This window comes from Ambystoma mexicanum, chromosome 1p, assembly GCF_040938575.1.
Source record: "Ambystoma mexicanum isolate Mex_15411 chromosome 1p, UKY_AmexF1_1, whole genome shotgun sequence".
NCBI lineage: Eukaryota > Metazoa > Chordata > Amphibia > Caudata > Ambystomatidae > Ambystoma > Ambystoma mexicanum.
In genome coordinates, this window is record NC_090921.1 from 333688104 (window position 1) to 333760192 (window position 72089).

Here is a 72089-nt window from a genome sequence, read left to right on the forward strand (position 1 = left end):
GGGACCTATTCCAAATCTTTTCATTGTGGCTATCAACCAGGGCCACCTAATTGAATTGAACGCCTTGATTGCGTCAAGTGATGCCACTGCGTACGGATCCATGTTGTCCCTAGTGTGGTCTTTTATGTGATGCAACCTACGCAGGTTGCTTGCAATGCATTGCCCGGGCACATATCCTGTCTGGTCCGGGTGTATTAATGCAGGTATTGAGGATTTCAACCTGTTCGCCAGCAGCCCCGTCAGTATCTTCCCATCTTGATTCAATAATGAGAACGGCTTATATAACCCAAGGTCCTTTTCTGATTCATGAGCATTGAGGAACTGTATAATAATAATAGATTCCCTTAGTGTTGCCGAGAGGACTTCCATTCTAAAAGCCTCATTTAACATGGCCATAAGTGGGGGTGCTAGTTCTGTCACATATTCTTTATAAAATTAGCTTGGCAAGCCATTCGTACCTGGCATTGTGCCTGTGGGAAGTTCCCTAATGGTGGTTACAAGTTCTTCTAGTGTTATAGGTGCTTCTAAGAAGGCTAGAAGGAAACCAGTTCACTGTAGCAGCTTGTCTGTTTAAGGGTTTGAGACCAGCCTCCTGCCCCTCCTGCCTTGTTGAATCATCTTCGAAATACTGAAGAAGGATTTCCTCTTCCATAGAGGTGAAGATAAAGGCTTTCAAGAAAAGGGCAAGGATTTTTCCCTCAAAGGTCCCAGAGGAACATTTGGGTGGCATGCTGGATCGACAAGTATTATTACTACAAGCTGAGGCCACTGATACCCAAGAACCTTCTCGCTAGAGGTGACAGACCCTGCAAGTGCTCTCTAGAAACATTCCATGCTGGAACGTGCACTACAAGGATCCACCTTGACCTGAGAGTCCATGGATGTGGTCCCCAGCAGCCAAAAGTCAAGAACTAGCTCTGGGCACTGCTTCCCCTTAGCAATCGTTTTTTGAGCTGGCTTGAGCTTCAGCATGCTTTTCGAGCTGCCACCAGCATGCAGAGCAACCTTTGACACTCAACTTTGTTGTTCCACTGCAGGGGTCGAAATTAGGATTTGTTGTCCAGGAGCAAAATGTACATAGTGCACAGCAAATCAAACTTGTGCGCGAGATGTAAACTACCTTTTTTTCTCCATATTATATATTATGGAATATGCTTTAAAGTTCCCTTAGGTGGATCCTTTATTCTTTTTTGTACATAGTCCCAAACCCTCATTGTTAAAAATAACAGCTTTGTTTGTACAGCACAACTTTCCTGGGTAGTCAAGTAATTCCTGGTAGCTGCTGGTTACAAGCTAACCATTTTCCCCTTGGCAATTTCAAACCCTGTGCTTTCGAGCACATGGCCCTCATCAGCAGATTGGTGGAATGGGTTTACCGGCACCGGTAAAGGTGCCGGTGCCTGTAAACCCATTCCGCCCTACCACGAGGTCTCCCGCGGGACCCGCAATGGGTGCCTGGAAAAACCAGGCGTCCATACCAGGTCCCGCGAGGACACCAGGGAGCCAACAACGGGCCCGTCATGAACGCGCCCATTGTTAGCTCCATCCCCATTCCCATTGAGCCCTATGGGGGCTCGAATGGGAATGGGGATGGACCGGGTCTGGGTTCCTCGGACGGGGAATTACCGGGTCCGCCAAGGTTGCGATGGCCCGGTAATTCCTCATTCGAGGAACCCGGGCCCGAATTGCGGTAAGGAGGCAACCATGGTTACCTCCAACCTCCTGATGAGGGCCTATGACCTGCCTGTGCTCCAGCTGTTTTTAAGGTGATTGACACAGAAGAACCACATTACATCGCAGGACCGCTTTGAGTCAACATGTCCGTTTGGAAACCCTGATTTGACCCATCGCCATCTTGTTCATCACTTGATTCGAGCCAATTACTGCTAAAAGACTGCGCCGCATTGCTGGACCATCTCAAGCTGACAAGACTGTTTTGGCACCTGTGATCCATTAGGCACAGCATATGTGACATATCTTGACGCTGACTTGACCCATTGCAAACTGTCTAGAAGGCTGGCTTGACAATGTTGAATCCCCAAGAACAAGCAAAGGAATTTGAAGTGGCTCTGTCCCCCTGGCCTACCCTTAAGGGTTTTTGGGACTTGTAGGACCACACTCTCTACCTTTTTAAAAGGCATCTTCAGTGAACTTGATTTTGCAGAGGAAATGATTACCTGTGCAGCCCTGTCTTCAGACTCAGAGTGCTTCCATTCATTACGAAGTCTGCATATTATGTGTCTTCCCTTTTGATTATTGTGTTTGCATGTTTAGTTTAAAGTATCCTATTTTTTATAGACCCTCGGTTGGACATTCTTTTAGTTTGGCTCCACAGAACTATGGCTCGCATCTCGGCCAGCGTTATCAGAGGAGGTTAAGAAGGTGTACCTGTTGGGCTCTGTCTGTTTCTCGTTTATGATGGAGATCACGGCTGGTTTAGTGGAAGTGTGGCGCTCAGGTGGAATTTTATTCACGACTTATCCCTGCACTCCTGCAGAGCAGTAGTCATTTTGTGCAGTTTTACTATTACAGCCAACGTCCAGCTAGCCAACGTTTGATGAGCAGTTCTTGTCATGTGTGTCCACTCCACAAAGGCAAAGAAAGAAATGCTAACTTACACTTTGGTCAGTGCCCTCCGCGTGGGTTTCCATAGCAACTGTTTGAAGAGCAACGAACAAACGCATAGGGATCTCCTGCTTGCGTCATAAATCTGTTTCCCTGGTCACTTTAAATCTGAAAGTTTACGAGCAGTGCACTTGCATTGCTCTTGCCATTCCATTTTGTTTTGCCAACTGGCACGTGCAACGGAACCCACGCTGGTTTCTTTCACACCCTAATTGTCTCCCGGAAACTTTTTGTTAAGACTGGTTGTGAGCTTGGCTCGAGCCATAACTGCATATCCATCAGCACATCATTGTCAGGTTTGATTCAGACTGGGGAACACGTGTATCCCACGCTTCCTGCTTTGCTCTTTTATGTTTACTTCCATCTGAGTCTGGTTATCAACAAACACCCTTTGCTCTGTAATGCTGTTACCATAGTGGAACATGTAAGAAGGCCTATCTATCTCATCATCGATGTAAAAGTGATTGATCGTTAAAGATCATTGCTAGGGCTTACATGTTTGTAATTGGACAATTTCATAGTTTGCTCTCAAAGCATTTATTTCAACAATCAAGCAATTTTCAGTCAAGTTGGCGACCTTTACATTCACTCCTACCCATCATACTGGTACTTTTCAAACGATGTCCCTTCGGGTTCACTGTGCCTTGCACACACACGCTTACTCCACATTGGCACACATACGTCATTGGTTTGGCACTCTCGGAGTGTCCATTGGCATACATCACGCAAAATGTCTTCTATGCACACCACGCTCACTGACGGACATGCAAACGTGCTTGCTAATATCATGTGTGTATCACACAATTTTCGTTCTCTGCATGCAGTCATTCATTTATTAATTCACTATTAACGGTATGCCTATTAGATCGCAGCACAAATGTTGTTTGCACCTGTTAAATTCCAGACCGAAGTATGCCTGCCCACTAAAATTGCAAAATACAGCCAGACCGCGTGCAATAACAGTTACATTACCTGTCAAACAGAAGTATAATGTCTGCCAATTAATATACATTATTGCACCTATGTTAAAACTGTATACTCTATTCCACAACCAATGTTTGTCAGCCCATGCCTTTAATGACGCTACTCCACTGACCCGATATAGGAGATGTTAGTATTGTAGAGGGAATTTACCTCTAATTGTGTATTGCTAACCTAGTGAATCACCAACTGTACCTTAGCTTTGCCGAGTTTCGGCCTACTATCCCAATGCCAGAAACTGTGTTAAACTAATCCTGCCAGTGATTACCCAGCCATTACTGTGGCTTGCCACCAGATATAGATACTCACCCTTAGGACAGAATGTTCATCACTTTCCTTTATCTGACCACTCTCTGGTCCACAAAGGTGCTAATAAATAACCCACTGCAAGTTATGACTACTACAATGTTGCACCATGATATGAGCCTACATGTGATCACCCTAGATACTGACCAACGGTCTGTAAAGTCACCCATTCCCAACCTTACTATAACAAACACCCTGCGTGACATTACACGTAGAAATGCTAAATTACGCTCTAGATTAGCCAAAATTTACAAACCACTAGCTAGGCATGTTACTGCATCCAGCAATAGAAGAGACTGTCACTTGACTGCCACCAAACAAAACATCTCCTCTACCAAGATAGACACTAACCATAACCGCAATACTAACAAATATTGCAAATCAAGTACCAGTCTAACCAAAAAGAAAAACAGACGTGCCAGTCCCTCACCACCTAAACTAAACACTCCCCTCAAAGGAGCACTCATTAATGCCAGGTCATTGATAGCCCATGCCACTGAAATTTGTGAGCTCATCCAAATAGGTGATTATGACTTCCTAGCTATAACTGAAACTTGGCTACGCCAAGCAGCTGGCCCTGCCCTGATGCTTGCCTTGCCCCCCAAGTATAATATTCCCAGAGAAGACAGAACCAATTCTCGAGGAGGAGGCATAGCCATTATTGCTAAAAACAGCATAACCATAAAAATAGAAACACCCTTGCATACCAAATCTTGCAGATCCTTAACTGCCAAACTCCTGACATCCTCCTCTCAATCCATTAACATACACCTTATCTACAGGCCACCAGGCCCTATCGGAACATTCGAAGAGGACATCTCTATGATCCTTTCAAACAACCTAAAAGATTAATCCCAAGATATGAATTTAGGCTTCAATTACCACAAAGACTTGCAAGTGACTAATATGGCCAATGTCCTCACAGGACTTGGATTTACCCAAAGAATATCACAGCGTACCTACGAGAAAGGCCGAACACTTGTCTGGGTAGCTGACCATAATTGCAATATAACAATTACCGCGGTCAGCCCACAAGTTTGGACCGACCATGCGCTATTAGCATTCTCCATAAATGTAAAAACTACCCAACCTCAAGAAAATACATTAGCTCCGTCCATGCCAACGAGAAATAAAAAAAAGCATAACCACAGACAAACTGCTACCACTGATCCTCCCAACCTTAAACTTTCTACCTGACACACTAGACCCTACATCTCTAGTTAACAAATTCAACTCAGCCATGAACAATGATACCATTGCCCCACTGGAATTGAGAAATAGCAAGCCTAGAGCACACCTAAATGCCTGGTTCGCCCATACCTTAAATCATTAGGGAAAGAAAAACGCAGGTGCAAATCTTCCTGGAGACTGACACCATCAGAACCAATAAAGCAGCCCTCATCAACGCCTCCAACAAATACAAAAGCGAAATACGGAGAGTCAAAAAAGATAGCTTTGACAACAGAATAATGCAGGCAAAATCTGGTACTAAGGAGTTATTCACTATACTAAAGGAACTAGAAAACCCCATCCCAGTACCTGATAACTGCAACAAAAATAAAACATGGTGCTCCAACATCCAAAAGCACTGAATGATAAAACTGCTACCCACAACTCAAAATAGACAAAAAAAACAAAATATACCTCCTACCACCAATCAGAAGGCCGAACTACCAACTACTCCTAAACCTGAACTAAAATTTAACTTCACTAAAGTAACCATCTTAGAGGTTGAGAAAAAAATACTCTCGCTCAAACCTTCAAACTGCCGAGGTGACATCTGCCCAGCACAACTAATAAAAGATGCTACGATAGATCTATCACCTTTTATATCCAAACTCATTAATGCTTCCTTCTCATCAGGGATGATACCAAGTAATCTTAAACAATCTTGCAAGCAAACCCTAGACCTGGCCATACCCACAAACTACAGGCCGATCACAACAGTGCCATGTCTACTAAAAATTCTAGATAGAGTGGCTTACCTTCAGATCCATAAATTCTTGGAGCCGCATCAACTCCTAGGTACCCGGCAATCAGGTTTCAGAACACAGCACAGTACCGAAACCGCACTCATCGATCTCAAAACCCATGTCGACGAGCTGAGAGACCAAGGAAAAGCTGCCCTACTCCTCCTATTAGATCTCTCAGCAGCGTTTGACTTGGTGGATCATAAAGTGCTCTGTACTCACCTAGAATCTGCTGCTCATTACTCCTCACATGCCATAGCATGGATCAAATCATTCTTAAGTGAAAGAACTATGAGGGTCTTCTCTACTTCAGCAGCTGCTGAACCCGTGCCCATTACATGTGGCGTACCCCAGGGTTCCTGCGTCTCTTCCCCCATGTATAACATTTTCACTAAGCCCCTGTGTGATGATCTGGACCATCTAGGTGTCACCTACACTAACTATGCAGATGACACCCAGATTCTCATCCCACTTTTGGGGGATTATGGACAGGATTTGGCCTTGGTGAATAAGATATACCTCATCATCCAGGCATGAATGGCCCTTCACGGTCTATGCCTGAATGATGATAAAATGGAACTCATCATACTGGGGACTACACAAAACATCAAAAAACTGAATCCAGACTACTCCTTCTTATGTTTTTACTTCAACTCTTGCCTTACTCTAACAAAGCAAGTGAATGTGATGGCCTCTGCCACCTCTTACACTTGCAAGTTGTTCAGAGCAGCAAAACCCTACCTGTCCCCTACTAGCTGCCTCACATTGGCAAGAGCACTGGTACTATCCAAATTGGATTATTGCAACGCTCTCTACCTGGGTTCCAATAAACATACTATGCAAAAAATCCAAATACTGCAAAATAATGCACTTAGAGCTACCTTAGGAATCCCAAAAAGAAAGCACATGTCAGAAGTTAGAAGACAGTCTAACCGGCTCTCTCCAGCTGACAAAATTAAACTGAAAACAGCCTCATTAACTTTCAAAAGCATTAATGATTTAACACCTAAATATTTAGTAGAAAGGTTCAAAAGAAGAACTACTAACAGACCCACTAGAGAAGCGTACACCAACTGCCTAGCTGTGCCCTCATTCAAATTGACTACTTCCGGAGGAAACAGTATCCCGGTCAAAGCGGCCCAATTGTAGAACTCCCTACCAACCTCTCTAAGGTCTGACCAGTCCTACCTACACTTTAGACTAAACCTCATTAAGTGGCTCAAAGATAACAACCAATAATATAGCCTTCCTGACCACTTGAGTCATGCCTAACTAGAACCGTGCTTTTTCGCTTTGCACTCCGCATACTTGTAAGTATATATATCCCCCTGTGTACTGACATTATCCTGTACATTACCTATTTTGTATATACATATTTTCCTGTGTTGTACTGATATCCTCATGCTGTAACTATTCTCTTTGTTACTTTGTAATCTGCAACTGTAACTTGTAAACTTAAAGTATTCTTGACCACGCGCCCGGATACCTTTGGGTCTGGTGCGCGCTACAAATAAATAAACAAACAAACAAACATTAATTTACTTGAGCTCACGTTTCCCTGTTCACAAATGCGCATAGGATTGGCACTCACACACAGAGCGTTTCTGGTTTCAGCCAGTACCCGCTACTTCACTTTAGGCTTGGCGAGCCCAGAGGCATACACGCACAAACCTTCGTGATTTGTTCTAAAGCACAGGTTCCTGGTCCTCCCCCGGGGCACTCACCAGATAATCCATTGGCAGCCCATCACCCACTGCCCCCCACCCTCCAGGTGTAACCCGCCTCCCTCATTATACTTACTATAATTTAACCTAGCAACAATATAGTCAACATGGTGTCAAATTATGGACTTCATAGTAGCACGTTATCAAATTTCATTTTTGGTCAGTTCTCCAGCATTGTTGTTCATGCCAATTTCACCATCTTTTTTTATAGGGGTTTCAATGCACTGTTTCTTGCACTCGATTGGCATGTTATTGTGTCTATTTGCCATCCTGCAGTCTAGCATTCGCAGTTCATGCTGTGTTTTTCCCTGTGGGGAGGATGAGGTCCTCCTGTCGCCTTCCTCTTCCTTCCTTGTCTGGTCCTCTTGTGGTCTCCTCCTGCTGTCTGCACTTTACATCCTTGTGTTGCTGCCTGCAAGACTTGCTGTCTCGGTTATCTTCCTTCTGTGCCTCACCGTTCCCTCATGTGACACCGTCTTGTCACTTGCTTTCCCTCATTTCATGGAAGTATAGAAGACGCTCACGTCATGCGCACCTTCAATGGGTATCTTCTCCACTTCACTCTCTATAGGGTATGCCGTGTTTTTAACGACAGCAATTACTTCGAATTTACTTTGATTTAAATAGATCGTTGTGGGTTAAAGGGTTAAAAGGGGTGGGGAGGGGTATGGGGTCGGGGTAGTAGTGAAGGGGAAGGGAACATGTAGAGGGACCCATGCCAAATGTAGGAGGGGGGCCCCTAAATAACAAAAAATCAAAGTAACATTTCTAAGTAATCATTTCGAAGTAAAATACATCAAAGTAATTGGCTTGGGCAAAACGACATGGCCCCTTCACTATGCGCCCAACCACCGTTTCTCATCTGGCCCTTCGTTCCATGTCATCTTCCTATCTTTTCAATTTAACATAAGCAGATGTGAAACATCCTCTTTTGCCAGCTTGCCTCTGTGGGAATGCATCCCTGGGTGACTGAATGGTTCCAGTCCTGATATGGAATGTTTTTGAGTGTTCTACCCTCAGTGCTCCGCCTTTGTCATTTGGTCCGAGAGCACTACGCTGTCCTGGTGTTGGATGCCGGGTGTCTCAGTCCTGCATACCTACCTCCAGCTGCTTCTACTACGTGCCTACCTGCGAACTCCTGTGCAGGCCAATAAAGGACACCTTCATGGAAAAGAACCCTCTTGTTGTCCTTTTGTTTGGATGGGCTGGACATCCTCAGTCCAAAGCGGAACAGACAGGCAGGCAAATCCCACACCCAATAACAGAAGAGTCAAGGTAATTGACAACGTCTTGTTTTATTAATAATCAGCATAAAACAGGGACAGCAATGAACACCAAAAGTCACCACGCTCTCAAAGGTTTTTACATCAAACAGCTTATAACCAAAAAATACATCATAATTGATGTTGCATTTGCAAAAACCAATGGGAAGGTGGGATTAGTTAAGGACATTGTCTACATAGTGAATATATAGTGGTCAGTGTTTTCATTGGATATAGTTGTTTGGTAGGCCCACCTCGGACCACCCCTAAATGTATATGGCAAGAAAGATATCATCATAATAGCAATTTATTGGCTCCTGCAACAGTTGCAAAATGGCATTATTGGAGAATGATGATTGGTTGGCATTGGCTTCACCGACCTTGGATACTTGTCAGGTCATCAGCACATGAGCAAAAATGGTGGTAGGTGGTAGGGGGAGAGACATCAAGGAGCTGCTTTTCTATTGACTACGTTTGTCATGTCTAAATGCACATTTGACCTTGGGCCTCATTACGAGGCTTGCGCTGCCGTAATGAAGGGTGCCGGTACGGGACCGGCGCCCTTCATTACGGGATGCGCAATTACGAGGTTCCCTTTGCGGGAGCCTGTAAGGACACGTGGTAAAACCAGGCTTCCTTTCCGGGTCCCGCGAGGGGAATAGGCAGGTAATAATGGACCAGTTGTAATGTGCCCATTATTATATCCCTCCCCATTTCCATTGAGCCCTATAAGGGCTCAAATGAGAATGGGGATGGGTTCCTGTAAGGAGGAATTACCGGGTCCTCTTATGTCAGAATGACCCAGTAAGTCCTCATTGCAGGAACCCGGTATTGGAGCCCGGTATGGAGGTAGCCATGGCGCTAATAGCACCATGGCTACCTCCATACTCGTAATGAGGCCCCTAGTGTCTGTGTATCTTCATGGTGAGTGTATGTCTGCTTCTTGTCTCATGCATTTACTTGTCAGTTTTACAGCGATGTCATTTGTTCGTGTCTACTTTAGTTACACCAGGTTCAGTTCATCTTCAGTTTGCCAATTCAGATTTTCTTCGGTGGTTCCAGGATAAGGTTGGTAGGGTTGTCTTAGTGAGTAGTGGCTCCCGTGCTTCCAGTATTTAGGTGGGGAAGGGGCTAACGCCATGAATGACGTACTCCTCTCGTTTCTACAGAATGGAGGCAGGGAGGGACAGATGTTATAAATGACACATTCATCGGTCTCTCGACACTTTGGTTTCACATCATAAGATTATTACGCTCCCCTAGTCACTACTGTCATATTCTTGGATTATTCTTATGAATATGTCATGAGGTAGATGTGCCATGCCTGCATTATGCCTACTTCATGGAATGTTTTAGTTTGGCCACAGTGGCACATGAGCTCACACTGCTTGTAGAGGCAGGTCACTGGTGATTTGAAGCATTATGGGGTTTCTCTTCAGGTGCGGCCATACCATCGATCATCTGGATGCAGCATTATTACTGGACTCTAATGGCATGTTTCGCTGATGTCTGCATGGTAGCGTCACGAGATGGCAGCTGACGCTGCACGTTTTGCATGCTATTCCTAGACCGTGGGCTTACAGCTTCCAGTTCTACAAAGTTCACCCACTGACTTCTTACCATCCAGGTAGTTTGTTGCGAAGCTTTGTATAGGTTGCACATTCAGGAGCTGAATAAGTACCATATAACACAGCACACAAGTGGAGCAGATGGCACACTCCCTGCAGCCAGACAAAGAAAAGACCTTCAGGGCAAAGTTTGGGAGTGGTAACTTTGACAGGGAAATGGAAAATACACTGTCAGTGATAGATATCAGAAATGAACGTACATTTATGGATCAACATCCTTTATAATTTCATTTGTTTCTGGTGGGAGACAAATGAATGCACCTCTTCTTAGGTTCAGAAACACAGGGCCTTCGGCAAAGGGGATAATTTAGGAGGGTTGATAAAGACCTCTACAGATCAGAGCAGTTGATTTTAAAAACTGACTAATGTGAAGGAACTTTTGGGTGGATATCACTTTATGCCTCCGCGACCTGGTTAATTGCAAAAATTTGCGCTGTCGCATTGGTGTGTCATAGAACGGAGACTTTGAGTTCCTCGACTCCGTTTGTTAAACTCAAAAAACAAGCTGCTGTGACTGTTGTTTCCGCGTCCCGCGTCGTCCCGAGTCGTGGCGAAGTAGAGGCTCTACTTCGCCACGACGCTGGATGCGGCAACGACATTTTCAGTTGGGATTGATCCCAGTTATTACATCTTCAGTAATGGTTACAGGAAACAATACTGGATGTGCCCTGATTTGAGAAAGACACCTTGCCGAAACACATGTAATCTACAGGGCAATTTAATTAAACCTTCCTATCACATAACACTACATGGATTCAGACTTATTTTCTTCTGGCACAGTAATATGGTGCAGTCACAGCAGCTTGTTTTTTTATTTTAAAAACTGCACATGAAAGCATCCGCTGAGGGCCACAAGCACACATCTCACCCAGTGGCATATTTAAGGGGAAGGGCCCTCGGTAGGTGGACCCTAGGGTGGGAGGAGTTGGGGATATTACATGCAGGACATTAATCAACTTTAGGGACAGCTGTTCGATGTGTTGTAACCTGTTAACATCACTAATCAACTCCTGGCGTAAATGGTCTGCTTGCTGAGCATGTTAGAATTATACGATCTCAGTGGGGGGGCCATATGCTGCCCGGGCTGTTTGACTTTGAGGTGAGTCAGAACAGCGGGGGCCGTTGGGCATTTGTCTCTTGACGGATTGCTAAATCCACCACTGATCTCAGCTCCCCCTAATTTGTAGGGTGCCGCCCACCCTTTATGCATTTATTTATTTATTTGCATTTATAAAGCGTACATCAGTCCTTGGGCATCGTGGCGCTGTTACAGTATACAGCATTTACACTCTCCCAAACACACAACGCCTTCCAAATAGGGCCACCCGTCCAGCACAACCATTCTCGACGGCCATAATGGCCATGGGATCATCAGCCAAACATCTGGCTCAACATAAGTTGAAAACTCTCATCTTCCGAAGCATGCACAAAACAGTATGTTGCAGCTGGGAAATGCATAAGCACCCCCTGCGCCCCCTACACAAACATCGGGTTAGCTTGGAGTAAAAAGCACAACGCACAGCAGGACTGTAGCCAAATCATTCTACAAAAAAGCAAACATGCGTAAATACATTAAGCAGTCTCTTGTTCACCATACCAAGGTACATTGGCCCTCATTACGACCTCGGCGGTAGCCATGCCGCTATTGACGGCATGGCTGCCGCCGAAATCGCGTCCGGGTCCGGGTCCACAGAATGAGGAATTACCGGGCTATTCCGAGTTTGGAAGGCCCGGTTTCCTCCCTCCAAGGACCCGGACCCAGTCCTTCCCCATTCCCATTTCAGCCCCCATAGGGTGAATGGGAATGGGAGAGGGAGCAAACAACGGGGCAATTTACGAGTTGGCCCGTTGTTTGCTCCCTCTTCCCCTCGCGATACCCGGTAAGCACGCCTGGTTTTCCCAGGCGTGCTTACCATGTCCCGCAAGGGGACCTCGTAATGAGGCACTACGGGGTAACGGCGCCGGCATCTTTTACGGCACCGTTAACCCTGTACCGCCAGGGTCGTAATGAGGCCCATTGTGTTTGCTGCTTAATGGCAAAGTGTCAAATAAGTGCTTCTTAATTAGGTGGAGATTTTCTCTTGATTATAGCCGACTAAAATATATTGAAAATCGAAGTAAGTAACTATAACCAGAAGTGTGGCATCCGGTGGAGAAACATACACAAATTTAATTCCGTTTTTCTTTCCAAAGCAATTAAATATTGGCATGGAAAAATCAAATGGGAAGAGTTGCTAACGACTTGACACCTTTACCGTCTTCTGAGGGACGAAAAGGAAACGCACTTTGCTTCCTCTACCATAGCAGACGGTTAGAGAGGGATTTGGGATGCAGACTCACAGCGGTTAGGAATGTCTGAGTGAATGAAACTCGCAGCAATATCGATCCCACAGGAGCACAGCTGAGGACCGACCAGCACATGAATCAAGGCCGAGCCCATCTTTTCCTCACAACCTATGTATGTAGCATGGCTGTATTCCTCTGTCTACGCTCTCCTGGACCTTCCGTGGGTACCCTTAGTATTCTAGCATGCTAATTGTACCATCATATTGTACCCTATTGTTGCATCCCCTTGTTGTACAGCAGTGTATAATAACGAGTTAGAGAAAAATAAAGTTACAGCCGAAGCTTGCCTTTGGACCATGAATAGGAGCTAATAGAATCGCCCTTCCATTAGAAGGATAAGACAATTTCACAGTGGAAAGAAGAGTGTCAGTGTCAGGCCGTGACAGACTGAAAGGTGCCACGGTGGAGAGCGAGGGGAGAAGCCACTCTCTTGAGCTCCACTCACATACACATTGGCCCTCATTACAACACCGGCGGTAACCAATGGCGCTATTAGCACCATGGTTGCTGCCGGTATTGTAATGAGTCCGCCAATGGTAAATGGGGAAATACCGCCCCATTCCAAGGTTGGCGGGGCAGTAATTCCCCATTTACCATTGGCCCTTCCCCATTCCCATTTTTGCCCCATAGGGCTCAATGGGACTGGGGAAGGCGGTAATTACGGTACCGCAAATTGCAGTACCGTAATTACCTCGAAAGTCCCTTTGCGGGTCCCTACTTTAACGGCGCCGTTAAGGTCGGGAGCCGCAAAGGGACCTCGTAATCAGGCGTTAAGGGTTTAACGGCGCCGACACCTTTTACGCCGCCGTTAACCCCTTAACGCCAGGGTCCTAATGAGGGCCATAGACACACGGAGCCACTGAATCAATGAATTGTTTTTTATTCCCTCTCCAGGTTTTTCCTTCCCTAGTAGCCCCTCCTCTTCCTCTTTTTTTTCCTCCTGTGTCCTTGGTTTTGCTTCTTTCCCATAAGGTGGTTCTCCCCTTAAGGTGGACCAGTCCTGTTTCATGTTGTAGGTGCCAAATGCTACATCAACTTTCTTTCTGCTTTCTACTTTATTTTCTCGTTGTACTGGTGTCCCTTTTGTCATGTGTCTCCTCCGTCCGCTGTATTGTTCCAGTTTCTCCTTGTTTATGAATTTATTTTTTCCACTTAGGCCACTGTCGCGCACCTTTGAGGGGATGCAGCAGATGTTCTGACTGAAGCGTGTGGTCGCAGAGTGAGTGGGACACAGCTGTGGTGCTGGCTGGACGGGAGGCTGCAGAGTGTGGCAATGGAGCTTGTATGGATGGGGGTAGTACCTTGTTGTGATTCCCATGGAGCGGCAATGGAGCAGCAGATTGCTCTTTTCTTGCTACCAGGGCCGGGATCAGAAATTCACTTGACCAGATCGCCCTTTCCTGTTGGTGGATTGCCCATTGATTCCTGTCATGGGCTGGGTTCGGCAGCTTGCTTGGGTGTCCCGCCCTCTATTCGGATTGTCCTCTTGTGTTCCTTCGCCATCGTGGTGTTTTATCTGGCGTTGCACCGGAGGAAGCAGCAGCTCGGTCTCGCTCTCTTTACCTACACTCATATACACAGACACCTGGAACCACTGAATCAACAAACTGGTTTGTATTCCCTCTCCGGGTTTTCCTTCCAGGGCTCTAGAAGCCCCTCCTCTTCCTCCCTTCTTTCCCCCCTCTCCTTGACTTCTTTCTTTCCCTTAAGGTGGTTCCTCCTGAAGGTGGGCCAGTCCCGTTTCACATTACAACAGAGGCGTATTCAGACCCCGGGGAGTGGAGGCAGCTGGCAGACAGTGCGTCTTTCCAGGTGGTAAATGTGCTCCTCCACTAAACAGGTGAACTTCCAGAACATGGAACAGATACACCGCCATGGAATGCTGTCGAGAAAGGTGGGTATGCACATGAGGGCTGTTCTTCACATGTTGCCAAGAGGGATATTGTAGAGCTTGTGCTTCATGGAGATGCTTACCTTTTGCATCCCACACCTATCTTGAAACTTTATGTCTGTTGCGTTGCAATGGGTGGAACAGCCTCTGAATGGGAGGATATACTGGGGCTTGTTCCCCGTGCTAATGTTGAACCCGTGGTGAAATTGGCAAAAGAGGGATATTTATTTTATATGACATATGACGGGGTCAGGAGAAGGTGGTATGTATACGTGGAGGCAATTTGTTTTGATCGATTCAGAATAGGAGGAAGCAAAGTTGCTGATGGAATGGAGTGACAGAGACATTCTACTAGTCTCTTGTTGCCTGATGCACCATGCCAGACTAAGGCAAAACCTCTTGGGGCTCATTGTCTGCCAGGCATAACATAAACAGAAACATTTAAAAGCCTTGTGTAAGGCCTTTACACATTGGAGCTAATTTTGTATGGTGTTAACGTTAATGGAAGGCGTAAAAGCCTTGCGTAAGGCTTTTATGCCTTCCATTAATTGTTACCCCCCATTTTCATTCATTTGTATGGTGGAGAGGAGAGGCAGAACAGCACTTGCATTTCTGGCACCTTTCTTCCTCTCCATCATATAAATGCCCCAGCATTTGCGCCACCATGGATTTTCTTGACCGCGCAAATGCTTCAGATCCGTATGGGGTCCGCCAGCTTCATGCACCAGCTGAAAGTAGGCAGACCCCATAGGGATCCATTGTAAATGCTGACTGCCATGTTCGCATGGCAGGCAGCATTTACATTTACAATTAAACCTTGCCCGACATGTTGAGCAGTGATTAATTGTAATTGTGTGCGCCGCATGCCATGAATGCCGCATACAAGTATATCAACACGTAACATCGCCCTGCTGACAAATTACGTTATTCTGGAACATGAGCTCCATTCTGTTTACATTACGCTACATTTCCTGCATTTGTATGGTGAAGAGGAGGGGTGGAACGCAACTTGTGTTACCGCCCCTCCCTTCCTCCCTGCCATACAAATACTCTCAGCATTAGTGCCGGCATGGATTTTCAATCGGCACACATGCTGTGGATTCTTGTGTAGTCTGCTGTCCTTTTGCAGCAGCAAAAAGCAGGCAGACTACATTGTGATTGTAGCAAATCTTATTCTGCCCCAACAAGGATGAGTAGGATACATTACCCACTTAGCCCTCATGCTTCTACAAACCAAAACCCAACACAATCATAAAGGTAAAACAGGAACAGTTAAAAGATACACCTCCTTTGACCTCAGTGGTAATGTGGGCTGAGGGAAGGTTATGCTCTTCAGAGCGGTGAGAAGGGGAACCAATAGTGACCCAAAGAACACAGTATCATAGTCCAAAATAAAGGGAATGTATGTCAGATCCAGGTTCTATAAAAATATTTCTGAGGCTTGTGGAATCTGCTTAGATCACATGCTGTGCATAGGCTGACATCTAGTGAAAGCTGCTGAGTATTACAGTTGTTGTTTTCGAAACTCGAAAAGGGACGTCGAATAGGGCGTGCCAGTAATACTATCCCTAGTGTGACGTCCCCTGTACCTATGATCTCTCACGCATGTAGGTCCCTCAGATTGTTTTTTTCCGCCATACTAGTCAGAGGCATTTGTGCGGAGTTGCTTTCGGCGTAGAGCCTTGTATATATTTAAATTACTGATAGATCTTTTCCTATCCTTTATTCACCGAACGCCGAAGAACGACGCCGGTAACAATCGGAGAGATTTCCGTCGAAGACTGCTGCGACGGACCCCAGGCCTTGGAAGGCCACCTCGGGCCACGGCCCAGTCAGTAGGGAGAGTGGGGGGAAGTCATACATATATATTCCCCTTTTCCCTACATATATTCGCCCACTGCCATACCTTGACCTTATGGAGAGTACTCTGTTTAAATTCTGCCCCAAATGTAACAAAAAGTTCCCCATGCTGGATAAACATACTGTTTGCAATTTGTGTCTCCCTCGGGACCACTTTGAGGCATCTTGTAAAGCCTTTTCAAGCCTAAATCCCTAAAGGACCACTCCACGAAGCGCTGAGGCCACCATGCCAGGCAGCTTGAGGCCATGGATGTAGAGGGCGCCTTCAGCGATGGCAGCAATGCCGCCGAATCGGACAGCGAGGGCAACAGCACAGCTTCAGCTACCCAAGCGCAGACCCCCGACCCCGTAGGACTGTCCGGTGCCCATGTTGTCGGGACTACACCCGGCGGCAAAAGCGCAACACGAACATCCACCACCAAGCACATTAGCTCCAGCCAAGACTCGACACGCGTGTCGAGCTATCGGCAACGGTCGACACCTAGAGTGTAGTCCACCGAATCCTTGTCCTCTGGGCGTTCCCGATCCCGGTCTCCTCACGACAAGGCCTACCCGTGCTCGGACGGGAAAGGTGTCGTCCATCAAACCGCCACTGAGATCCGGTCGTCTGACAACGACACCGTGTCTTGACCCACTACCAAAACTAGACACTCTGTGTCTAACCCTACACCCGAAATTCGACGCTCCTCGTCGGATCATACCTCAGAGAGTTGACACGATGCATCGGACCAAGCGGAAGGCCCCAAGAACTCTAGTAAAACCACCTCAGGTCATGGGCAAGGGGTTAAACACCTCAAAACGTCATCGAAGGATACCCACACTCCTAAAGAGAAGCATAGGGAGGACAAGGCTGCTAGAAAATCAAAAGAACCTCTCTCAGCCCCCAAGACCAAGGTTATACCTCCCACAGATGAGGACATGGGCCTTACCCCTCATTCTGTTATTATACCTAGCTCCAAAGAATGGAGCTTGCAGGATATAGACAGAGTTATGAGAAGGATGACATTTATGGCAGATTTTTATGAAAAGAATTCAAGCTATTTTCAGAGTTACAAGAACACCCCTCCCACCTCAGCTCCTTCCAGTTCCAAGGCTACTCAACTCCCTCCTAAAAGGGCTCGCTCTGATACTCCCTTCAGGACTTGGTCATAGACCCCTTTCTAGTGGAGCCTTATGATCCAAATTCTTGCCATGAAGAACCTGACCCTCAATTCGAGGAGGAACAGGCTGCAGACCCCTTCTACGACAGGGATGATGAGGAACAGGAGGCTGAAGATGAGGCTGAAGCTTACTCTTTAGACTCCCCAATTCCTAAGGACCCTCCTGTTAATGATTCTACAGTCGATAACCAGCCTCTCCTTAATGAAATATAGGCTAAGGCTGATGAACACTTCCAGATAGATACAAAGGAAATTCAAGAGAACAGGGATTTCACAGAGCAAATCCTGGCAGACAAAAGGGCAGTAACTCAATTCATCCCTTTACTAAAATCAGTCCAGCGCAGAATTCTGCCTTCTTTGCAGACACCTAACCTCACACGTGCAGTAAATCCACATGTTGAAAAGTTATTTCGTGCTGCTCCCTCTGACCCTTTATATATCAGGGGACAACTAAAGCCAGATTCCCTGGTTGTTACCACAATTAGAAAGAGAGCGGGATTCCCACTTGCTTCATCGGAGGCTCCTCCGGATAAGGAAAGAAAAAGAATCTATAGTCTAGGGAGGAAAGTGTCTTCATCTGCGGCTTGTCAGGCTAGGATAGCCAACAGTGCCACCCTTTTAGCAAGTTATAATTGCCATAAGTGGGAGGAAGTATCTGCATTGCTTTCCTCCGCACCAGAACCTTTGAAGTCCTAGTTGTGCAAGTAGCAGCTGAGGGGAGGGCAGTGTCGGGTTGTCTCCTAAAGACTAATTTCGAGGCAGCTGATAATGCCGGTAGAATAACCGCTGAAGGTACAATCATTAAGAGGCATGCATGGTTTAGACAATCAGGATTCAAGCCAGAAACTCAGGAGACAATGATAGACATGCCGGTCGAGCCTAACGTATTATTCGGCAAAGCCGTCGAAGATGCACTCAAAACGGCTGAGGATGAGTAGGACGCCTTAAAATCCCTTGGTCAACTCACCAACAAACCCTATGGACAGAGGGGAAATGGTAATTTTTGCAGCTTTCAAGGCCAAAATTCCCAAACAGGGTCAAACTATAGCCAGAACCAGGGTTCATTGTGGGGGAATTAACAGTCACAATCTTAAAAGGGCTACCCAAGAGGGCAATGCAGAGGTCGTGGGCGGGGAAGTTGCAGCCCCGCTAGAGGTGGTACGCCACCGGCCAAACAGTGACGTTCTGCTTCAGGTTCCTTCCCATGCATCCCCAGTAGAGGGGCACATTACCAACTACACCCACACATGGGAGGGGATCACCTTGGACAGATGGGTGCTGTCCACAGTGTCCGGAGGCTACTGCATCGAGTTACTAGAGCGCGCCCACGACCATCCTCCATGACAGAAAGTACACTCGCAGGAACATCATAAAATCCTCCTCTAGGAGATCGCAACTCTGCTATCAAAGGACGCCATACAGGTCATCCCGGCAAATCAGGTAACAGGGGTATTTATTTAACCTACTTCCTTGTGCCAAAGAAATTCTCACAATGCGCCCAGTATTAGACTTGGACCCTGCAAACAAATATGTCAAGCCACAAAGGTGCCACATGACTACACTACAAGAGGTAATCCCGGTTCATAGTGATAGTTTCAACAGTCAAAGTTCCTAGATTCAAAGGTTTCGACACAAAAGCACCGGAAAAAAAAGTTTTGAATGCATTTTTTTTGTTTTTAAGGGGGGTTTCCACCCCCATCCCTCTGTTTCCTTTTTAAAACATTTTTTTTTATACGAAACTAAAATAAAACCTAAAACATGAAAAAAAATGTATTCAAAACTTTTTCATTCGAAACTTTGTATTCAGAACTTTTGTATGTCAAAACTATTTTTTCGAAAGTATGACTGGACACCGTAATTGGTTCATAGTGATAGTTCCGACAGTCAAAGCTCCTACATACAAAGGTTCTGACACATCCCCCTACTTAAAAAGGGGGATTACTTGGCAACACTGGATATGAAAGATGCCTATTTTCATATTTCAATGTTCCCAGCGCACAGAAGATACTTGCGTTTCAAGATAGCGAACCAGCACTACCAATTCAAGGTGCTACCCTTCAGAATAGCCTTGACTCCAAGGGTATTCACCGAGGTACTGGCGGTGGTGGCAGCGCACTTGCGCAGGGAGGCAATCCCAGTGTACCCTTACCTGGACGACTGGCTCATTACAGGGGAGTCCCCCCTGATTGACTTTCAATTGGGCTTCTCCATCAACGAGAAAAAGTCAAGCCTCCAAACAGTTCTTAAGAGCTGTCCTAAATTCTCATGATGGGTTGGGTTTTCTCCAGACCTCGAGGGATGCAAGAGAGCAAATAACGTACATCAGTTACATATATACAAAATGGACATCCTGCAATCAGTCATGACATGTTCATTACGCCCATTGTACAGTTTCTTTGAACTGGGTCTGATGATTGACAATTTCGACGAATATGACACCTTCAAACATCTGTTTTAGCAACAATATGCAACATTGCGAGTCTAGAGACATATTTCTTTGTTGAACAGAACACAGTGCTTCTGTTCTTGCAGGCAAGCTGCGTACGGGGGAAGAGTCGCATTCCAGGCCTTGCTATCTCCTATTTGTATTCATGTCCTGGGAGTCAGCTCGCTCTGCTGGGTTTAGGAAAGGGGGGCCATAAGAAAAGCATAATTCAAGCCTTTAGCTGTTTCTTTCTAGCATTTCTACCATATTAACGAGACTGGCTGGCATCAGTGAAATGATTAAATACCGTGTTGCTCTCCTTCAAGGCTATATGCGGGAGTGGATTGGGCATTCCTCTCTGGGGCTGCCTACGTTATGTTTCAAAGAATAACTCCCGGCCTTGCAGCCTTGCTCCTTCGCTTTGAACAACAAAGTAATCAGTGAAGCAGAATAAGCAGAATAAGCTTTCGGCTAAGCGGTTTTGAACAAAAAGCAATGAGCAAACGTTAGTGAACAAAATGACGATTCTAGCTACATCAAAATGGCCGCACATTGGTCGAACTTATGAGTCTGTATAACTGACGTTTAGTGCATGAGACGGTTGGTCGTCGGCCAATATGATACATTGCCATTGGTCGTGAGAGGTATCTATTTTTTTAGACTAACAGACGAAAGAGAATCTAATGAAAGGGAAACCCTTCTACGACCCAGAGGTTCAGGCCGTCATCACAACAGATGCCTCCCTAACAGGGTGGGGAGCACACTACCTTCACCACACAGCTCAGGGTCTGTGGTCTAGCCAGGTTGCTCAGAACCACATCAATCTGTTGGAACCTCTAGCAGTATTCAAAGCGCTTTGGGCATTCAAACCCCTCTTATCGAACCAGTCAGTGCAGGTCCTTACAGACAGCACAACTGCCATTTTTTAAGTAAACAAACAGGGTGGTACTCATTCTCAAAATCTGTCCAAGCTTGCCCAACTAATTTGTAAATGGGCACACAAACGGAAGATTTAACTGTCAACCCAACACGTGCCAGGGGAGCTCAACTCGCTATCAGACTCTCAGAGTAGAGATCCCCTTCCAGAGGAACACGAATGGCAACTACACAAAGTCGTTGTAGAACACCTCTTCTCTCAGTGGGGTTTCCCCACAATAGACCTATTTGTCACAAGTGAAAACTGTCAATGCCCAGACTTCGCGTCCAGGTTCCCTCAGCCAGACTCCAAGGGGAACACCCTATGGATGAACTGGTCAGGGATATTTGCCTACGCTTTTCCACCAGCCCCTCTAATGATGTAGGTGGTGAACAAAATACACAAGGAACCTATGACGCTTATCCTAGTTGCTCCTATGTAGGCAAGACAACCATGGCATCCACATCTGCGCAAACTGGCGATGTGTAATCCCATCAAACTGCCGTGCCAGTAAAACCTACTCACCCAACACGAGGGATTAACAGTGCACCCGCAGCCACACTCGATGAACTTGTCAGCATGGTTCCTAAAGTCATAGAGTTCAGACATCTCAACCTGCCACAAAGATGCATGGATGTTCTAACGGAGTCAAGAAAACCAAACACTAGGCACTGTTACTTTGACAAATGGAGGAGATTCGTAATATGGTGCCAGACTAAACTAATCAACCCAATAGAATGTATTCCATAAAACATTCTAACTTATATGCTCCATTTGCTAGATGCAGGGTTAGTATTTAACGCCCTAAAGGTACACCTGGCAGCTTTGTCAGCCTATACGACCAATCACAATAAGGTCTCATGGTGGAAAGTACCAGCCATCAAAGCTTTTATGGAAATGGTAAAAAGACTCCACCCTCCAGTTTCTAACCCGCCGCCAGGGTGGGACCTCAATGTGGTAGTCGCTAAGCTCATGGGACCCCCTTTCTAGCCTATGCACAAGTCTAGTCTCAAAGACCTGACTTATAAAACTGCCTTCTTAGTGGCTGTCACTTCCATAAGAAGGGTCAGTGAATTTCAAGCTTTGTCAGTGGAGGATCCTTTCTTTGTAGTACACAAAGACAAGCTGGTTTTACATACTCACCCCAGGTTCTCACCTAAATTAATTTCAAAATTTCATGTAAACCAGTCAATTGAGCTACGGGCTTTCTTCCAGGAACCCAACAGCTCACACTAGATGTGAGGAGAGTGGTCCTTTACTACGTAGACAAGACCAGACTGCTAAGAAAAACAGATCAATTATTTGTCTCCATAGCACCAGGCAGAGAAGGTGACCGCATTTCTAAGAATGCTATCTCTAGGTGGATAGTCAGATGTATCCAACTGTGTTATTCCCTATCAGATAAAACACTGCCTTTTATGCACAGGGCCCACTCCACCAGTGGTACTGGAGCCACTCTGGCTTTCATTGAAAATGTCCCCTTAGACACTATTTGCAAGGCAGCTACATGGAGCTCTGTACATACTTTCACTCAGCACTGCTGCACTTACACCCATTCCAAGACAGATACACAAGTGGGACAAGCGGTTCTAAGACATTAATTCTCTCATGAACCTTCTCACATCCACCCTCCTTCTTCCACTGCTAGCTAATCTATGCACAGCATGTGCTCTAAGCAGATTCCACAAGCCTCAGAAGGGATTCATTACTCACCGTAATCATATTTCTGATGCTTGTATCTGCTTAGATTCACATGCAACCCACCCTTCCTCCCCTTGGAGAGAAGGCGCATGGTTGCTTATGAGCTTGTCTGATACGTATTTGCTTGAATACAACTGTACTCACGCTACAGCTCATGCTACCTCATGTCAGAAAAATACAATCTGAGGGACCTACATGCATGAGGGATCATGGGTACAAGGGATGTCACATTAGGGATAGTACTACTGGCATGCCCTATTCGACGTCCCTTTTGAAAGTTTCAAAAACAACAACTGTAATACTCTGCAGCTTCCACTAGATGTTGGCCTATGCACAGCATGTGAATCTAAGCAGATACAACCATCAGAAATACGATTACGGTGAGTAATGTATCCCATATGCTTTAACCAAACACACTATCTGCAATAAAACAAATACAGCCTTGGTGTACCGGATGGGATAGACCATGACCAACATGTACCAGTTTCCCGAGGAGGTTTGGGATCCAAAGAGCCCACAATGTCCATACCTATCCACTCATGACTGGAATTAACACTCATGTTTTTGCGGCCCTTCTTAGCAAGAGGGTGTGGGCCTTTGTCCTTGCTCTGTTAGGATTTACTCTGTTCAGCCCCCTTGTCTACTGGTTTAGATGCACTAACCTTTTTCAGGACACAAGTAGCCCCGAACCGATTTGCTGCCTTTGCAAGATTCTGAGGGTCTGTGATACTTTTATCCACTAAATGCTGGTGCTCCATCTCACATTGTTTTAGGATGCACTCACATGTGATCAGATTAAACATGCCCTCAATGGTGTCAACTATGTCACCTGTGACCCAATCATTCATATATTTCAGGGACTGATGCGTAAATGCCTCAAAAAGGTTTGACTCCCTTTGTTGGTGAGCTCTATAAAGTTCTTGAGGCATTGCACTGGAGTTTTGCAGAACTTCGTAAGGACTGTGGCCTTCATCTTGCAATAGATGGGCCTCTCTTCAGGAGTCAAATTAATTATTACATCAGTACCAACTGTCGGTAGAAGGCTCGTAGGGGCTGCGCCCCACAAATCCTATTCCACCTTCTGGAGGTGGAAAGCTAACATCAGCGTTTTGAACCAGTCAAAAATGTCCTTCCTCAAATCATGTGGTGGGACTAAGTACTTGTGGAGGTGGCACACAGGCTTCCCTTGGAAGTCATCGCTGGAGACACACACTGCCTTCCTTCTGTATCTCAAACTTCACCTTGTGCAATATCACTAAGTCCTGTTGCTTCTGTTATTCCAGAGCCATCCTCCTTTCTTTTAGGAGGTAGAGCCAGTAAGTGTTGAATGATGCTACAGTGTCTTGTCGACTGTCAGACGCACAGGATCTACCCGATGGGTGTGATTTGTGGGAAAAGTGCAACCCTTGAGACACCACCATGCTTGCCTAGTGGGCAGGAATGCTGAAATGCGCTTTCACTGTCCCTTTTCTCCGCGGTTTCCTCCACCGGCACCCAGGTTCATGGGCAACAGCATTGGGGGATCCAGCTTGTCTCTGCTCTCCTGAGAACCCTCCATCCCATTAGCTTCCTTGAAAGCTTGGAGGCTTTTTAGCAGGGCTGCCATCTTAACCTTACTGCCACGATGGAGATCCCTCTATCTAAAGGGATCGTGCATGATGCTTCTTGTCAAGGTGTGCGCCGTGCTCCAGTCGGGTTCCATGGTTGTAAAAATGCCTTGGCAGAAAAAACGAATGTTAATTGCACACCTTTATTTTGGCTGGCTGGGCTGTAGGCACATTATGCTTCAAATCCCACCACTACCACCAGTATGACGCATTGGATTTGGCATGGATGCGACTTCAAGGATGCATAAGGATAAAATGCCCCACTCAACCCTCACACTTCTACAAATCAAAACCCAACACGATTATAAAAGAAGAGCTGCTCTCAAGGATGCAGGTCAGGATGGTCCCAGGATTGCTTCACAGTTGGCCAGGATGAGTCGGGCTTTAGGGCCCCAGAAAGAGTCAATGTGTGATGTTCAAGCGGATCAAGTCGGCAGGTGACGGTTGTCGAAGTGGTGATCTTGGGTGCGTCAAAGTGCAGGTCGATGAAGCCACTCTTCAAGGGCTAGCTGGATCGAGCCATTGTTTATCCCCTGGTTATAGATGGCATGTAACTTTCCAGTGATTCGGATCGGGTTCCGGCATTGAGCAGTCAATTCAGGTCTAGCAGGTGACGTTCTAGCGAGGGAACATTGCAGCATCGAGCTAGTTCAAATTGCAAACCATCACTCGGATTGGTGGAGGAGGGCAAAAACCAGTGATGGCACCTTCCCTCACATTCAAAGTGCAGTGAACACAGAATGCTGATTCGGTGTGGTAGAACAGGGAGCTTCAGCTGACATGATCCTCGGCTGCTGTGATGCACACTGAGGGCGACTCTGGGACAGGATGGTTCCTTTCAGTGTCTGCTCTCCCAGCTTTAGGACATTCCGGTGCAGAGTGGTATGTCCTAGTACACAGCAAAGGCCACTTTCAATGTGCCCTGGAAGTGGGTAGAGGACAGATATTACTCCTGCCTTCAATGGCTCCTTCAGGCTGAGGACTTTGGAAAGTACATCTTTCCCAAAAAAAAGTCCAGTGAGTTCTCCCAGAATGAATCTGTGGGTTTGAGAGGATCTGGAATCTGGAGAGAATCTGAAGGATGCGAGACTCCTTCTTCTAAGGGCACAAGTCCTCAGGTTGTTGGTCTAAAGAAAGCATGCCACAGTCGTCCAATCCCTGCTCCTGGTTGGCATTTGCCTCTCTGATGTCACACCCAAAGTGCTTTGTGTCAGAATAAGTGCAGAGGACAGGAAAAGGAAAGCGAGACAGCAAGAATCAAAATGGTAAAGGTCTCCTTCCAGTAACTAGAGCCCCCCTGCCTATCCTAATCCTGCCCCTTTCCCTTTTCGCTACAAAAAGGTCTTGTGTGAGGCTACTCCTTTTGAATGGGGGTGCACCTTTGATACCTGTGCAGCTGTCTCTGGAGGATGGTGTTATTGGCCCTCACAAAGGGATCAAAGAGGTGGTTTTCTGAGTTTTGGATCTGCCATTTGGCAGTCTCAACCCGTGTGACCAGAATACACATCACCTTCTACAGCAGAGCTGACTCTCAGAAGCTGACACATGTGGAATACCGATTGTGATGTGTCTGTCATGGTCATACATAGTGCCATGCACCATGCCTTAATCCAGACAGCTTTAGAGTTGACCTTGCCACCAGCATGGGTTACTTATGATCACTGTATTTTTGGAACAGGGGAGCATATCTTAAATGCTGCCCCGTGGCTGCAGTGACTTGGCTGTTGCTGTGGCTGTCTAGTGTGCATCTTGTGGCTTGTGACCTTTACGAGTACAGCGGGTGCTGCGGATCAGGCTACTCATACAGCAAGATACATGCACACTATGCTTTTGGCACTGAATTGGTGAAGAAAGGGGAATCTGGAAATAAAAAACAATGCGTTACACTTTTGCCAAATGGCAATTCCTCACAGTGATCCATTGTAAACTGTGCATGCCATGTACATGGCAAGCAGCATTTCAAGGGCAGAAGGGAAAAAGTGCAAGGCAAAAGGCAGCATGTACGCTTCTACGCTGACTTTTGTATTTCACCATGCAGATGACTGAAATGTGTCTGTGGGCATGTGCAAGTGTACAGGTCCCCACCACTGCATTCTCCTATGTACAAATGTAATTATTTTGCATTTTTAAAGCGCTCACACAGCCTGCAGGCATCCAGGCGCTGTTACAGGAATTGTTTGTTTTTTAGTTGCGTAATTGTTTGCATATTTATAACGCACTTAAACACCCAGAGGTTTCTAAGTGCAGATCCGGGGATTGAACCTGTGTTGCTTCATGTTGTCATGCTTCCAAGGCGTGTACGTTGCCGCTGAGCTCTCCTCCCAGGACAAATCACCTCTGTAGGTTCACCATTAACTGAATGAGGGCAATACATCTACTGAACTCGCTACAAAATGCCTCCTGAGTGTAGCTAAAAATAGGATTGCCCAGAGCTCTTTGCCAAAAGCCATCTTACTGCTGATTCCAACTCCCACCCTTGATATACTTTCTTTACTAGCTACACCCAAGAGGTTTGTTGTAGAATTATCTTGACGGAATGTACCATTCATGAAACAGGTTTGGTCTTTACCAGTGCTATTTCCCACAACCTCTTAGAGCCGTCTTGCAGAGATGTTGGTTAGGATTTCCATTACATTGTCAATGGAAAGGGCCAGTTCGTCTTGTTGGTCTATGCCTCTTTGCAATGCTTCCAAATGGGCAACATTTATATCTGATCATCATGATTAAGCTGATCATCAAAGTGCCATTCACTGATTGTTTCATTATATAGTTTAGAAATATATGTATCAACTACAGATCTTTAAATATAAGGTTGAGGTTCGACTTATTAGGTACTTTGGAAATACTATGGCCTAGGAGTAACCTAAAAGCATTCTGCACATGTCAGCTCCGTAAGGACAGTGAATATGTTGAGACTGCAAAGCCTACCATTATTTATTGTAAATCATTAATCTCTTTGAGAACTGAACATTTTACAGCATTTGCATTTCACTTGGAATGTATGTCCTTTAAAATACTTTGGGATAGAATTATGACCCACATATCGCTGGTTATGGCAGTAATACAATTTGTAATTCGTTTGCTTGAGCTTTTAGGTGAAAAACTGTATTAGATGATTTTATTATGGGAAGGCATTTAGGTTATTCTATTTTTGTATTATGAATGTTGCCATGGAATCATTAGATGTATTTATATTTGATTATGAATGTACTCTTTTATTAATATTGGGAAAGGTTTATTTGTAAACCAATACATCATACATACATTCTACAAATAATATTGTACAAGCCCGGGTAGATCTCTTTTTAAATAATTCACCTTGTAATCCAATAAGGACAGACTCATAGCTGTATGATTGCACAACAACTTCCTTCACCTCTGTCAGACATCGCTATTCCTATACTTTCCCATTACAACTATTAATTTTCTGAAGATTTAAGTTATGTAAACACATCTCTACCATATTTCAGGTAAAGGTTTAAGAATTTACCAGTATTGGCTTTTTTGGTGCTGTTTACTGGTCCAGAAGAGTTTTTTTATGTGGCGTTAACACCCCGTTGCAAGGGCTCGAACAGGGGGTTAATGACCCATCAGCCCAAGTTAATGGAATGGGTTGTTAACTCCATTAGTAACCCGGGTTACCAAAGAGAAAGCCTGGGGTTCTAAAAACAAAGTACTTTCATTCATTGATTGAAGGGGATGCTGCGTGAATCCCGTTCAATGAATGAAAATACTGGTCCAAAATGGATGCCATGGTTGTAGAAGACGGGGCTCCGAAAGAAGCCCCTCTTCTATTGCCATTGCGGCCGTAAAAGGGAAGATGGAAGCTGGTGGGCGGCCACCGCAACAATAAGGTAAGTGAGGCAAGGGAGGAGGGTTGCGAAATGAAAGAAAAATAAAAAAAACAGGAGGGTTACGGAAGAAGGCAGACCGCAGTGGGGAGGCTGTTTGCGTGTTCTGTGGAACGCAAACTGAGATCAGAGATTTCGACCCACAATCTCCGGAACGTGATTGGCTGCTGCCTCCGCCCCGGTGCTAATATTCAATACTGTATTTGTCACTCTCTCTTTCACTTGTAAGCAATGGGTTTGCTACTCATCTATTGTTGGTGCCAGTTTGCCCATTTCATTATGACTGAAGCAAAATCAACCTTTGGCGTCTTCCTCTTCTCAATAGTATATTTAATTTCCTCTATTTGTTTATTAAGGTATGTGTCGGGTCTTGATTTACTGGGTCTTATGTTTAGTGCCTTAAAACTGTTCTCCAATCAGAGAGTAATTTCAGATTTATTTTTCTATGCTCACTGTATATGCTGTAAACTTTCCCCCACAAAAAAAAAACATTTAGGCATAGCCACACTTTGCTTGATTTAGTGACACATTGAATCTTAAATTCTCTTTCAAGGAAAGTTGATATCCTTGAGGTGTTGCTCAATCAGTCCTCATAAGACATTCTGGTCTATATGATGACTCAGATGAAGCTCTAGGTCTATAGGGGAATGAGCGAAAATCTGACCACTACTAATGGATGCTGGCAGGCTCTAAGTTGATCCAAGAATACTATTATGCAAATCTCAAGGACCTGAGGTTCAATGATGGCCCTGATGACCATGAGTGCCGTGATGATCCAAGTGACCCTGGAACAAAGCTGGGCATAATTTACTGGGATGGCAGCAGATGGGGATAGAAGGGAGTGAAAGACAGGTGCAAAGGAGAAGCTGTCCTTGCATTTTATTTTCGTTTCAATGTCTCTCCTATTTCTCTGCATGCTCTCCTTTGTCTGCCTCTTTGACCTCTTTTATGGCTACTTCATTGTTTCTGTTCTTTTCTCAATTAATCTAATCATTCTCTCTCTTCTTCCTTGCATATTTCTGTTTTTTGTTGAATTGTATATTACTTTTCTTCTATTTATTGTTGTCACTCTCTGTGTAATTCTTCGTTCTCTCTATATTTCAGTGTTTCTCTTTTTCAGTCTCTCCAGAAAAGTCATGAAAAGCATCTGGCTGGTGTCCCAAGGTTTTGTTTTTAAATCATGTGAAGCACAAACCAAATGCAGCTGCAGCTGTGTTTGGACACTGTTTGGGGAAAACAATGCACAGCAACTAGATGGCTTTGGAACACTGCTTACCAGAGATATGTAAAACGATTTTGTCTTGCGAGTTGACCACTCAAAGTCCAGCAGATTATTAGTTCTAGGAAGAGTTTCAACACAGCCATTAAAGGCATAGCTGGTTACTTATGTAAACAGAAGGGCTTGGTAAATGTGTTTACTATGTGCTCTGTAAAATAATGTTACACTGCATATGTCTGGCAGGAAATAGTCTATGTCAATACCAAATGTTCCACAGCGGTTGTGCTGTGGCTTTAAAACCCCTTAAGTGCCAGACTATTATGCAAGTCTATGCAAAGAGGACGGGCATACTCGTCCTTGGCACTTAGGAGGGATGGTAGTTATGGATTATGCGTGAGAGGAAGGTAGTACAGACGGGTCTTTCCTGGTGTATGCCAGCTCAAGCCATCCACTATTTGGTCTTGTTTACTGGCTCATTTCCTGCATTTGTCATGTTAACACAGAAATCCGCATGTATCTGAGGTAAAAAAAATTATAGTTTGGGAAACAATCCTTCATTTTGTCTTTAGTTTGAAAAAGCAGCATTGAAAGGTATTTTGTGCAATTGAGTCAAGGGGAGAGGTATGCCATCCTGAAGCGTGTGCAATACCTTGAATCTGAGCTAGAACCTAAGACTCCTCCTGTGAGTAGGCCACTGTAATAGGAGCTGCAGCTTTAGCTGTGCCATCTGAACTTGAGTGGCCTGCCTTAGCTTCTGGGCACAAACATTACAATCCTGACAACTTTATGAAATCAAAGCAATTCCTCCCTGCCGGATGTGAGCAGCCATATGTACCGGTAAGACATGATCTCTGTCACCATGAGCACACATTAATAGAGTGCGATACCCTTTTATATATTAACTAGTACGGTTGGCAAACACTGGTTTGTACACCTTTCTGTTGCTATGTTCGCTATAGTTCGTTTGTGTATTTTATGTTAATTTTGATATCAGTTATAGGTAACTAGGCAAATTGTATATTATTTTATTGATATTGTAGTTGTATGCATGTCATAATGTATTTCACGAACCCTCCGCACATAGTTAGGGGCGAGCCTGAAGGTCCAGTCTCGCTATCCACAGATTAAGGGGAGAGATTTTAGGTGGGCCAATAATGAATGGTGCACTATTGATTTTGAGCCTGCTGATGGTGCCTGAACAGTACAGTACCGTACTGTTCTTGCACTGTCTTCTATTTCTTATTTTGCTTGTCTTCCTCTACTTCTCTTACTCTCTTTGCTGCTTGTTTTTTCTTACTCCCATTTTATCTTGTTTTCTGCCTTTCTCTTTTCTAAATTTCTTTCTTTCAATACTCATTTTCCTTTCTCTTCTCACTTTCTGATGTTTCGCTCCCATCTCTTCCATCTCTTTCGCTTAACATCGGTTTGCTCTTGCTTTTCCCTTGTGCTTCTCTTTTCTGTTGCTCTCTTTACTTCTTTCTCTTCCCTTGCTCTTGTAACTTGTATTTGCTGTGTTCACTTATCTCTCTGTATTCTGCTTCCTCGAACTCCCTCCTGAATGTTTCCTTTCTCTACATGGCCCCTAACTCCCCAATTCTCTGTTTCTCTCTCCCACACGATCTTTCCTTGTGTGTCTTTACTTTTCCACTTTTCCCTTTGCTTGTGTTTTTCTCTCCTCTCAATATCTTGTTTATCTCCCATGTGCCCTTTGCATATTTCAATTCCTCACTGTTTTCCCCCTTGTGGTTTCTCTTTCTTTTCATGACATCTTGCTTCCTTATTTTGTGTCTTTTTCTTGCTGTCTCTTTTTTTATTTTATTTATTGGTGTTCCTGGATTAACAACAAACCTTACATAAAATACAATACACTATCATTACAGGTCATTTCAATTAACCAAACATGATGTATCAATAAACAACTTTTCAAATTAATTTAAAATCAGGTGCATAATCCACACAGTACATTAATGTGCGAACATTAATGTGGTATCCGCCTGGCATTCACAATATATGTGTAAAATATCACATATGAACTCTATACACACATCATAAAAATGATTAGCAAATGATTCCAGAAAATCGGCCACCTAAAACAGACACTTCACAATGTATAGTGTAGTATACTCGCAGTAAATGAATTACTGATATGATGATGTCAAGCTATTTTAGCTATGTTAGCTATTTTTTACCATCAGGGTTTCAATTTATAAATGCATTGAATAGGTGCAAAAAGTGCACACGTGAGAGCTATAGAATTCCGTTAGTTTATCCTTTCCCAAAAGGTCTCGCTTAGCACAAAATCGTCATTGTGTATGAAACGGCCAAAGCAAAGAACACGCAAGTTCACAAGTGCACCACATTCAATTCCTAAGTGCTTCAAATTCTAGGTTGATGACAAGCAATTGCCTATTCTCTTTTCCTTGTTTCCACTTATCTCTCTTCCTGTGCCATTTTCTTTGACTCTATTCCTCTATCTTTTTGCTTTCTATATCCATTGTATCCATCCTCTCTTTCCTTGTTTCTCTCTTCTCCCACTTGCATGGGCTTTTTCTCCCTTTCCTCTCTGCCTTGCACTTTTCTTGTCATTCTTGGTTCATCCCCCCATTTCCTTGCTCTTTCCTTCTGTTTCTTTCTTCACATCTTCTCTCAACATTTCCTTCTTTTTCTCTGTGTTCCTTCTTCTCCCTTGCTCTGTCCTTGTTTCTCTCTCTTGGTCCCTCCTTTTTGTGAGGTTTTTCTCCTTGCTCTTCTTGTCCTGTTCCTTGTTTCTCTTTCTCTGTTACCTTCTCTTCATATCTCTCCCCAATCCCTCTATTGTTTCTCAATTCTTGTTGTCTGTCCTCTTGTCTTCTCCCATCTTGGCACACTGGTTCCCCAGCCTTACCGACTCTCCCCTGCTTTCTCCCAGTCCCTCCTGCAGATCTTCACATGTTGACCTGTGTCGTCATTTGGATCGCAAACATCACGTGTTCCTGGGATCCCGGGCAGCAGACTCACATTAAGAGCACATACAGGCTTCATGTGAGAGAGTGAGTACCTCAGCACCCTGTGCGGGAGCTCTCCTGTCTGCTCCGCTTCCATGGCATACATCAACCCTCCCCCCACCATTTCATGGGTGATGTCAGGCCACATGGCAGCATCCTTTATCTCTCATCACTTTCCTCCAGTCACTTGTTCCCCATCATACCTCCTCATCACTTCAATCTAATCACTTCCCATCTATCACTTCTGTGCCAGCAGATCTCCCCTACTGCCACCCTCCCATCTGTCCTATCCCAACTTCATGTTCCATTAATGTGTGCACCAACTTCAGGCTTTAATTTCAACACAAAGGCACCACAAGACCTGGCAACCTTCGACCTTTTCCACTCACCTGGTGTGCACTGAGGTTTGATTTAATTTGTACCACAAAAAGAAATATGTTAAATAAGGGAAACGAGGTGGCATATAGGGGTATATCGCCATCCCTTTATAAAACATAGATACTTGAAAATGACTGTTGCAAAGACCACCGTCATTCATTGCACTGATGTACAGCTATGGTCCAGTTTCGAACCATTGGGCCTCATTACGAGGTAGGCGCAAAGGGATACCAGGCACCGTTAAGGATATCAGTGCCGGCAATCCCTTTGAGCCCTATTCCGAGGTCCCTTACCGGGTCCCTTCCTTAACACCTGGTTTTAACAGGCGTTATGGATGGGGCCCGTTAAGGGACTTCAGAGCTAATAATGGTACCACAATTTGCGGTACCGTTATTAGCGCCTTCCCATTGAGCCCTATGGGGGCTCAAACAGGAATGGGGAATGGCTTTTTCAATGGGGACTTACCGGTCCCGCAAAGGTCGGAATACTCTGGACGTCTGGTCTGACCATACGTCCAGAGTAGGTCCTGCAAAGGGACCTCGTAATAGAGCAAAATGGGTTTAACGGCTCCAGCACTGCCAGCCTCCTAATGAGGCCCTAACTGGGTTCACCGCCTTCTTATGTGGTGGCCCTCAGAATGTCAAGCTGGGGTTAATTATTTTCCAGAACTGCCCACGTCGCCTGCAGAGTTTCCCAAGCAAAGTCTCTCTTGACAACACTCTTAACGCTATTAGTAGATTTGACCGAATACATTTGACCGATTGGTACATTTGACCGAATTTGGCCTCTACCATTCGACCGGATATATTCGGTGAAATTGGCTAATACATACCAAACATGTGGAGCAGGGTTTGCGTGGGTGTCCCCTGTTCCCCATGTTTGGTTTGTATTGGCCTGGGAGGTTGTGGAGGTGTCCCTGCTCCTTCGATTTTGGAGGCAGGGGACGGTGAAAAAAAAGGGAAAAAAAAGAAAGGGACCCTGCAGCGTCGGATACGACCTGCGTTAGAGGGACGGATCCAATGCCGCAGGGTTGAAGCGGAACAGGTGGTGAGCGTGCAGGTGTGTAGGGAAGGGGGTTTGGTTGCAGGGGTGTGGGTGGTGGTGGTGTTTGACCAAATGAAAAGTGACCGCATGCGGCCTGATTTTTTTCGGTCAGTTTGCCGCAATCACTTTTCATACGGTCAAACACCCCCAAACCCTATGTTGTTCGACACCAAGGACATGTTTCACCATCTGCGTTTGCCAGGAAGGCTTCTTCCTGTCTTGCTGCTCCTTCAAGAAGTCTGGATAGCCCCCATAGTGGTAACACCCAGTGGTGGAAATGGAAAAAATGCGGTGAGGGATCCCGCAACACAAGGGCCGGGGTGGGGGAGGAGTGTGGAGGGGGGGTGCCTGAGGGGGCGTGGTCTAGAGGGGGCGGGCTTGTAGTGTGCATCCAGCAATGCTGGAATACGAAGAAGAAAAAAAAACACCCGCTCCAGCAGCATTGCCTTTTACCGCCGGCTTTGGCACTGGTGTGAAATGCACAATGCTCGCTACATGTACAACTGAAAGGAATCAGTATTTTTTTTAAGTCTTCCAGCGCGGTTCATGGTCTTGGGAGGCTGACTCTGGCCGGATCCCGAGATCCGGCTCCATTTCTGGTGCCGGATCCGCCGAGAGCCGGCCCAATGACCACCACTGGTAACACCATATCTTCTGTCTCAAAACTACTATATTGAAACTCCAAAACGTCCAGCGTCATGCCACGTCTGTTATATTAATTGGAGACACATGGAGACGTTAGGCCTATCTTGAAGACCCACCAGTGTCCCCGTAACAAACACAAATCACACCTAAAGAACATGACACTTGTCCACAAAACACTGCATGGATGCACTCTGGTATACCTCTACAAGATCTTCCACCCCTTCCATCCAATCAGACAGCTGAAGCCACCCAATCCGAACCTGCCTTCCATGCTCCGGACTGGACACCACAAATGTAGGGGTGTATAGCGCCACATGCAGTGGTCTACTGTTTGACGTACAGTCCCACAGAACTTGAGACCTTAGGCAACTCAACTAAAGCGCTAGATACGTTTCAAGTCGCGCCTCCTTTGTCATATGTGCTGCAACACATTTCTCCAAGCCCCTTAGAGCGCTCCTTCCTGCCCCATCATACAAGGCCGCGGAGACATCTTTGCTCCCACCCGTCATCCTCACTCATCCTGGCAATTGGGCATCCAGGACCGATCAGCAACACCTGCCAATCATATAGCATCCAGCGCGAGATTCTGTCACCCTCACATGAAGGCTTTCATATTGACTCGATATACATAAGGAAAACTTCCAAAGCAAGTGGAGGCCAACAACCAGCCTTCCTGGACTCTATCGGGCATCAGGAATGGTCCGTTCTTTGGGCATCTACCTTGCCACCACTCACTCCTCTACACAGCTCTCTGAAGTGGCTGAAGCCGGCGTAAACCCTGGCATAGGGACACAATAAAATAGGTCACTTCTTTTTGTGTTACATTTTCCCCATCACTACCTTTTCAACACATCTCTTCCATCACTTCCTTTTCATCAGATTGCTTTCATCACTTCTTTTTCCGCACATTTCTTCCATCACTTCCTTTTCATCAGATTGCTCTATCACTTCTTTTTCCGCACATTTCTTCCATCACTTCCTTTTCATCAGATTGCTTTCATCACTTCTTTTTCTGCACATTTCTTCCATCACTGCTTTTTCATCAGATTGCTTTCATCACTTCTTTTTCTGCACATTTCTTCCATCACTGCTTTTTCATCAGATTGCTTTCATCACTTCTTTTTCTGCACATTTCTTCCATCACTGCTTTTTCATCAGATTGCTTTCATCACTTCTTTTTCTGCACATTTCTTCCATCACTGCTTTTTCATCAGATTGCTTTCATCACTTCTTTTTCTGCACATTTCTTCCATCACTGCTTTTTCATCAGATTGCTTTCATCACTTCTTTTTCTGCACATTTCTTCCATCACTGCTTTTTCATCAGATTGCTCTATCACTTCTTTTTCTACGCATTTCTTCCATCACTGCTTTTTCATCAGATTGCTCTATCACTTCTTTTTTCGCACACTTCTTCCATCACTTCCTTTTCATCAGATTGCTCTATCACTTCTTTTTCCGCACATTTCTTCCATCACTTCCTTTTCATCAGATTGCTCTATCACTTCTTTTTTCGCACATTTCTCCCATCACTGCTTTTTCATCAGATTGCTCTATCACTTCTTTTTCCGCACATTTCTTCCATCACTTCCTTTTCATCAGATTGCCCGATGGCTTGTTTTCCACAAGTGTCTTCTGTCACTTCTCTTAAGCAGATCACCACCTCTTCTTTTTCTTCACATTCCTTCCATCAGTTCATTTTCATCACTTCTCGGCTATCACTTCTTTTTGTCTCATCTTTCCCAAAGCTTCTTTAACATCGCATCACTTTTTCATGACATCGCTCCCTTTGCTTCCTTCCCATCAAACTTTCTGCATCACTTCTCTGTCTGTTCACTGCGTTCCCATAGCTCCTCTCCCGCCCTTTCTCTATTTTCCTGACAGTGCATCACCTCTTTCTCGCCAGTTCTCTCATCTCTTTCGTTGCTGCTTTGTCGCCGCATCGCTTGCGTCACAGATCGCCTATCACTGCTCTCCAATCACTTCTAACGATACAATCTCTGATTTTATCGCGCTCCTCTCTTCTATTGCTTCTTTTCCGTTAAATCTCACCTATCCCGTGTCTACACTGACAAGCCTCTTACCATTTCCTCTTTCAGCTCCATTACCCTTAACCTCCCAACCTTTGGCCTTGAGATGTCTCTAATCTCTCCCACCTACTGCGGAAGGATTATTAGGGCAAATCAGTGCCAAGGCACTACGTCAGTATACCATAAGTAAGCCTGTGGGCATAGCGTGGCACTTGTTCTCGACAAGGTAACAGGGGCAAAAGGCACCCAGGCAGCTCTCCATGTCTGCATCTTGGTGGCAGGTGATAACAGGTTTTCTCTTCATAGAAGGGGTTTACCCTATATTTTTCAACTTCTAATTTGATTAAAGAAATTAGCTAATTGTGGACTTTTAAATCAAAGACAAGTTGTAGTGCCTTTACTGTCTATGTGTACAGTTGGTGTCACAGTTACCTTGTGTGTATGTGGATTATACTGTGTTATATACAACTGGTGTTGAAAGGAGGGAAAAACAGACAGGGGTGCTTCACTCACTCGCTCTACAACTTCCTATCCTCCCTCGTCCCTTCTCTTCCACCCTCACTGCTAGCTCTATGTTTCTTTATTTCTCGTATCCTTTGTTTGTACTCTTCGTAGCCCATCTCTTCCTCTTGTTTGCTCCCTTTCCGGCTCCTATCTCTTTCTTTCTTTTTCCCCCCCATACGCTTACGTGGTAAACCCTCTCCCTCTCTTTCCACATCCCCTAGCCTCTTTCATTCTATTTAGCGCTCTTGACAATTCGCTGCTTTCATTCTCCGCAGTGGGAAATATTTTAATATTGTAGGCAATATTACAACTGGTCTTAGAACACAATTCTCCACAAAATGGTCGGCTTGATGTGTCAGGAGGCGAGTGAAGCAAACTGGCCTTCTTTTGTTTCTATTGCTACCCATAACACAGGCTAGTGTCTTTTTTATGACTTCCTTTCAGAGACCTGGGCAGATGCGAGCAAGGCTTCACTGAGAGCAAGGTCTGCCATCCTTCGAAGGACGATAACCGCTGCACCATTCCCATCTCCAGGATGAACGCCTTCTACAGCATCTGGGTGACGGGCAAGAACGATCTCGGCTGGGCCACCTCACCCACCTTGTGCCGCCTTGCCACGGAAATGGGTAAACACGGCAATTAAACTTTCAGCAACAGTAAGGGAACTTGTCATAAATTCCAAACATGAATTGACCTCATGACTTATACCAAAAGTGTTGCCCCCGGATACAAAAGGAACACATCATTAACAACAGGTGTAAACAAATGCTCTGACCCTTAAATAGCATAGAGAGTACCACCTGGGAGTTTGCTACCGTGCCAGCATTGCTCTCGGTGCTATTTCAATTCACTTTGACAACTGGTGTACAGCACCAGGCCTCTGCAGTTTTGATATCAGCCTGCACACTATGGGCCTTTTGCACCGATGCGAGACCCATTGTCTCGTCAAGTGACCTCTGTTGGGTTTCTTTTATGTATATTCTTTTGGTTGGGGCGGGTGAGGAGAAGGTGGAGGGTTCAAGGATGGGGGCGCCAACATGATCCTCCTGCCTCTCCTCTACAATTTCTATTTGAAAGGTTGGTGCAGACACCCACAACTTACTCTCCACAAGCAAGTCCAAATTGTCTCTTATTTGGTGCACTCTACAGACAAGAGTTCACAAAAGCATGTGAGTTTCCAGCTCGGAGAACATCCGGTGCATGCCGGGTGCTTAGTGTTGGTAGCAGGCGCAGCAAAGACATAGGTTTGTTCCATTTGGCAGTTTGGATGGGTAGACTCCTTCTCAAACATCAGAGTTTCTTGAGGTGCCTCTGTTAAGGAAAATGTTATTTTACAATATTTGGTCACATTAACACATATTGTAACAGAACACATTGCAGGAACGCACAGAAGAAAGAAAGAGAGAGGCAGGGAGAGGGGATAGGCATTGTCAGTAATTGCCATTGTCAGCAATGTGCGTCATACACCATAAAGTAATATACAATGACATAAGATAATGCACTCAGGTTGCACACAGGAGCCCTGCATGCCAGAGACTAACCTCCACCCCAAAGGCAGCCTAAATGCCCACTTAGGCTGTGTCCTTTTTTTGCGGCAGGGAATAGTGCTAAATGCGAAGCAAGGTTCTGGAGAAAGTTGGAGTGTCTGCTCGTTAGTTCAAGTGAAACTACTACCCCTGAGCACCTGACAGGCTTGCTATTGGACAGCAATCTACCTTCTAGTTGAATCTATGTATCGATTCTTAATACCTGTGTTGATATGATAAACATTAGATGCTATCAATATCTTCCCAACACAGTTGTATCACTAACCCAACTGTTGCGTATTTCGCATTTTGGATTACTGGGCTAGCAAGGCAATGCTGGCCTTTAAGGGAAGAAAAACCCCACACCAGTGGCATACCCACAGGAAAGACTAGTGTCCTCCTTATGCGACACGGTAGCACAGGGTCGTAGCTCAGAAACTCGCCAAAGGTCTACACCTTTGTCTGAGCGCAACACCCTTTCTGTGCCTGCTACAAAGTATAATGGATTGATTGGGTTAGTTTGTGTATGCCTCATGGAACTCAATGTAAACACCCTCCTTCAACCCTATTACATAAGCACATTGATTCAACCCTGGCACCTTATTATATAAAGGGGTAGTGGTGGAGCGAGTTAAGACTGTGCTGTCTATCTTTACAGTATTTGTTCTGTTCTGTGGTCTGTTAACATGAGGGGGGAAGGCATTGCAACACACTGTGCTGTTGCCTCCTTACCTGTAGATGCAGCTACAGCATGAGCATGCAGCTGGTACGGACCCACGGCCTTCAGCAATTTTTCACCTGTATTTATATATGTTCACATGGAAATGAGTTTCATAGGAATGCTAGATTTAGCTTGGAGAGACATGGATGTAGTTTGCACATGCAATTAGGACATAGGACATTACTGGAGATTTTTTGGTGGATGTAAGGCAGGATATGGTGCTACACACTTTCCCCTGATCATTATAGAAATGGTTTGTGTACAACTTTGTATATAGTAGATCCCATCTCGAGAATAGCACTGGATCCCCCAGAGCCAAGACCATTGATGCAAGGGATGCAAGCCCTCCACTTGATGCATGGACTGTACAGGGTGCCCATATCGGAACAATGAAAGTTTAAGTATGCAACCCGAGTCTCTCCAGATATATTAAACTACAACTGATTTGACCGCTCACCATTGACCGTGCTGGCTATGCTTATGGGAGCTGTAGTTACAAACATCTGGGGAGCCGAAGGTTGTAGATCCATAGGTTAGTGTAGTGGCAAGAAAGCTCCTCTCAGTCATGCTCTTCCAGTTTTTGAATGTTGTGATATGATGACACAGACTAGATGTATATTCCACTATTCAGCGACCATAAATCTGCCATTGGGAATTATCATGATCATTTTGCCCTTTCATGCAACATAAACTAAATGCCCAAGAGCTTATCCTATTTTAATTACAGACTCTGAGGCTTTCTACTATTAGTGTTGGATTGTCCATGATACTAAAGACCTACTGGATAAATAAAACATCCTGCAGTGTATAATTGTTCAATTTGTAATATGCATTGAACGTACATGGAAATGGCTTACCTGTCCGCCACTGCCCTATGCCTACCCGGGACTCCAGGCACTGCCCAGGAATTGCAGTCAAACAGGCATAACTTCATTGACTTTCGGGTAAGAAGCCACAGTGAGCTATGGTAATGATCACTTTCATTGGACAAGGGCAACGTCTATGGTGTCTTGTACACAATCGCCCACTAAGTAGGATCGATTTAAAGGGCCATTACCAAAGTTAGGGCAGGGGAGGGGCTTAAAGTCAGTTGTGAATGTGCTGTGCTGCTGTAAGAGCAGTCTCAGGCAGAGAGGCTGGAGAATAGTGTGTGGCTGGGGGGAGGGAGGTTGCATGAGACAAAAAGTGTTTTCTGCATCCTTATCCATGCTACAATGTAAGCATAATGCTAAATGTTTTGACAAATTCGGGGGAGGTGGGAAATACATGCTACACTGTACCATAAATTGGAGCACTGGAAAGGGATTGTCAATTTGTAGCTGAGTGCGTTGTGACCTATGGGGATGGGCTGATGAGCTGAAGCTCATTTATTCTTCACCAGGCTCCATTGTTTGTTTGGCATAGTTCGAGTTGTGGCGCTTCGAGGGTGTTCACCTCTTCTGAGAAGGAGCTGGGTTCGTTTCCCACCTCTGCCAACATATTATGGAATTTTACCATTTTTTTAAATTTAGTTGTGATTTTGTTTTGATGTTATCAAGGAATTATACTACACAAACCAATAATAAAATAAAAATCTTTATAATAATGCTGGGGGAGGTAAGCAAAGGGAAGGCAGCTTGAGGTGAACACGTTTTTATAGGGAGGTAGGTTAGTGCAGTGGGTGTTCATTAATAAGTGTACTTTACAGTAGAGTGCTTCTGTATGTAAGAACAAAAATGAAATTCATAAACACAAACTTTAAATGAATAAACCCATTACAAGTAGCAATGGTTGGGTGGATAGAATCGTGGGACCTGATTGATTAGGGGTCACGCATTGATGAGGTGTTCACCTCACCTAGTTGATGAGGCTCAAACCAGGTTCAGACGCTGGCCCCCAGTCTATTATAGGTACACCAGTGCAGATTTCAACCCTGCATCCACGGCTGCAACAGAGAGCGAGGCGCCTCTGAGCACCTATGTGCTTGAAAGGATGCCCATGTCACATTCTCCTCTCCCCTGCAGCGCGCCTGTGCCAAGGGCCAGGGCATGAAGGAGCAGATGCTCCCAAGTCCAATAAATGGCAATGAGCCACCTAGTGGTGAAATGATAACCAGCATCTGGAAAGGCTCTGTGTGATGAGTACCCGAGATAGACTTGAGCCAAACCAATGCTGAGATCTGTGGCTGAAGTGGGATTCCGTGTTAGTTTCAGCCAGACTTCCCAAAATACACGAGCCTAGAGCCAGGGACTCCACACAATCCATACTCACACACCGAACATCCATTAGCTGCTGCGCTAACCTTACGCTAAAAAAACCCGAACCTAAACCCGTCAACTCCACTACAACCAACAATAGAGCGCTCAGCACAGCTACCACCCCCACCCCTGCCAAAGCCAAAACCCTACCTATAAAAGGTGCCCTCATCAACGCACGCTCCATGATTGCCCATGCCACGGACATCGCTGATCTCATTTTAGCTGAAGATCTAGACTTCCTAGCCATAACAGAGTCCTGGCTTCATGCAGCCACAGGCCCAGCCCTTTCGCTAGCCATCCCCACTGACTACACCATCATCCGATCGGACAGAACTGAAGCTAAAGGTGGTGGTTTGGCCATCATTGGCAAGACCCACCTTAACATCAGACTCAACTCCGCCACACAACTCCCATCATGTGAATCACTTACAGCCAAGCTACCCATCGCTAACTCCCAAACAATATCCATTCACTTACTATACAGACCGCCCGGACCCCCGGGATCTTTCGAGGAAGACCTCAATGCCATCCTTACCGACAACCTAAAAAACTCCTCACAATGCCTTCTCTTAGGAGACTTCAATTTAGGCTACAAAGACCCCAAAGACAATCAAGCCACTCTCATCAGTAACACCCTGTCTGAACTAGGCTTCACACAAAAAGTAACCAGCCCCACCCATAACAAAGGGAGAACCCTTGATTGGATAGCAGACTATAACTGTGCCGTATCGATCACTAACAACACTCCCCAATCCTGGACCGACCACCACCTCCTCTCCTTCTCACTTGAGGCCTCAAGCCCTACAACCAACATGGCACTAGCCCCAGTCATCCACACGAGAAGCAAAAAAAATATTACAGTAGAAAAACTGATCCCGCTCATTCTTCCTACACTAAGCCAACTCCAAGACTCTAATCCCTATGACCTCGTAGAAGGCTATAACAACACCATGCGCATAGCCTTAGACGCCATTGCACCATTGAAACTTAGAAAATCCAAACCAAAAAAGCACCTCAACCAATGGTTCTCCAGCCATCTTAAAACCCTTAGATTGGAAAAGAGTAAACTGGAACAAGTCTGGAGACAATCTCCGACTGACCACAACAAACTATTGCTTAACAAAATAACGGCCAACTATAAAAAAGAAATCATAGCGGCCAAACAAGAATCCTATAACCAGAGAATCTCCCAATCCAACTCCAGCTCCAGAGAATTATTTACTATCCTGAAAGAATTGGAAACCCCGGTAACAATCCCAGATACTTGCGTTAAAAACAAACAATGGTGCACCAGTGTCCAAAATGCACTAAACAACAAAGTCACTGGCCTTCAAACAAAAATTAAAAATAAGAAAGACTCCCTCACCAATCTTACCAACCCCATCAACGCCCACTCGAGTCCTCCACCCTCACACCACACACCTAACACTGCTCGCTTCAGCTTTTCCAAAGTCTCTTCTCTCGAAGTAGAAAAAATAATTCTTGGCCTTAAACCCTCCAACTGCAAAGGTGACCTCTGCCCCCCACAAATCATTAAAGACGCGGCACGAGACCTCTCGCCATTCATCACCAGACTCATCAATGCCTCTTTTTCCTCAGGAACAGTCCCCAGTAACCTTAAAGAGTCCTGGGTCCTCCCTCTCCTCAAAAAACCCTCCCTTGACCCGTCCATCCCAACCAACTACAGACCGATTACCACCGTCCCATTCCTGCTCAAGATACTAGACAAGACAGCATACCAACAAATCCAAAAGTATCTTGAAACAAACCACCTTCTAGGAATAAGACAATCCGGCTTCAGACCCCAACATGGAATTGAAACAGCCCTGATAGATCTGAAAGCCCAAATAGACGTCCTTAGAGATAACGAGAAAACTGCATTACTACTCCTGCTAGACCTCTCTGCGGCGTTTGACCTAGTTGACCATAAAATCCTATGTAATCATTTAGACTCAGCTGCCCACTTCTCACAAGAAGCCATCAGTTGGATTGAGTCATTCCTCAACAACAGATCCATGCGAGTCTTCTCCTCCTCTGCCGCTGCCGACCCCATCCCCATTACATGTGGAGTCCCACAGGGCTCGTGCGTCTCCCCCACTCTGTACAACGTGTTCACAAAGCCCCTGTTTGATGATCTAGATGGCCTGGGTATCACCTACACTAACTACGCCGATGATACACAAATCCTCATCCCGTTGACGGGAGATTACAACCAGGATTTGGCCTTGGTGAACAGGGTGTATCTCATCATCCAGGCATGGATGGCTTCGCACAGTCTATGCCTGAATGATGACAAAACTGAACTCATCATCCTTGGTTCCACGTCCAACCTAACCAAACTCGACCACAATTATGCCAACTTCATCATAGATGGGAACCTAATCAAGGTTTCGAAAGAAGTAAAAACCCTAGGAATATACCTTGACTCCTCCCTAACCTTCCACAAACAGGTTAATTCGATGGCATCCTCTACGGCCTACACATGTAAGCTCATAAGAGCAGCCAAACCCTTCCTCTCCACTCACAGCTGCACTACACTAGCCAGAGCATTGGTATTATCCAAACTGGACTATTGTAACGCCCTCTACATAGGAGCCACCAAGCAAATCACCAACAAAATTCAGACACTTCAAAACAACGCCCTTAGGGCAGCACTCAATATTCCCAGGAGGGAACACATTTCCAATATCAGGAAATCCCATAACTGGCTCAGCACAACAGACAAAATCCTGCTTAAAGTAGCATCGCTCACCCACAAATGCCTGAATAATGCTGCCCCACGCTATCTGGCAGACAGAATATGCAAACACACCCCCATCAGACCCACCGGAACCTCCAATGCTAATCTGCTCACCGTCCCCAGGTTTAAACGCATCAAAATGGGTGGCAACAGCTTCCAGGTGAAAGCACCTCAACACTGGAACTCCCTACCACCATCGCTCAGAACTCCCCAACCTTACTCACTTTTTAGACGCAACTACATCCATTGGTTAAAGAACACGAACCACTAACACCTCTAACACCACACGGCTGCTCTCAGCGTTGCATGCTTTAAGTGAATCTGTAAATTTGTAATACTAAACTTGTATATATTTGTAATTCTTTAAATACATTTACTGCATTCTCTCCTGCCAAACTGTACACATGTTCCTTCATCGTCACACTGTAATTATGTAATGTAAAGTACAATTATGTAATGTAAAGTATAAGCAACCTGTAACCAAGCTTTGAATCACCTTGCTGCTCATGCGCCCTCATACCCTCGGGTCTGGTGCGCAATACAAATGAATAAACTAAACTAAACTAAACTGTCATCAAAACTATTTGCAAATGTCTCCTGCCATGTCCGTGCATGGCAGCCGGCATTTAGGATTCCTATGGAATCTGCCTGCTTTTTGCATGTTGACAAAACAAGCAGATTCCATCTCTGCCCACATCCAAATCAGAAGTGAGCGGAGAACCTCCTGTACTTGTGAGGCAGAGCAGATGGGCGTGGCAGATTCGGAACATCTCCCTTAAACCTCAGTACATTTGGTCCTAAACAAGGCAAAACGCCTTGCATAAACCATTCGCATGTATAGTGATCTACGTATCGTTTGTGTCACTCCGTTTTTTCTTCCTACGTGTCAGTAAAATATGCTTGTTCCATGGACTTTTTGTTTATAAGTTGCGGGGACAGTGTTCACAACAATATACATTTATTACGAACATATAGAAAAAGTATCTTTTGATAGCATACACATATTATATGTATCTGTAACATGGTTCTATTATATTTGTTTAAATCTGATCACATACATTCCAAAAGGGGACACATTAGATGTAGACTGTTTATGACTTGTCACAGTGTTGCATTAACATGTTCTCGAACTGTGACGATTCTGATGAGGGTGTGAAATACTGACTCTGTGCTTCAGAGTAAATGCAAGTGTTTTGGTATTTCACACTTATTAGGGTCATTACAGAGAGTGGTTTCAATTTAAACAAACGCCACTCTCGATTTGAAAATGAATTCTCGTGCAGTTCTGACGCATTGAAAAGAGGGTCAAACAAGCTTTGAACTATGGTACTTCAGGTAGTGGCAGTGACAAACACTAGCATGGCTCAGCTGCATGGGACCTGTGTCATTGCATTTTCTAAGAATCTCAGAACATGCAAGTACACCTCTCATGTCAGTTCTCCTTCCTGCAATAAACCTCACAGAGCACACCAAAATACTATGAAGGGCTTAGTACCATTTAGATATTTACAGAATGTCTAATAACATATTCAAAATAGTCAGTATTGGTGGTAAACCAGAACAACATCCAATTTCACCCACATGGCATAAGCAGTTGTTCACAATTTGTAGCTCAGCAACATCTTGACAACATGATAATTAGACCATTGTATGCCATCATCTGAATCAAGTGTCACAGACGTACAGCCTCAGATACCTGATGCAGGAGGCGTGGCATAGGGATGCATGAGGCGTGACATAGGGATGCTGGAGGTGTGGCATAGGGATGCAGGAGGCGTGGCATAGGGCTGGTCTTGTGGACCGACCAAGAGGCTGAGTCCATTCGAGTTTTCAGGATGTCCACAGTGAATATATCTAACATAAAATAACATCATGACTTTACGGGGAGATTACTTGAGTCTTGGCTTGGTTATTATCAAATGCCAGCCCATATTTGGCTCTTGCATGTGTGGTCAAGCCCAGCCGGAGCCTGAACCTAGACCCTGTGATTGGGCAGCCTTTATTCGTAAGCACAGTTCCTGGTTTACCAGGATATGCAATCTTAAGGATGCCTCCAGCACTTCCCACTTCCCTCGGCTAAGGTTCACTAGTCTACAGAGGAATGGGGAGATTGCAAGATCTGTCCTCAAGCAACACAGATATAGGGCCTCATTACACAGTAGGCGGTGGACCAAGGTGCTATTAGCACCTTGGTCCATGCCGGTAAAATACCAGCACCGCCTTGGAGGAAAGGGGAATTACCGCCCTATTCCAAGGTTGACGGGGCGGTAATTCCCCCTTCCCCCATTGCCCTTCCCCATTCCCATTTTTGCCCCATAGGGCAAAATAGGAATGGGGAAGGAGCTAATTACGGTACCGCAAATTGCGGTACTGTAATTAGAACCCTGGTCCCTTTGCGGGTTGGTTTTTAACGCCTGATAAAAAGCAGGCGTTAAAGTACCAACCCGCAAAGGGACCTCGTAATCAGGCGGTAAGGCTTAACGGTCACCGGTACCATTACCGGTGACCGTTAACCCTTACCGCCTTCCGTGTAATGAGGCCCATAGTCTTATCATGTGGTCTTTCCTCTTCTGTAATAGTAGGACAGATTGTGAACCTATGGGCTGGAGAGTTGTCCAGAGCTTTAACAGTGTTTTTTAGTCATTCAAAACCTTCCAGCTGTTTATGGTAATTACATCAAATTTTTACTATCGAATGACTATTCCATCTAAAAAAAATGCATTGAAAACATTACCATCGAATGCATGTTTTTTCTTTTTTTTAATGCAATTTTGTCAATGGAATGGCATTTGATGGTAATGTTATAGATGAAATGACCAGATATCCCTTCCAGCCAACACTCTTCATTGTTATGTTAGTAACCCCGAGTAGCATTAAAAAGGCCAAACTTGGTCCCCGATTTTTCTTTGCTTAGAGATCCAAGCTACAACTCAAGTATGATGGCCAATTAGACCAGAATATTTCTTGGGTTGCATGTGGTCTTGTGCAGAAGGTTTGTGACACAGCTATTCAGGCTGGACTGACATGTTTGCCATCAGAGCAACCTTGATTTACATATTGGGCCTCATCACGAGTTTGGCGGTAACCCTTAAATGCGGTGGTAACGCTATTACCGCCGCATTTAAGGGTCCACCAGATCATGGCCTTGGCGGATTTCCCCCCAGCTTTAAATTGCCGATTTTCGGTGCTATTACCGCTGGCGGGAAATCCGCCGGCGGTAATAGCGCAAATTTTCCCCATTGGGACCAATGGGGAATGAGGAATTCCCGAATGGGCCCAATGGGGAATGGACACTAACCGCTCCACCAAACCCGTGATCCGGCGCTAATAGCTGCGGGGGGTTTGGCGGTAGGGCTAATAGCATCAGCGGTAATACCGCCAGTGTTACCGCCCAACTCGTGATGAGGCCCATTGTATTTCCATGTCTGTAATGGCATTTCTGGCTAAAAAGTGATGGTCTGGAAAGTTGCACAGAGTATTGTCTGCGGATTTTGATTGATTGATTGATTGATTAAAATAGGTGAGATTGCAAGACATGCCAATGCATAAGACAGCCTAGCAGGATCAGGGAAGAGAAGGCGTTGCATGCTGCAAGACTCTATCCCATCCATACTAGCTTTTCTGAGACACATCCTAACAAAGGTCATACCATCTCTACTTGTGCCGCTCTGTATCTTGCAGGGCACTGCTAAATTCCAGCATAATGTACCTAATGAATAAAGCCATGCACAGTTGCAGTTTAGAGAAAGCAGCATTCTCCCTCACTAGCCAATCCTAGGCCTATGAGGGATTGCTAACTGTAAAGCAACACAAAGGGCCTCATTACACGGAAGGCGGTAAGGGTTAACGGTCACCAGTAATGGTACCGGTGACCGTTAACACTTACCGCCTGATTACGAGGTCCCTTTGCGGGTTGGTACTTTAACGCCTGCTTTTTATCAGGCGTTAAAAACCAACCGGCAAAGGGACCAGGGTGCTAATTACGGTACCGCAATTTGCGGTACCGTAATTAGCACCTTCCCCATTCCCATTATGCCTTATGGGGCAAAAATGGGAATGGGGAAGGGCAATGGGGGAAGGGGGAATTACCGCCCGCCAACCTTGGAATAGGGCGGTAATTTCCCTTTCCTCCAAGGCGGTGCCGGTATTTTACCGGCATGGACCAAGGTGCTAATAGCACCTTGGTCCACCGCCTACCGTGTAATGAGGCCCAAACTCTTAACTCTCATTGCAAATGCCTTTTCCCTGTTGTACAACAGACCTATGGCTAAATCGCCCAAAGAAAGCCTATGCGATGGCCGGTGAAATGTGTTTTGGCCTTTTTTTATTGCTGAATATATCATGAACATCGATACCTGGGTGTACAACTGACAGTAATATGGTCACTTCAAGTGTCTGCCACAGAAATTAATCAGTAGAGCACCCAGGTCTCGATGTTCATGATATATTCAGCAATAAAACACGTCCAAAACACATTTCACCGGCCAGGTCGAAAGAGGATTTCTGAACATGGATTAAGAAATCAGTAAATATGGTCCGGTTTCACAATTGCTCAGAACAATTACTGTTCTACTAGACAAATGCAGTAATTCCACCAGTTTTGCTAATTGGAGCTCCAGCTCAATGACCAAGTAGACCCAGATCCAAATTTCGGACAGATCATAATATATTCCTAATTGGTACAAGATATAACGTATCACAACATGGGCAGAAATGTCATGATCTGTAATGTATAGATATGAATTGCATGGCAGGTAATAGTATTCCATTATATTCCATGCTGGGATATCTCACCATGGTATGTCATATGTCCAGTGATCATATAACAGGGTATTTCATGTCACTATATAGCATTCCATGTTACACCATGTGATGTCACAATATGTCATGATATAAAATGTTGTGGTATGTAATGAAATGGGATGACATTGGACGGCATACCATGACATATCATGATTTTCCAAGTAAGCTTGATATTCTCAGTAAGGCCCTGGATTTCCATTCCCAGTAAGCTTGAAATCCCAAATAAACTGCCAGATTGACATTCCCAGTAAATTTGTCATTCCCAGTAAGAATTTAGTTTGATGTTCAAAATAAGTTCCCATTTTGACATTTCAAGTATACCCAACTGACAGTCCCAGTAAGCTTGACAACTTTAGTAACCTCCCAGTAAGTTTGACATTCACAGTAAGTTCCCAGTACCAAGTGCCCAGTAAGTCTGACATTGTCACTATGCATCAAGTCGATAAGCATGTTAGTCCCAGACAAGCTTAAGATTCCGAATCAGCTGATAGCTTGACATTCACAGTAAGTTTGATATTCCCGGTTAGGACCCAGTTTAAATATTTCTAGCAAGCTCCCAATTTAACATTGTCAGTGGCCTCCCAATTTCACATTCACATTGAAGAGGGGGTCCCAGGAGAAAATGCTAAGTGCCTGAAAGAATGGGATGCGAGCACCAAATTGCTCACCTGGGTAGACAATGAAGCTGGGCCAATGCCCATAATACCACTGAAGAAACCAGCATTATGTTACCAGAATGAAGGTACAGTTAAGGTTGGAGATAACACAGAGTATAGGTACACAGAGAAGCATCCATCAATGAAGGTTGGCACAGCAATATTAATGGACCACTATTGGCCATGTGGATCCAAGGCATATGAGAAGCTGCCACCGAACTGGGGAAGAGTTTGCTTGTTGGTGCACGTCACTTTGCCAGCACTGGTAGTACCACAGATGGACGTGAAGAACCGGAACTGCACTGGCTACCTGGGCACCCTCCGATCTCAGGCCCAGGTCCCCCCCACCAGCATCACACACCTGCACTGCCCACCAGGCAACCCCTGCACTTGAGTACTGTTTCTGTATCCCTACAGTCCCTCCACCCGCCGTCGACACCTGTTGTACTCACTTACCCATGCACTTGCCACAAGCTGGCTGTTACTTTACTTGTTATCTTTACCATGCACTGCACTGCCCCTGCCCCCTTCCCATGCACTTGTGTGATCTGAATGACACCTGGCCTAGTAGGGTCGTTGTCCTGTCCTCCCTGTGTTCCCCCTCCCTTGCCTCATTGCGCCTTGAAACACTTCTGTATAGGCGCATTATAAATGCCATATCATATATCATACGATAGATGACTCCCCTAAAATTGACACTAACAAAAAAAAGCAGATATCGATAGAAGGAGAGGAAAAGCAAAGAAAGAAATGGTCAGTCGGAGTGAGTATAGTGAAAAGAGAAAACTAATACTCATCAGAAGCATCACTAGACTAAGTACCACCTGAGCATTGGTTGTTCAGCAGGACAGAGATGTGTTTCGCATCAGTAGTTCCAGCTGTCCAGACTAGCATGAACCCAAAATGGTTGCAGATAACAAGATGGGAGCTGATGCAGACAATAACCTCTACAGCAAATGGCTTTAATGCGATAAAAGAAGAGCTCCGAGCAGTAAGGTTAATGGCACTCCAAAGCAGATATGTTCTAGACATTCTCACAGCAATGGAAGGAGGAGTTTGTGCCAAGATCGGGAGCTCCTGTTGCACATTCGTACCTGCAAATGATGGAGAGAATGGCACACTGACCGAAGCAGTGACAAGCTTATTGAAAATGCACGCCAAGATGGAGGAAGAAACCAAAGGGACAGGACAAGACCAGAGCTGGTTGTCATACATGTCATCATGGATGCCATCATGGTTAGCACACGGACTGAAAGTATTACTAGGAGCAGTAATATTAGTACTATTGGGACTGTGGGTAGTGAAAGTCTGCATTACACAATGCTTCAAAACTACAGAGAAGACAATTGGAATGAAAGTGTTAGTAGATGTGAACACCGAAGCACAAAAAAACAAGAAAGCAGAAGAAAGAAATTACCTGAGGGCCGCATACAGAAGTGTCCACTGTTTCCGACTGAGATGATAACATTTGACGATCCATTTGACAATAACAAATCCTGGGGGAAATCAGTATGGTGCAACCCAGAAGAAGAGTGCAGCTATATGATCTGGAGTTTCGATGACCATGCAAATTACTATGGACATCTTGGAGGACTAACGAAGATATGGCTACCAAAAGCCAGAGTGACAAAGTATGGAGGTTCGGTCAACATGTCGACCTGAGTGGGGACTGAAGAGAGGGATTCAGGAATGCCCCCCTCATACCCATGAACATGACAGACCAAATAGAGAAGTCACGCACTATTCAGGCAGCCCCCAGGAGCAGCAGTGACTGAGACTTATGCAGAGAGATATTCTCTCAGACAGCTATTCAAGCCTTATCCAGTGAATGTCTTTATGGATACAGGTACTTCAACAGTGGTCATAGACCCAAATGCCATGATGGATGACGTTGACTAAATGCAGAGAAACCACTGTGCTGACATAATTAGTGACACCACGACATAGCCACGTTAGTCATGAAGTACACTCTCAACATGCACAACTTTACACAGTCACGCACTCGTGTACACGAAGAACATGCTTTCAAAGTCCTGTAGATAGAGGACAGATACATGTACATACTGTCAAAAGCTTTTATTATTTTTCTCTTTAGCCAAATGCAGGAACGCTGAGCGCAAGGCAACAAAGAGATGCAGAGCAAGCTTGAAGATGCTCATGGCAACTAACCCTACAGAACTACTGTATCCTAAAAGGAGCCTGGCAGGACCAAGTATGACTAACCTATAGGAAACATAGCATGATATAAGTGTGCAGAAATCATAGCAAAAGTATATTGAAAATCACTTAAGGCCTCAAGCCACAAGGCAAGAGATGAGGGGAGAGCAGAACCAGGCTGTACAAAGGCAGGAAGGCCAGGGCTCACAGCCAAGGTCAGAGACAAGCAGCACATTCCAGACCAAAGACAAGGGGCCATCTGCAGAAAAACAGAATAAGTCCTCATAATTGCAGACCAGAAGAGCTTGATTTCGTTTTCTTCAACCATGTGATGTGACCGAGCTAGAGAATGGTGGGAACACGAGCAGTTGTCAGCACCGCAGACATGAAGTGAAACATGAACACGTTAACAATGTTGCAACATGGAGAGCACTCTCACTGACAAAAGTGGTATTGCTAACAGATACATTGGGTACACACAGTCATTATCATCACCTTGTCGAGGTGCACAGAGTGCTGAGACCAGAAACTGGGTCTCAGGCCTGAGGAGACCAGTTCCAGCCAATCAGAAATCCAGGAGTGGATGGCGGGGGTCAAGGGCCAATGGTAATCCTGTGACCCTGCAACAATGTAATAGTTCATGTGCAAGGGGCAGGCCAGCCACCAGACATGGAAAGGCCAATTTAGTAAGATCTATTAGGGCAATCCAAAGGGTATACCACTCCGAGCACCCTATGAGAAAGTGTGATAGTTTTTTTTTGGGGAGGGCCCAGGTTGTGACGCAATTCTGTATCAAAAGGGTTGACATGTTTTTGGGAATGGTGATTACAGAGATCTTTGAATGTCCTGTATGATCCCTGTTGGTTTTATAACAAACAGTTCTTACTTGCCCTTGGCTGAATCCTCTACTTGTTCTGGGGGCAGGGTTGTTGGGCCCTTGGCAGCTGAGTAGGTGAGCTCATAGTAACTCCCAGACCTCTGGCATACCAGACCTCGCCAACAAGTTGATAGATGGTTTACTATGCCCGTTCGGCACAAAGCCGCCTCTTCTGCCACAGTGCCTGGAGTCTGTGGTGCACCTGGAGGAAAGTGAGCCAGCCAGAGTGGTGCACCCCCATGCAAAGGCCATCAGGAGCAAGCTTGTAAATATCTTACCCGCGGTCTATGAGGTGTCCAGAAGACCAGAAGGGTGGCGTGGCAGAGCTGATAGCTGAACAGCATCAGTGGATCATGGAGTGTAAGTATTGACACAGCCACACTGCATTTATGGGAGTGGGAAAGTTACTGGGGGTGCAAGGGTGGTATTGAGCATTGTTGAGCATCTTTGAAGTATTGTTACGTATTGTCTAGTAGTGTTGAGTATTGTGAAGCATAGTAGGAAAAGGAGCGGAGAAAGATGTCATTTCTGCATTTAGGGCACTTTCGGTCTTAAGGGAAAAGGTTCTGGTGAATAATCTAGACTATTGACTTCAGGGTACGGATGACAGAAGTTATGTGAATAGTGGATTACCTGTGGATTGGCCATTCTAGCTTTGGTGATGGATGATGGTATCCCTCTGTAAGGGTCTAGCAAAGGGAGCTGGTCTAGTTTGCGGAAGGTGTTCATCTGATTAAGTCTCAAGGAGGCGTTTTATCTGCAAGGCGATGCTGTAGATACAGGTTGAACTTGAAAAATATTGGGATTCCCTATAAGGAGGCAGGAAGACAGCCGTGGGTTCATGTTGGGGTTGTGTAATGGGACATTAGCATTGTGAGTATTGTAGTGATCTCTAGCACTCCCTTGTTCAGTGAGTTGGTGACGTCACCCATTAGGCCTGTGCATAGGACTCGGAGAGCCCGAGGATCTATGGAAGTTGGTGTTGGAAAATAAAATTGACAGAGGAGGCTTTTCAGTGGTGATGTATGGAAGGTGCGTGCGGAAGGCGCATGTGCAAGATTGGTGGGTGTGCCTGAGGAGGCAGAGAGTTGCAGAGGGGCGGTGAGTGGAGCACACCTGACCGATTGTTTTGGGGCTAGAAAGGCTCTGGAATAATTGATGAAAACTGACATTTGTGATATTCGTAAATCTGAACTACAAATATTAATTGTGCTTATGTTATAACGGATTGTTGAAAGCCTCTACTTGAGATCAAGTAAGTATAAAGGAAATGTATCAAGCGAAGTGCAGAGGGACACACCCCTACAGCCCCTATGTAAGACCCTTCCACGCTATAAGGACAAGATTTGTAAATATAGCGCAGCATGGACTTAAGCACAGAGGGCAAATTGACTAAGCCATGGCCACAATGCGGCAGTTTATCCAACAATGTGCAGCAACCACTACACACATACAAGGCACCTATAAGGGGAACAAGTTGGCCAATCGTATGGCAATATTTGAACTCTGGCGAATGTTCCAGGAGGACGAGGTGGAAGAAGCGAGGCATCAATAGATGCTGAGCCAACGGCAGATACCAGTGCCAGCGTCCCCGCCTCCTTTTCCCCCATCTTCTCCTGTGAGGAAGAAAAAAGGGGCTACAGAGGAGGCACAAGGGTTATACCCTATATGGGAGCTAAAGGCAGCAGAGGGGTACACAAAGCCAGTATTTCAAACTCCACCATAAACCAAGGAGGAGGGGCAGAAGGGAACTGGACAGACAGACAATGGAAGGGGAACATGTGGCAAAACTCCAAGGAGGGGCTAGAGGGCATAGCCTCGAACAAATGTGTACGAGGGCAGATACTTCTAAAGTCGGATGGGCAGACAATGGGAAAACCAGCGAGGGCAATCAAAGAAATGGAGGGTCACAAGGGGAGCAGCGAAGCACAAGACTGGGTGGAGATTATGGAAGAAGTAGAACCAAAGGAAAAGGACATAGAGGAGGGATGCAAGAGAGCGCATAGAGACAAAGGGAGGAAGAGAAAGAGCAGGAGCAGCGATAGAGGAGGAGGGAGCTCGAAGACATAGAGAGGCAGAGGGAAGAAGGCCAGAAGGCAAAGAAAGTTTTAGTAAAGAGGGAAATAGAGCAACTCGTAAGAGAGCTCAAACACAAGGAGGAAGAGGAGGAGGGGTGCTTATTAAGAGACATAAGAACAAAGTGGGTGATGGGCATTCGAGACAGCAAAGTGGGAAGAGGTAAAAGAATGGAGCCATACAGCACTACCACACAGGACAGGACTGCCACTCCATCAGACAGGACAGACATGGTGTCCTGTGGGAGAAGGGGTAGTGAGGACCTGATTGACCTTGGAGAGAAGACCAACAAAGACACAACCTCTAGGAAGGATAGCTCAGGGGCAACACGTTTGACTTGGAAGCAAGAGCAACGTCTGTGCAACACTGGTTTGAATCCCAATGCCACACTTAGAAACCACTTGCTGGTATTAAGCGCATTATAAATAAACAATTAAATAAAAAATAAATAGTAGGCTGAGCTTCGCCAACGGTTTTTGCAATGATATGGACACCGACTCCGACAGAGACGTTGAGGGAAGAGAGGACGAGGGAAGAGGGTGATCCCAGCATCGATCGATGGGGAAAAGTGCAGATAGAAGTGTGACATGGGAAGTAGGAAAGGAGACAGGGGGATTCAGGGGTGACAAGGACGATTGATCACAATAGTCCAAAGATGCATCACACAGTCTGGACAACTTCCCATACATGTAGAAGCTTAGGGATATCCCAGAGCGAAAAAAGGGGGAGACGGCCAAGGCATGTACTGACATTAGAGATACTGGGGGACCAGATAGGCAAATCCAGTTGACACTAGGAGCGAATGGGGAGAATTGATTATTGAGGGGGGTGACCTCAATACATACCATGGAAGCAGATATACAAGGAAAACTTGAGGTGTAGGCTACCCTCATTAACCGTGGGTGTTGGGAAATAGAAAGGATGACAGCGGGATAGAAATGAGAAGTCGAGGATGAAAAAGGGACTACTAGTGGCAATCCCCATAGGGGGCGCTGATGACGTATGGAAAAGGGCGGGGTACCCAGGAGTAACCTCCCAGGAAACAGGACATGGCGCACAATGGTGTACTATTTGCAAATTGTTGAGCAGCTGTATGGCAAGCTCTAAGAACGCATTACCCAGAGACATCAGACATTAGTGTGATTATGAAATGCAAAATGGGGGAAGACAACAACCCCTTACACTACATTGAGATGATTCAAGAGCTTTGGCGCATTGAAATCCGAGAACGGTGGGACAAAAAAGTTGCATTATACAACCACATATTATGCCAAGAGTTTGCAGAGCAGGTGCAAAAGCAACTCAAGAAATTAGTGGGGATGGAGGCAAAGCCTTGATCAGAAATACAGCTCACAATAGTACACTATTGTAGGCTATTGCAAGAGAACGCAAGCAAAAAGTGTGAGGAAAGAAAACCAGAGGAGGAAACGTTAGTCTAAAGGAAGCTATCTAAATATGGCATGGAAGGGGCAGTATTGACGAGCATGAGAGCACAAGGGACACAACAGATGCAGCACGCACCACCGCCCGCAGGAGGAGGATTCATGATGCGAAGGAAAGCACAGCATGGGTTTCGAGAAAGTGAAGGGCCACCTAGAGGACACAGGTATGAGCACCAGATGCATCAGAACCATGGTGGGTTCGTGGGGGTTTTGAGGATATAGGCAACAAATGCAGCAGGGCCCAGGGGGATTTTCTGGGGGTTCTAAGGGCAGGGGAGAGAGCCGCCACCCCAGTTTTGGGTGTGCGGACAGATAGGGCATATCTGGAGAGTTTGCAGAAGAAGGGGAGGGATTCAACAGAATGGGGGAATACAATACCAGCCAGCATACCAGGGGGAACAGGACAAGTACTACACGCAGGACCAGATGCCGCAACAAGGACAGGCACCGAACGCATACCCACAGACGTACCAGTCAATGATGCAGGCACCGCAAATGCAAGTTCCTATGCAGCAGTATTCGCAGGCACCACAGATGCCACAGATGCAGGGAAAAATGCATACACAACACAGCAAATACTGCAGATGTAGAACAGCACACAGGCAAGCGACGGGACACTGGCACGTACAGACTGTATGACAACGACTCTCATTAAGAAACTGGGGCGGTCCCTGTAGTGGGAGGCAACCCATTTATGGGGAATGGGATGTTCTTATATCCTCAATAGGACAGCCCACAGACGGACTTGATGTGTTCCATCCTATTGATTACACCCAACCCTGCAGAGGAACCACGTATAGGGGTGATGGTAGGTGAAAATACTTTTTTGTTTCTTGTTGGCACGGGGGCGACAAAAGCCTGCATCTGGGAAGGGAAATATAGTATGTCAGGCAATGCCATGAATGCTCAAGGATTCTATGGGGGCACGGAATTGCATTTTCTATAGAGGAGCATGATCTTTCCTTGCCCCTACATCATTCCCGACAGACACCTGTAAATATACTGGGGAGAGACATCATCAGAAGACCTAACATGACGATTTCATTCACCGACAAGGAGATTGAGTGTTCCACACCAGGGATACACCTTCTAAATGTTAGGGAAATCATTCAAGCTTATTGTGGATGAAAGGTACAGAGGGGGGTGCTAGTGGACGAGGAGCTGTCCCAGTATGGGACGGAAAATGTGGCACCTTCGAAACAAGTACTTGATCAGGCCAGAAGTACCAATAGATGAGGAAGAAGGGATGATAGTGCCACTCAAATTAGAATTATGGACCACAAGTCTCTATGATGTGGGGCTTCTCAAGGGGACAGGAGCAGTGAAAATAAAGCTGAAGCCAGGAGCAATTTTACCACGAGTTGAGCAATACCCACTCTCAAGGGAGGCAGACGAAGGCATCTATAAAACCATTGTAGCTCTAGCCATGCAAGGCATCCTATTGTCATCAGAATCACCATGCAACATTGCGGTGTACCCTGTCAAAATGGCGACAGGGGAGTCATGGCTATTTATACGTGACTTGCCCCCTGTTAACCATATAGTAGAAGCAGCATATCCTTTAATTACGAACCCAGCAACAATTCTGGAAAGCATCCCCATGGAAGCTGCCTACTTCACTTTCATTGATTTGAAGAATGCCTTCTTCTCTATAACATTACACCCAGACTCACAAGACTTAACTTTATTTCTATATAGAAATAAAAAGTGGAAACATACAAGACTTCCTCAAGGATATTGTGAGTCACCTTCCATATTCAATAGGGTCCTTCAGATGGACCTAGACAATGTACAGATGGAGAGCATGGTTATACAGTATGTAAATGACATGACATGTTGATTTGCAGCAAGACCAAAGAACAGTGTAAAAATGGCTCAGTATACATGCTGACAGTACTAGCAGACAAGGGATACAAGGTGGAAAGGCCAAACTACAATATTGCCAGCAACAATGTCATTAGGGGGTTGGCAGCGGTCACAGCTGCCATGGGTCTCCCTTGCTACCCCTGTGGTCTCCCTTGCTACCCCTAAAAAAAGAAAATGTAAAAACATATTTCATTATTTATTTATTTATTAGATGTAAGCTCCCCCCGGGCTGTGGCCAGTGCCATGTGGCTCTTTGTTTCTGGAGTGGCTGGCTTTCTTGTTCAGACCTCTTTCAAAAAAACAGGGGCAGCCAAAAGTGTAACCCTTGAGCAGTGACCCTTAATAAGAAAGAATAGGAATAACAAATAATTTGTCTTTTTGGAATTCCTATACAATAATTGCTAGACTCATTAATGGTTTACTTCAGGCACACTTCAAGGGGTGAGTCACTGATGGAGTCTGTTTCCAAAACAACTCAACCCAGCCTTTTATCCTTCTGAGGTCGATAAATGAGTACCAACACAGGTTGGGTGATAATATAAGTATATTTGTTCTATATAAATTGCTTAAGCGTAAGTGCTATATTATAACACATCATTAACATTTGGCCTTGGATGTCTGCTTGCATTCAGTAATTTGTTAATATTGGCCTATACACACTGATATTAATGATACATATGGTTATCCATTCTTGTATAAAATGTATATCACATTTAGCAGTGGTCTTTAAAAATGTTTGGGCCTGGAACCCCCTGAGCAAAATTTGGGCAGGCCAGGCACCCCCAAAAATGCCAAATGGACAGTATGTACAAATGGCTATGAACTATAGCGCACCCTCACCGCACCCTACTCCCAGTATAGTCCCTGGGCTCCCCCACCTGCTCCCATCAGTCGCTGGGCTCCCTCATCCTACTCCTACAAAGTCCCTGGGCTTTCCCCACCCCATTACAGACCCTGGGCTCTCCCCACCCTGCTCCCATCACTATCCCTGTGCTCCTGCCCATCCTGCTACCACCACAGAGCCTGGGCTCCCCCACCCCGTTCTCAACACAGTTCGAGGGCCAGTGGGAGCTGGTGAATTTTTTAAGTCGAGGGGCATAAATATTTCCCACAAAAATGCCACAGCGACCGAGCGCAGCGAGGGAACCCGAACCAATCAATGATGGTATTTCCCACAAAAATGCCATAGTGACCAAGCACAGCGAAGGAGCCGGAACCAATGAATGAGGATTTGTGGGGGGTTTTACACCTCCATGAATATTTTTAAAATAATGGGTTAAAATGTTGCATTTTAGAGCATACTTGGTAAAAAGCCGAACAGTTTGCGATTGGCGCTTGTGGTCCAAGGGGGAAAGTATGGTATTTTTGACTGGACATCTATGATAGATATCCAGTAAAAAAAATAGACCATCCCTGTCCCCTGGGTTCCACAGCGCCTCCGAAGGAGCGCAGATTTTGGTAGGTGGGTAGGGGGATTGGGCAACAAACAAACACACACACATTCCCACAACAATCACTCTATCATTCAAATGAGCACCCATCACCATACACTCACTCATAAGCATACACACATCCATAACATAAACTTACCTTCTACAGGGGCCTTCTTGTGGGTGTTGAAACAGTGTTTCCCTTTGACAGTTCAGCCTGCCCAGGAACACTCCCTCAGCTGGAAAACGCAACTGAGGGAGTGCGTAGTGTTTCACTGGACTGGCTCCTCGGCTCTTCTATAATGGGTGAGGGGGCCACTGGGTGGACACCCCCTCAGCCATTTTGGATGAGTCGCCAGGCTAGAATTGGCCTATAGAGCAATAGGGCAATGCCCGTACCAAAAATGCAAAATGCTAGTGTAGGCTGGTCAAAATGGGCCACTTTTTTCACCAATGTGTGGGACAGTTTTATGAGTTACTTCACTATGCCGCTAGTAGTTTTGACCATTGTTGTTGAATAGATATTCTTTAAATATCACAATGTGCTTACATTTTAACAAAAACACACCCTTGGGTACTATTCAAACAGTCTGTGAATAAAGGAATGAATATCCATTTGCAACTGCAGGCCACATTTTCATAGGTGCCTGATACAGGTTTATGGTCCAGTCTGATCATGTGAGCCATTGCTGCTCATTTTCTCCAATCTAAAAATAAATAAACAATATATATATATATATATATTTCTTAAACATTTCATGCTGGGCTCTCACATCCCCCCTGGGATGCGGCTGTGCCCCTCCTGTGGAGGGGGTGCATGCTCTAAAGTTTGAAGACCTCTGCATTGTAGTGATATCGTAAACATATTATTTGTATTGTACTTGGGAACAATGCTATGTGATGCCACTTCAGGGTGGGGTCAAATGATATCACTTCCTGTGATGTCATCAGAGGTCAAGAGTCATGTGATGTCACTTCCGCTACCCCTGGCCTTTTAGTGAAATGACATCCCTGATTGCCAGATAGAAGTGGTAAACATTAGGCAGATGATCTCCCAAAATGGCCCACAAGTGACACCACAGAGGGCAGAAGCAATACGCAGGACAGCAAAACCCACAACAGTAAGGAATATGTAGCAGTTTTAGCAGTCTTTGGGGCTATGTAAATACTGCAGGGCATGGGTATTCGATTACAGCACTTACACTAGGCACTTATTAGGTGCATTGAAGGAAGCACAGAGAATGGGAGAAGATAATATGATGGACAACAGAAATGACTGAGGCATTTAACGAGCTGAAGGAAGTTATATGCACAGCTCCAGTGTTAGGGATCCCAGACGATCAAAAGGAATTATTTCTGTTCTCATACTCCGATGGAGTAGTGATGACAGCAGTACTGACACAGAAGACCAGCTTTGGGCACAAGCCACTAGCTTACTATAATCTGAAATTAGACCCAGTAATGAGAGGACACTATCCATGTGAACAAGCATTGGCTGCAGATGCATTTGCAGTGGACAAATCAGCGAGTATTTCCATGGGATGCAGCACCACTCTTTACGTGGTGCATGCTCTCTTTGCAATATGGAAAGACTGAAGAATACACTGACAACACAGAGCGCCTCAGGGTATGAGATAGTGAGATGCAAACTTGTCAATCCAGTGACTTTATTTGCTGATGTTCTAGAAAAGGGTGACTATGCTCATGACTGCACAGCAAACCTAGAAGAATTCAGTGATACTCGCAAGGTACCGGAGGACGCACTTTGAGGGGGTGATGTGCTTTATATTGATGGGTCTTCAACAATTGTCCAGACGAGTGGGGAAAGACATACTGGGACAGCATTCGTGAGACTGAGAGAGGACAGGACAAGTGAGGTAGTGGCGAGCGCACACATGTCATTACATTATTCAGAACAAGCAGCAGAATTAATGGCCTTAATATTGGCATTAGAGCACAGCAGGGGGAAGAAAGTGATGATTTATTCAGATTCAGCTGACGTGACATCCACAGTGCATTCCTGGCTGTCACGTTGGATAAGGAGGAGCTTCAGACGTGCTGATGGGTCCCCAGTGCAGCACACACTCCTATTGAGTAGATTGGTAGATGTCATACATTTCCCAGAGTGAATGCCAATCGTAAAATGCCAAGCACACACAAAAGGGAAGGATCCTATCTCAAGGGGAAATGAAGCAGCAGAGGCAAATGGGCCATCTATTTTGGGGACATTTTGAAAATGGAGGCTTCATCACATGCATGCGATTATCCAAGAACTATGATACTCCAGGGTATAACATATTACCCGTGAGACAAATTATGGAGCTGCAGGGAGCTGCACCTAGGGAGGAAAAGGAACTGTGGCTTAGGAGGAGATGTACAGTTTCTCCAACAGATGCCTTATGGCCGCAAACAACACAGGGAAAGTTGTTATGCCACTTTCATTATTGCACACATCACTGACACAACTAGCCTATTCAACCCATACAGGGTGGAAGTGCTTTCTGCTCATATTGAAGAAACATGGTTCTATCCTAACTTGGAAGAACAGGTGGCCGAATTCATGGTTAATTGCTTGATATGCAAACAATATACTGCAGGTCATACCTTGACACGAGGGAGAGGAACCATACCTCGCCCATTGGGTCCATTCCAGCACCTCCACGTTGACTATGTTGACATGATCCAAGGGTACATCTACATGATAGTGGTTGTGTGTCTGTTTTCCCATTGGATCAAAGCCGGTCCTTGTTCTCCTCCTGACACCCTAAGAGCAGGGACATTTCTGGTCTGGGATGTATTCCCACGATGGGGCATTTGTGAGGTCCTGTGGTCTGACAATTGCCCTAAATTCATCAATGAGATGTTTCAGCATATGATAACCTTGCTGGGAATCCAACACAAACTCTCCTGTGCTTATCACCCTCAAGCAAAAGGCATGTGTGAACACCTCAACATCTTGCTTAAAGAAGCCTTAGGCAAGTCTTAAAAGAGTTTGAATGAAGGTTGCCTGCATTGCCTACCCCTAGCTATGTTCGAACTGTATAACAAGCCTGGGTCCAACCAACATTTAACCCTGCACGAGGTGGTAACAGGATGGCGCATTGGACTTCCCCTGGCTCCTCCAACTAGAACAGTTAAAGATGCTGAGAGTGTAGCAAACGTATTGGGTCAGGAAATGTATGAGTATACAACTCCTTTATTGCTAGTGCCTCTTTTTTTCTCGCCAGCTGCAAAGACACCAGGAGAGGCCTGAAGCCAGCAAAGAAAATGACAGTGTTGAAAGCCAAAGGGACTTCCTTAAGTATACCCAGGGGACCAGGTTCTCTTAAGGAATGTCACTAGAAGGCAGGATGCACTCAGGTTCACGGGTCCTAACACCATTGAAGCAATGACTGATAGAGCTGTAAAATTAGTTGGAAACAGTGTCTGGAATCATTTAGGTGACATCAAGCCCTACAAAGCTGTGGCCTCAAATGGCATCAACATGGCCAACAATCCTCAGCAAGAAGAGCAAAGGGACAGTTTGGAATCAGCACTGCCGAGGACACCCAATGGTTACTCGCTCACGGGCAGCAGAGTTAGTGCAAGGACTTCCTACACATCCAGAGTGAATTTACACTGTCTGTTATTTTTCTTTCCCGAAAACATTCATCATGACAGTGTCAGGGAGAATTCTAATTTCTGTGCTAATTCCCTTCAACCTTAGAGAAACCCAGATTTTTTGCTGGACTTTAGTATTTTTAAATTTTTACCCTCGAGTGAGTGAGACCTTTTTCTCATTCTGATGTGTTTTGACCTGATTTGGATTATACGTTTCCTCTGTTTTGGGAGTCTGCCAAACTCCATAGGCATCTACATTTAGTATGGGGAAATCCTTTATATTTCTCTTAAGGTTTCAATACCTTCTTGTGCTAACTACTGTTCCCAAGAATAATAAAGTGAAATTTACTTTACTTACCTTTTCTCTTTGTGGGTCCAGCACACACCATCTTATGTGGGGTGCTGGGGGGGGGGGGTTACCTAGTAGGCCCTTGTCCTACATTCTCATGTAAAAAAAAAGTATGTTACTCTCACTACTTTAAGAGGCTGTGATTTAATTTTCCAACCATTGTGCTTTTTTACCACAAGCTGATTCCTTAGCAGCAGTACAGCACCCATGGGTGACCATTTCTGTCAAAATGGCTTGTCTTCTTTTTTTGCCATTTTCTTTTTGTGATGTCTTTCTTGGGTTTTCCTCTGTGTGTCAAGGCAGATTTGAGCCCTTTGTTCATTTTGCCTTTGGAGGGCTTCAGTGCCGAAGACCGCCTCTACTTCCAGTGTGTCTGGAAAGGCAGGATGTGACGGAGGTTCCTGAAACTCACCTGTCCTTTGTCTCTAGGAGTGCATGAATGCAACCAGTCCTGATTGGCTGGCTGCCTTTCCTTTCAAGACAGCCACCCTTTTGTTTGAGTGACAGCCTAGGCATGAATGGGAGAAACCTGCTTAAAAGGATTTTGGGACTAGAGGCAGAGTCGACCACTGGAAGAAACACCTGACGAAGAAACCATGAACGAAGCTTGCAGCATCTTCCTGGACCTTTGACTTGCCTGGTGAAGCCCTGCTGCTGTGTTGAAACTCCTTTTTCTGATCAACAAGAGAAGCTCCGGAGAGATGACTCCTTCTCTTGGGCTAGTGGGACCAACTAACCCTGAGACGAACTCCACTGAACCATCTTCCCTGATTGGCTGTACTTCTTTGCTTCTGCCAGGGGTCAAGAAATCTGTAGTCCAGTGCAATGTCTGAAATCTGTCCAGAAGCTCCAGGAGTCTCCTAAGGACCAGCCAGAAGCAGGATGACCAGAGCTCGAGGGTCCTCCCCAGAGTGCTGGACCCAAGGAGTGAAGGAAGCCCAACCGGTTTTCGCGATCCGCAGTGTTGCTGTTTAGCAAGCGTTGAAACCGCGAAGTGCCACTTATCTGAAAAGAGCCCCTAGCTGCTGATGACCTCCGAATTGCTGCAGCAGGAGCCCTCCAGATGTCCTCCCTCTTGTCCCCACGACTGAGGCTCAGGAACCCAGGTTCTGCATCGCTGCAACAAGACAAAATCCAGCTGGACCACTCTTCTTCAACCGGAGGTACTCTTTAGACTTGAGGTACTTACCTCAGTGTCTTTTTGTCTGTGCTCGTCTCAGTTGAGATTTGCATTGGCTGCTTTGAGAGTTGATTCCAGCTCTACTTTTCACAGGCTTTATGACTTGTGACCCTACAAGTGATTTCTACAAACTCTCTAACTTTGTGCAAGACCTTTATTATCTAAGAAGTGCCTGAACTACATAGACTGTGTACCAATTGACTTTGGCTGTTCTGGCTCCTTGCAGGCTTTGATATTTCTGTCCATCATTGGTGGTAACTTGTTTTAGACTGTTAATCCTGGGAAAGGCTTGTCTAGATTTCATTGGAAGATTAATTGTCCTCATATGCCCTGCCCTCTTTGCCCAGAATCCATTTAGAACAGAAAATCTGCTCTTCATGCGTGCGCGCTTCGTGTAAGGGCTGTTGTGCAAGGGCAGTCTACGTCCGGGAACGCTGCTTTTTCAGCTCCTCGTTGCTTCTGCTACTCGACGGTGAATCACTGTGATGGAAAGCTGAAGAAATGTTCTAAGTCCCTTTGTCGCCGCCCTCTTTGCCCAGAATCCATTTAGAACAGGAAATCGTGCTTCATGCGCGCACGCTTCCTGTGTAAGGGATTTGTGCAACGGCTGTCTACGGCTGGGAATGCTGCTTTTTCTGCTCCTCGTTGCTTCTGCTACTCGACAGTGAATCACCGGTATGAACTGATATCTGTTGGAGAAGGCGTCTGAACATCATTGAGAGACTATTATTTTACCTGACTATTTGGCTATTTGGCTAATCTCCTTCTCCTTCTTTGCTAGTGATATACTGGTCCATGCATGGGCTTGCCCAGTGCCTCAGCACTGTCCTTTAATATATACTGAGTTTTTCCCCCTGTCTAGAACTCATAGCCAAGTGGCAATGCTACAAACCACATAGCACCACACCGGGATTCATGATTCAGGCACTTCCAGCCTACACTCATCAATGCAATGTGCTTTGCACCTGCCTCTCCCTTATCACCAGCCGCCTCTTTTCTTAGCAGAACCCCACACTGCAACACCACCAGACATTTTACACTTTACATTACATTGCTTTGAAATTGGGCAGTAATAACACTTACTGTAGCACTAGATAAAAACGTATTATTGTTAAACGTGAAATAATGGAGACGGTTAGATGGAACGTTGTTATGGGATATCTGTTTGAAGCACTAATGTGCCGCTTACACTCTGATTATGCACCTTCATTTTCATTACTCCTAGCACTACTCTACCTCGTCACAGAAATTTGCTTTGAGGTCCCGCCACCTCCACAGGAACCATTTGCTTCTTTTTGGAAGCATGGTACCTTACCCACAATCCTGTTGTTTTTCCAAGGCCAGATCATGGAAACTTCCTCACTCAGGGTGGGCGAGAAGGGAAGTCACTACTGTGATGAGGAAGAGGAAAAGACTAAGTGAAATCTGAGCTTTACCTCCATGTCCCTCTTCCTCATACCATTACTTACCTTTGAGGTGTAGCCAAGCTTTATGTTGTGGAAGGGACCACATAAGACCATAACACAAAAAACACATTGAAAACAACTTGTTGAAAATAAAATCTTGTTTAGGGCTCATCGGGGCAGACTCCTGCCCCCATACATGTGTACTAGATTTCTCAGTATCCCTGCAGTCCTCAGAAGACTGACTCCCAAAGTCTTTGAAGCCAATCTTCTGCACAAGAGGGGAGCAGCCATCTGAACAGATTCTTCTTGGCAGGGAGGCAGAAGAGGGTCCAAAGAGCTGAGGGAATTTTCCCTTCGGACAGTGTTCAAAGTGAGCGGGAACGGCCCAGAGCGGTGTTCCACTACTTTTATTTGTTACTGCTAACAGCTCCACTACTTATTGCAACCATTTTCACCATTCCGGAACTGTTATTTGTGAAGTAAAAGCACTGTTCTCCAGTTTACCACTGGATATCAGTTACAGCTAAACTGAAATCTGTTTCAACTCATTTGGCTGTCAACTAGCATGACTGCAACCCTTGAAAAATGTGTTGCACATTGCTATCTTCCTTCCTACTCTGTCTCCTGCCAGAGTCACTGTTCTACTACTTTTTTGGTACACTTCTATCACTGCTTGCGGAGGGCATATAGGGGCGGGCACATTAGCAAAGCAGGGTACACTACAGCATATGGTGTTGTTTGCCCTGCAGGGATCGTACAATGATATTTAATTTATTTTTTTACATTTATAGAGCGCAAACCTCACCCCTGAGGCCACCATGGCACCAAGAGCATCAGTTTGGCTGACTATTCATAACGAGCACCGCTCATTGTAAGCCAAAACATTTATGCAAGAACATTTTCAAAGCATTCCTAAATCTGAGAATGTTGGCTCTTTTTCTAGGGATGTAATATATTTGCACAGCAAGGAAGCTTGATTGGTGTAGGAACGTCTGCCCCATTCTACATATTGTTATTTAGAGGGGGCCGACCTGCATCGGTCTGCTAAGCGCATGGAGGATGAAGAATGTACTCCAGGGTCAAGTCCTAAAGAAAAAGTGGGGGGCCTCATTAGCATACCAATTGATTGTGGTGTCACCAGAAATTAGCATATCAAGGTGCCCTATGAAAAAAGTGGCAGACTTCTGAAAAAAGTGAGGGGCACCATCCACCCGAGTTTACCTTCAACTTGAGCCCTGAGTACTTGCTCAGTGTATCTCTCATAAATGTTAGAACATGTTGGTAAAGATCATTATGTTTTAAATGCTGTGTATTTAGAAAATGGTAGCCATTGTTGCTGCTTAAATGCTGAGGAAGTCAAGGGCTGACTATGACTCTTGGAACTTCTGCATTGGAAATTGAAAAAAATATCACTCACAACCGTATGGAGGATGTAAGGAGTTTATTTAAGTACAGAAGATACACCCACTGGCTCTGTCAACAGCACAGGAACAACTGCTTGTTATGGCATTCTTTCTGGCATCTTTCCACCAGGGTTCCATGTTCCATCCTCCCCTAAGGTGGATGAGGGCTGAGACATAAAGCAAAGAACCCTGCATGAAGAATGCTACACAAATGTAGGAAATCCCAGGTGTACCGTGTTGCTAAAGACCAGTCTGGAATTAACACATGCGCTTGCTATCTGAATTCGATGGCTGAAGAGGAAAAAGGACAGGACCAGATTCTCAAAACATTTTGGGGGGCAAGTGAGATGTGCTAGCTCATCTCATCACTTGAGCCAAAAAAAGTGGCAGCTCCATTCACAAAGAGCACCTGAATGAGCGCATCTTCGATTCAGGCGCTCCTCCAGATGCCCATTCCCCCCCCTTTGTGCATTTCTGAAAATAAGGGGGCATTTCCGTGAATTTACAAGTGCATCCCAAATTCACAAAGAATGTGTACTTTTAAGTGCCCTCAAATGAGGTTCACCCCCTGCACCTTTTCGTACAGGCACAGGGGCAGGTGCAAATACTGACTGTGTCATTTCTGACCCGGTCATGGTTTTGGTTTTTTATTAAGGGTTGACAGCCACAATTGAACCGCAGCAGTCACACTCACGTTTCCATCCCCCAAACAGGGATGCAAATGCTTTTCTTCCCTTCAAGCATTTCACCTAGCTGGGCTCTTTAACAGTCCATCTCGGTGAAATGCGCTCCAGCAACCACGTGGTTACTGGGAGCCTGTTGTACGCTTCCAACACTGATGTGTGTAAGGAGGATGGACAGTGCATCTTTGCACCACTGACCAGCCCATCCTAAAATGCTCAGCTCATCTTTATGAATTCAGTGACCAGGGCATTTCTGGAAGCAGCGTAAATGAAACTAGCACATTCTCTGCACTCATTTAATTTGCTCTGCTTTTTGGGCATCAGACCCAAGTGTCCTAATTTGACATACTTTCCCAATAAAGCGCATGCTGCTATAAGCCCCACCTGTGATACCGGCCGTGTGCCTTTCTTGCGGTGAGCGTGCATTTGAATGTGGGACTTTCCTTATTTCCATGTGAATAAATGAATCAATTTTATCTGTGTGCATGTTTGGATCACTGAAGCATACATTCATGAAAGTACGTCCTGGGAGTAGAGACTGTGTATCACCACCTGTGGGCGCTCTCTAGCATGGGGCATAGAGGATGCCAGCCACCTTTTTGGGAGTGTTTTTGGGAGGCCATTGGTAGACCTACTGTAGATGAGTAGTTGGAAATGTTTTTTCCTAACCCCCCCGCCCCTCACCGCCGTCATACTGGAACAGCAGGAGAATGGCCCTATGTGAGACTCCATGTGTTATGCCTATACCTCATCGAGTGTATGAGAGACAATATGCACTCAGATAACCATATTGAATGTAGCCCTGCACTGAGAGTGTGAAAGGAGCCATATGGAAGGATGTCGGCACGCACCATTGGACATCTTGGAACGCTGAGTGAAATCTGAATATGCAAAAATGAGTGTTGTCATAAAAAAGATATACAAAGCCATGCTGAAACAATATGAAAATACTTAAAAGTATGTAACTGAAGTGATAAGAGAAACATTAACGAATGTATAAAGTACTCAGGAATGTTAAGAAGACAACATAACTTGCTGATCAATAAGTGCAAATATGCAGTAATGCAAGGTAGAAAAGATACATAGAAGCTCTCCCAGGAAGAGGTCTTGTACATAGGACAGTTGATTTCTCATGAAGGGAGGAAAGTGACGTCTGAAAGAGCAGAAGCAAATATGAAGACCTCAGAGCCTAAAACAGTGAGGGAAATACAACAATTTTTAGGCCTATGAGGTTATTGCAGAGCCTGGGTTTTCGATTACAGTACCTATATTTGACCACTTTTAAAAGGGCTTAAACAAGCACAGGTGAGCAAGAGTAAAAAAATATGGACAGATTAAATGACTGAAGGATTTGAAGAATTTATAAATGCAATCAGTACAACCCCTATGTTGGAAATTCCCGATTATCATGAAGAGTTTAATTTATTTTCCCATTCAAACGCAGAAGTCATGACAGCAGTCCTTGCGCAAAAGATGACATTAAGCCATGGACACAAACCCTTAGCCTATTATAGTGGTGTTCTAGATCCAGATATGAAAGGTCATTACCCCTGTGAGCAGTCTTTAGCTGCTGCTACATTCGTGATTGAAAAAGCTTCAAGTATAGCAATGGGGTGTTCAGTAACATTATTTGTTGAGCAAGCATTATTTCCAGTTTTAGAGAAACCCACAAGTACATTGACCACACAAAGAGAATCAGGATACAAGATAATAATATTGAATCCTGCAATTAAAATTGTCAGATGTTAGACAGTGAACCCAACAACGTTCATAGCTGAACCAGTAGAAGAGCATGATGATGTACATGATTCCACAATGCATAATAATATCTATATTAAAATTCCCCTATGAAAATGCTCTTGTGAGGTGGGAAGTTGATTTTATTGATGGTTTTTCACAATGTATCATGAAGGCTTGTCATGTTGAAAAAGAAAGGCCTTCCTCCACGCAGACGGCGCTGCAGTGCAACATGCAGCCCTATTGGATAAACATATTGAAGTATTAGCACTTCCACTGACAATTACAGTCGTAAAATGCGCAGCACACTCTATAAGGACATATTTAATATCTTGCAGAAACCAATTCACAGATTTAGGACCCAAAAAGGCAGCTATTTCCCAACCATTTCTAATTTTGAAATAGAAAGTGTTAAACAGATGACAGGATGATACATGGTGGTAAAGGAGGGCTTTAACATGCTGTCTATTGTCCAGTTAATTGAGATACAAGGGTGAGCACCACAAGAAGAGAAGAAATTATGGAAGAAGGGGGTGTGTTCTGCATCCCCCACTGAGGAAATTTAGAAACAGGATAACACTGGAATGCCAGTTATGCCTCTAGCATTATTGAGGGTAGTGCTGGATCAGCTCCACTATCCTGCATATGTGATTGAGACTAGCTGCTACAATAGCAGAAGAGTGGTTTTCGCCAAACCTGTTAGAGCATATTGCAAAGTTTATTGTAAATTGTATCATGTGCCAGAAATGTACTGAAGGACACACTTTGCATACAGTGAGAGGAGCAATTCCTAGACTCAATGGACCATTTCGGCATCTACATATAGATTATGTGGATATGCTTCAGAAATGCAACGGTTACAGATATATGCTGGTCGTGGTATATCCTTTTTCTAGATGGATCAAGGCTTGTCCATGCACACACCCTGATGCCACATGCGCAGCCAAGTTTCTTGTGCGTGAAGTGTTCCCGAGATGGGGTGTGTGTGAGATTTTGCCGTCTGTCAATGGACCGCATTTTGTATATGAGTTGTTCACGCAAATAGTTCTTCTATCAGGCATTAAGCATAGGTTTTCTTCTGCTTACCACTCACAAGTGAATGGTGTTTGTGAACGATTAAACAGATTATTGAAGGAAAGGATTGCAAAGATCAAGATGACTCTAAAGAAGCAATGGCTACACTGTCTATCCCTTGTCCTACATGCTCTAAGGAATCCACCTGGCTCAGATCACCATTCAACTCCTCATGAGTTGGTAACTGGACCTCGCATGAGAAACCCCTTTGCTCCTCCAACTAGGTTAAAAACTGATGCCCATAGTGTAGGGAATACATTAGGTGACGAGATGCATGATTACCTAACAGCAATGACTGGAAGTATTTCTTTCATGTCTCAACAGGTCAAGAATCGAAGGGAGGGGTCAAAGAGAAGCAACAAAGACGATCAACCCATTGAAGCAGAGTATTTGTTAAAACAACCCAGTTTATACCCAGGAGATCAGGTGCTGGTACGAAGTTTGTATGCTCTTAGAGCACTTCCCACTTTGAAGGTCCATACAAGGTGGAAGAAGTCCCACGCACAGCAGGCGAGCTAAAAGAACAAAGCGTGTAGCTTAATTTGCTTGACATTAAGCCATATAAAGGAGAAACCCTGACCCCCTCCTGAAACTACCCAGGGTGAAGCAAGAAAAGAATTTCTATGTCCAAGAGTAAGGATAAGAAAAGCTGAAGAACACAGCAGCACCCTAGACTAAAAGCCTGTATCTTTTAATATTTGAAAAGGAGTAAACATGTTTGAAGTTATCATGGAACTTTTTAGATAGGCTCAAGAGAATATGCATTGCAGTACTGGAGCTGAAAGAAGAAAAGCACACTTCATCTTTATGTTACCTATTGCAATAACATTAAACACATTCTTGTATGCCGTTTTTACCAGTATACAGACTTTTTACCTAAGATTTTTCATCGAGAGCTTTTTCATCTAAAACTCTTCATAGAAAAGCTTTTTCATCGAAAAAAACTTTTACTGAATTTTTTATTATAAAATGTTAACTGTTTTTTTTTTGTTGCATTAAATATGACATTCAATATAACAATGTAACATAATTTTCTTTAGGTATAATATATTTTTGGGTGGGTTAAAGGG